General features: G+C 39.7%; 1 non-coding gene and 1 pseudogene across 1 annotated transcript; both read right to left on the minus strand.

The window, feature by feature from the left end:
• Positions 1–14,963: 14,963 nt before the first annotated feature.
• LOC129733487 (U5 spliceosomal RNA) lies at positions 14,964–15,088 on the minus strand. Its single transcript, XR_008729567.1, has one exon. It is a non-coding gene; the product is annotated as a U5 spliceosomal RNA (small nuclear RNA).
• A 16,971-nt stretch (positions 15,089–32,059) lies between these two features.
• On the minus strand, positions 32,060–60,013 carry LOC129728389 (uncharacterized; annotated as a pseudogene).
• Between the last annotated feature and the right edge of the window lie 935 nt (positions 60,014–60,948).

The raw sequence follows: 60,948 nt of genomic DNA on the forward strand, positions 1-60,948 counted from the left end.
CAACATTGGTGTTCAAGGATGGGAAAAATCGTGTCGCATAACAATCATTCGGGTATCATTTATGAACTTGCTATTCATAAGCTTTCAATCCCAGCAAACCATCGCTATTAAAAGTTACACATTCTCACGCATGCAAGAGACAACTTATAGCAAAGAAATACAGTGCTTTTCCGATTTTATCACGGTCAAAAAAAATTGAATTTACCGTGAATTTAGCGAAATGATAAAAATTTAATTTCTTGTGTTGGATTGAATTGAAATTAGTGATATAGAGAGTGAGTAAAATGGTGCACTTTCATGGTTGAAGGGGAGATAAGTTCAAGATATAAATGAATAAACAAGAAAAGGTTAGTTTATGATATATTTCTCCATTGCATTTTCGCAGACTTTCTCCCGGCTATTATACATGCAATATCAATATGATTTGTACTGCCCATTCTTTAGCATAGCTAGCAGACTCTACTGCTTGTTTATGTAAAATCGTGGAACCGCTAGATTTTATAATTTTTAAATCCACGCTCTATGAGGACCAAACTGTAGGGCTATTTGAGTTGTTATCAGATCTTTTTCTCAATCGCTCTAATAATACGTAATTTTTTCTTCAAAGTCAATGAAATACGTATTCCACGGTTCATTTTTCTCAAGATTATGACACAAATTATTTGTAACAGATACGACACTTGGTTGCCTCAGAAAATTGATCAAATAAATTGAGTTCATAAAACTATACACATGCAAGGACACAAGGCTCAAGTAAAAATGATGTTTCGAATGCATTTTATACAACTGGAAGTACATTATTCTTGATTTAAAGTTTTTTTTTTTAAAAGCGTGATAAAAACGAAAAAAAAACGTGAGAAAATCGAGCGTGAATTTGGCGAGTAGTGATAAAAACGACTGTTGATAAAAGCGAAAAAGCACTGTATATGGTAGCTTTCTTTGATGATTTTGTTTCAGTATTGCCTGCTTTAGGCGGAGCGAGCAACATTTAGCGAGTGTTTCACGAAAGAATCGTAAACGATTGCACTCGAGCGATCGCAACGATTCTTTCAAATGTTGGTTGCTTGCAGGCGTAATTCGGCTACTCCACGTCGTGCTTTTACCGTGGTATACCACGATGATTCTTAGTGATTTCAAATATCACATGCTAATGCATCTTGCCACCATTTCCGTAAACATTGATGATACCTACTTGCTCCCGTAAGCAAATAGTTGAACGCAATCTAACGTTCATTTGGATTCATAATTTTGTATCACTGGCGATAATATCTCAAAGATTCTCGCGATACCGTTGAATGCAAGTGAACTTGGATACAAGAAAATACTGTCGTGCTTGAATCATTCAGTCTCCTTCTATGGTATTCGGAACTCTTAGAAGCGAAAAACAATCAGCAGCGTTTCTATGGAAAACTTGTACGCGAGTGGAAACAATTGAACGATACCTGATGAATCAAAGAATACATTTGCATGAAACATTGCTAGTGAGTAAAAATTTCCATGCTTGGTGGTGTCATCTATCACAAGGAATACCTTATTCGCACTGTCAGTAATAACGCAAATTAGTGATTGGCATCTTATCCAATATTAAGTAAAAAGGCAAATTGTTCTTTTCAGGAAGAAGTAAATACCTAATTGAAGAGTTTACATTTTCTCTTAAATTAATTTATACCTTCAAATGTTGGAACAGTTATAAATTTGACTTCATCTCCATGCCTCAAAACGTACTGAATTATCTTTTCCTTTAGTGATAAGCACAGCACCCGAATAGTTTTTATTATCTGCTTATAAATTAGATTATCGCATAATAAAACTTTAAAAATTGTCAAGCCTGATATGACAAGCAACAATATTATTGAAAATGGTCAATACTTGTTGAAACGCATGATGATATTCAATTAACAAAATATTGTACATTCTAACTAATTCTAAATTCTTTTGTCTAAAACAAAATTCTTTTGTCTAAAACATTACAAAACTTGCTATAATTTGTAATAATCAGTAAAGAATTTTGATAACAATTTTGATATTTTAAATATTAACGTGACCAAGTTTAGAACACAAGTTGATACAAAAAGTTCGGAAATCTCTATCAAGATTTGTTATAACCCTGATATATTTGGCTGTTCGGGTTCACTACTGGCTACAAAAAATTCGTTATTTAGAGTGATAAATAAATCCTGCAAATATTACCAGAGTGTATTTTTTTCAAAAAAATTGTAGTGTTCGTGTAAATCTATTAAAACAAATAAAAAGATTAAATAAGAAAGGCTGAGGCTGAGTGGTTTGTTTTGGTTTTTTATTTATATGAATTTCTGAATTTTAACGATTTTTGTCAGGTTTCAATTTTGCTGGGCATAACGCAATTCAAAGATTTTAGGATTATTAATATATTTTATTTCTGAATACGTAGTACAGTAGGTTTCCATTTTTGGCATGCTCCGTTTTCGGCACACTCCAACTTTGGCAACAAATGGGTTCCGTTATTGGCAACTTTTTAAAGTACATTGTATACAATAATTTATACAACAAACTGGGCTGATGTTGACACCCGTTCTAGGGTGAAACTGATTCAACTGAACCTGAAAACATCTTACGCATGATGGTTTCTAACGAGCTCCACTACCAACACTACATATTTGCCGTAGACACATGCTTAGTTATATGAGGGGCTGTTCTTTCAATGATTTCATAACGCTGGAATTCCTCCGCGAGGTCTTCTTGTTTTCTTTTTTCTGTTTGTTTACATACAAAATATATGTTTTTCATAATGTATTTCAAATGAAGCAAACATGATTAAATGCAGTTCCCCTAGAATGATATATCACAAAGCGCGATACTCAGATTTTGAAAATCAATTAGAACTTTATCAAAAGACTAATTGGTAGCTCATCAAATGGGTAAAAAATTTACTCAATGAAAAGTCCTGCTACTTTTTGAAAAATTGAGTGGAATGGGTAACTTAAATTAAACGTGTGTTTGACCTCAACTGTAAACATAGCACTGTCGTACACTGAAGTCGTTTTTTACGCGGGGGATACGTGCCGCCTAAAAAAAACCACGTTAATTCTGCAATCCGAAATCCGCGTAAAAAAATACCGCGTAAATCCCGGAATCCACGTAAAAAAACCGCGTAAAAAGCGATCTTAGTGTATATAACAGATCTGCCAATCTAAAACCAACCGTTCGTTAAACTCACTTGCCTTCAAATGGAACAGAGAGTGTGACGTCACAGACGCTGTTATACAAGCGCTGCGAGAGAATAAGAGTGACGACAAATTTAAAATTTGTTATGTACCGTAAAACGGGGTGAATAGGAACAGTCTCCGATATATTTTGCAGTCTACAAAACGTACCGTAATGGCTAGAACTAATGTTAAAGCTTTAAAACATGGGACTAGGCTAGTTCTATCAAGGGTTTAACTACCATGTTGATGAATAATTAATAGAAACACTCATCAGTCGAGTGCGTTTTTCTTGTTCTGATGAAAAATTTGAATTTTACTCTGAAGAAAAAAGAACAACTACATCAACTTTATTGATATGAGATGCAAAAAAAGCTAAAAAGTATTTAAATAGCGGTAATGTTCGGTTTATTGCCATCTCACCATCTTATTTTATGAATATGTCCCAACATTATCCTCATTAGGAACGGAAGAATTCGGGGTTGGGTCAACCATTTCTACCGATTCAGGGTCTTCTTGTACTTCGTCTAGAAACGGCGTCCAGGAACACTTTGTGCTGGTAGAACTGGAATCATGGGCCGTTTCTTTCAGGTTATTGATGTCTTTGTCATCACTCTGACATCACTCAGCAGATAAATTAAACTTTTGTCAAGGATTTCTGGCTAATAGCTTGGTTGTCTGCTGGATTGGCTTCTGAAGGTAGCTGAGAAAGTTGATTCCATATTTCGTGGCAGCTTGACAAAGGGACAGTTTTTCCTATATGACATTCTTGCGGTTTGCATCGACGGAGTGAATCCTCGTGATCAAAATGGGCAGAGAATGTACAAAACATGTTTCCGGTATCGTTTTACATGGAAAATGTGATTGCATTTTTCAACTGTCCTTATTTTTGTTAAAAACATTGGCTATGGCGTTGTTTCTATTCACCCCGTAAATTTGCGAATCGGGAGTTTTCCTTGGGACATAAACGAAAGGATAATAAGTACGTCAGGGTAATCCTCGAAGTCACTGTAAAAACTATAAATGCTTTACCACCGATCCAGTACAAAACAGGAACAAGCTCAAAGTTGAACAAAATGGCTTAATAGGCAAAGTTTTTTGGCACCTGGAAACGCTCTGAACTCGAGCCTCCATTTTGTATTTTTTTAACAAACTGACAGTAGTGCTTCTAACCCATAAATGAGTTTGGAGGACTTGTTTACTATTGAACTATCCGAAAATTATTTTTACGTGATTTTTGAATGTTATCAAAGACATGTAATAACATTTTTCAAGATTAGTAGTTTTGTATCTATTCGCCACGCTGTTTCTATTGACCCTGTTTTACGGTACTGTACGTTATATACGACGGATTTTGTTAAAAACCCTCAATGGGTCATATAAACAAATAAATTTTCATAATAATTTTGAAGTCTCAAATTGAATATATTAATGACAAAAGAGGTTTCCTTTTTTTGGTACGGTTCCAAAACGGAAACGGAAGCTCTCTGTACTCAAGGGATGTTTTTGATTTTCAAATTTATGCAAAGCAAAATGTTGTTAAAAAGTTTGATTTTGACCAATTGAACGACTTTTGAGAATTGTATGATTTTGAGGATTTATTGGATTCATTATCTGCAAGATTCAGAGGTTTAGAGTGTATTCTGGACTTTTACCGTTTTGGAAATTTAGAAAGTTCAAAAAGTTTTTGAAATTTTTAGGATTTATATATTTCAAAAGATGTCAAGAATTAGTAGATTTTTTTCCATTTTTGTGAGATTTTAGGGAGGATATATAAATTGAACGAACACTTTGAAGATTCATACGTCTCATTCCATTAATGTTTCAAATCATGTCGGTTAGATTAAATATGGTAAATAGAAGTGAATTTTTAAGTTTTAAGATTATTCCAGTGCAAAATCACATAGGGCGTCGTTTTACAAATTAAATAACGCTTAGAATCTAGATTTGTTCACAAAGTTAGAGAGAATAGGAGTTCCAATAAAATGTTCTACCATAAAATGATAGTGGCTTCACTCTTCATGTTTTCAGCTCTACATTTTTGATTAATGTGCATTAACAGTGAGTAAGAGACGGTAAGAGATTAAACATTTTAGTCAAACGTCGTCGAAGCACTGCACAGTGGGGAATCGCTGGCCATCGACCCAAAATTAAAAATGCGAATTTCATTTCAATTATATTTTTCCTATAGTGGTATAATACTGAAATGTCAGAATCCAAATTTTTAGAGTAATACAACAAATTTTGAATTTTCTATGATTTTTCAAAGTGTACTGAGTCAGCGTTTTTTTGAGTTTTTCTTGAAAAAAATGCAATGTTGCGAAATTTTCTGGAGCCTCAAGGGTAACTTGAATCTTGATAACGTCTAAGAAAAAGTTGTTTGTAAAATAGTGGAGAATAAATCCTCATCATTCGATAATGTATAATTTCATTGTATAATGTATAATTTCATTGTAATACTCAAAAAAATTAGGCGAAATCAAAAAAATACGTATTTTTTGCATAAAACAGCGTTTAAAGTTTGGACGGCAGGATTTGGCACTATTGGCAATATTTTTGAAAGATAGCTTGGAAAAAATGCTTTCAAATGCATCTAGTCCGATCCTGCGCAGAGTTGCGCAGAGTACCCTTCTTTTGAAGAGAAACAACGAGTGTCGATGGTTGTGAGGTGGCGTGATCCACTCACAACCAACCCAACTGGTCTAGATTCAATCCTAGCCGACACCGGGAGATTTTCTGAGGCGAAAAATCTCTGGGATCATGCCTTCCATCGCATGAGGAAGTAAAGCCGTTGGCGCCGGTCCGTTAATAAACGGGTCGTGAGTTAGGGTCCTGGGTGTGGAGTCGCCTCCCTGGGCGTCGGTGATTGGCCACAACAGTGGCGGAACTAGACCGACGGAAGATAAGCGAGAGTAAAAAAAAAACGAGTGTTCGGCACATATCGGATTTTATAAATGTAAATTTGAATTGCACGCTGCAAACAGTCAACAGAATAACAAATGGCTCGTATAAGTCTGATAATAACAACGTTTTCAAACATGTTTCTGTATGATTGATCACACTGTTTTCATATTAACAAGTTAAACTCATCTATATTTCGTTTTTAACGCAGTATCAAAAACTAATCATTGTTTATGTTTTGGATCACCAGCACTGAGTACCAAAACCATGTTTTAAGTTTGTATCATACCAGTCACATGTTAAAATGATCGTGTAAACCCAAACCAAGACATAATAAATCGCCTGCTAATTTCTACAATGCAAATAGTGAATTATTATTTTGATTTTAGAAACTGCATTTTGGAAACTTTCCTTGAATGTATTAAAACTGTATTGAAAATGAACACAAATATGAAGATGAAGGTGGAAGTGAATAAAAAGAGGAATGCGATGAAAAAAGCAAAGTAATATAGTCCCTTGTTTAAAAAAAAGATATAAGTGGTTTTCAACACAAAGCATATTTTTCAATTGATGTTTTTTTTTATTTTCTTCATAACTGAATGATATTTTTATGTTTTTTTTTATTGCATATGAAAGTCTTTCAAGCATCATGCATTTTATTTTGCAAAACATTGGAACCGACGTAAAATTTTCCTCATATAATATATATATATATATATATATATATATATATATATATATATATATATATATATATATATATATATATATATATATATATATATATATATATATATATATATATATATATATATATATATATATATATATATATATATATATATATATATATATATATATATATATATATAAAACATTGAAATTCCACTAACATCAAGAGTATGCATTTTCATGCAAAAATAATATCAAATTCGGACTCAGCGTCCCAATATTACATAAAAACCATGTATTTTCCAAGATTTAAAGACATTTTTTTGCTTGGCCAGCATTTGTATGGAGTCGCCCCACTGCACAGTGGTTTAAAAGTCGATTTTGACGCGCTAAATTGATAACTCCACGTACGTTGGATATACAATTATGATGCCTTCAGCAAAAAGGGTGGGTAAGACCTTCTGCATCTTTTGGTGCTATGAGATTTGTGATTAATCTCCCCAAAAGTAAGATGAAAAATTTATTTTTTTGCTCCATCGAGATACAGAGTTGGTGTCTTCGGTAAAGTTATAGGTATAACCAATATGACCAACTTTGCCAAAGACAAAAAATTCGCATCTGCTACTCAAATTGACTTAGAGAGTTTTTATTGAAAATAGACTTGTCAAAACACATTTTTCAATGAAACATATTTTTTTCTATTTTATAGGCCTTCACTATGTTCTACAAAGTTGTTAGTAATTAGTAGTACACAACTGTCTGGAAGGTACTATATTCGTATTGTTTGAAAATCTATGAGTTATGGGCTATTTTTTAATTTTTTTTTCGCCATATTTCAAATCACTGTATCTTTCTTAGGGGCAGGTAGATGCAGATTCGGTAGTAAGTATATAAAAGTGTAACAATAGAACTTTCAAACACTGGTGGTTTCGCTAGTCCACGACTTTCTGCTGATTAGTTGTGTTCATAACAAAAAACCTCGTTTTTACCCTCTTTGATGATTTAACCAGGTATAATACTAATATTGCAAACCAAGATACCACGTAATAAGTTCGTATCTATGGCGTCCATCCTGCGCAGCGTTTCAAGTATTTCAGAACACGTAAATTGCATATGCTTGTTTTTGGTTCACATCGAAGGTTCTTAATCAAAAACAATAAACATAATACTAAGTTGATATCTGTAGAACAAACAAAGAACGGAAATTGCAAGCAGGATAATAGCAAATATAAAACCACTATCATCAATTAGAATTTAAGTGTTGCCTCTTGTTGAATTTTGTTGGGTGTTATTTATTTTTTTTTTAATACCATTGCATTCAGTAGGAAATATTACCCCTCTAGTGCCCAAGGCCGCCAATTGGCGGGCTTCAGTCGAAGTTCCGAAAAGCTTTAATATATACTTAAAAAAGTGTTTATAATGGTTTATATCTGGCAGCACTGCTACCGTTTGGGAACTAGTTGTTTTGACCCAATTTTATTCCTTCGATTTTCTCGTGATAATTGATGTTTTGTTCATCGTGTTATTATTTCACGCCTTCATCTCTACCACAAGATCGTGGATTTAGTGAAGTTTGCCACAAACAATAGACCAAAGTACGTGAATTCGTGTTGTGTTTCTTCCCGCTATCGGACCATTGTGTTTGTTTACATCTCTGATCTCGCCGCGTCCATCGCACACAGTTTTGCCGTCTATTTGTTTACGTTTGCCGAAGTGATATCTTGGTCGATTTGCGTGCCGAGCTTATTATAAAAATGGAGAATAATTGCTCGAAATGTGACACCGTAATCAACGGCATTGAACATGTAGTCTGTCGTGGATTCTGTGGTGGTGTTTTCCATATGGGCTGCACTGGAGTGTCTCGCGCGCTATTGGGATACTTCACCTCTCATCGAAACAACCTGTATTGGTTATGCGATAAATGCGTTGAATTGTTCGAAAACTCGCACTTTCGTTCAATTGCAACAAAACCAAACGATACTGTTCCTTTTGATACAGTCACCAAAGCTATCTGCGAACTGCGAGCTGAAATCAAGCAGTTGGCATCCAACACCATCAATCTTGCAACGCCACCGGCACCAAAAATATGGCCCTCGCTTGAATCTGTGCGCCCGCCTAAAAGACGACGAGTACAAGCGGCCGCGCCTCCCGATGTCGGGCAATGTTTTTATGGATGTAAAGAACCAGATCAAGCTGTCGTATCGGTTTCAACCTACGTAGAACCAATCAAATTCTGGCTTTACAAATCCAGAATCCGACCCGATGTGACAATTGAGTCTGTGCTGGAAATGGTAAAGGCGAACCTTAATCTCACTGAAGACCCAGACATTTACAAACTAGTGCCGAAAGGAAGAGACGAATCAGGCTTAACATTTGTTTCTTTCAAAATTGGATTGGATCCCGCATTCAAAGCTGTAGCACTCAACCGTTCAACATGGCCGGAAGGTATTATGTTTCGCGAGTTTTTGGATTATGGCAGCCAAAAATTTCGCAGACCGTTACCAACGGGCATCACTCCAGGAACAGTTATTCCGTCGATCACCACACAGTCAACATCAAACCCAACTGTGACACCCACCACATCAATGTGAGCCATTTCATCTTTAACACGACGTTCCCGGGACGCAATTCCAACCGCATTATGGAAGCCCCCAAGCCACCCGAATCAGTCGTGCCTTTTGCTGAGTCCATTCTTCCGAGTCGTCCCGATCCTGATAGGGCAGGGGGGAGGGAGTCTTCCAACCGCAATTATCAGGCAAGTACTCTCTTATAACAGCAAATACTCTGCCTGATGTATGTTCGCCTTACAGTGCTACGTTTACTAACTGCAATGTGGATCATGCCGCTGCGATTTCTATCGAAACATCAAATAGCATAACTACTGCTGGATCCGACAATCAGCGTACCGCGCACTCTTCCAGCAATTGTGCAAACGACAATGTCGCATCGTCCAGGCGTCGCTTTTTATCCATCTACTACCAGAACGTTAGGGGCCTGCGCACAAAAACGTCTGAGTTGAAGCTAGGATTGTCAAACTGTGAATACGATGTGGTAATACTCACCGAGACATGGCTTCGGTCCAATTTAAGCGACTCGGAACTAACGTCAAATTACTCGTTCTTCCGATGTGGTCGCAATGAATCCACAAGCACCCTTACGAGAGGCGGAGGTGTGCTTATTGCAGTTAAATCTACATTGCACTGCACCGAGATTTTGCTAACCGACTGTAGCCAGCTCGAGCAAGTGGCTGTGTGCATAAAGCTACCAGACCGTTCTTTGCACATCTTCGGCATCTACTTGCGACCGCATTCTGGCACGGCACTATATTCTGCCCACACAACTGCCATTCAGTCTGTATGCGATGGATCGTCAGCAAGCGATATCGTTTTAATTCTTGGTGATAACAATCTTCCCCAACTTCAATGGAACTTTGATGATGATATCAACGGATATATAACGGTTAACGCCTCTAGCGAGCAAGAACTCGCTGCTTCTGAATCCATATCCACATGTGGGCTAGTGCAATTGAACTCCTTTACGAATGCGAATGGTAGAAAACTTGATCTGGCATGCACGAGCTCCCCGGACGATTTTAAAATTTCGCCTCCCGTGCTTCCGCTCCTACCAATCGATCTTCACCATCCACCGTTTGAGTTGCAAGTCGATGTGCGTAGTTTTATGCACGCTCAATCAGATTCGCTTGATCTTGACTTCAAAAGCTGTGACTTTAGCTCTCTTAATGCTGAATTTTCAACTGTTAACTGTGAACAGCAGATTGAAGGTCAAACTGTCGACGACGCTGTTCTTGCATTTTACGACAAGCTGTTCGAAGTACTTCATTCGAAAGTGCCACGCCGTCGCCGCGCTGTTTGTGTAATCAGTAGAAAACCATGGTGGAATGCCGAGCTCAGGAATTTGCGCAATAAACTACGCAAGGCGCGAAAACGTATCTTTCTTAATAAATCCAATGAGCACCGTGAATCTCTCCGCCTTGCAGAAACTGCCTATAAGGATCTAGTAACGATATGCTACACAGGTCACCTAAATAAACTGCAGTCGAGCCTGAAGCATAATCCTACTGCTTTTTGGAAATTTGTTAAAGAGCAAAGGGCTAGTAATCCCGTGCCGAACGATGTGATTTACGGAGCAGCTACTGCCAGCACACCCGAAGATTCCGCTAACCTTTTTTCGTGCTTCTTTGAAAGCGTGTTCAACACAGTGCCGCCCCAACCCCACCCTGGTTGTTTTCAGCACGTACTTTCTCATAACATCAGTCTACCATTTTCAACTTTTCTCATGAGGATGTGTTCATAGCGCTTACTAAACTTGAAGAATCGAAAAGTGCTGGAACAGATGGGTTAGCTCCTATTGTATTAAAAAAGTGCGCCGAGTCGCTGGTTGGTTTGGTAACGTTGTTGTTTAATCGATCACTAAACGAAAGAACTTTTCCGACCTTATGGAAAACGGCCAAAATGATACCCGTTCACAAATCAGGGAGTTCACAAAAAGTGGAAAATTACCGCGGAATATCAATTCTCTGTTGTTTAGGAAAGCTCCTAGAATCTATGGTTCATGAGGTCATGCTCTCTGCAGCTAAATCGATAATATCAAATCATCAACACGGATTTGTCCCGCATCGCTCTACAACAACTAACTTGCTATGCTACACCAACGTACTGTTCCGTGAAATTGAATGTCGTAATCAAGTGGACTCGGTATATATCGACTTCTCAAAACATTCGATACCGTTCCGCACACCTTGGCAATTGAGAAACTGAGGCATATGGGCTTCCCCAATTGGATATCCGACTGGTTAATGTCGTACTTGACCGGAAGAAGTGCATTCGTCCAAGTAAACTCTGCACGCTCCAGAAAATTCGACATCCCGTCTGGAGTTCCACAGGGAAGCGTATTGGGACCACTGATTTTTGTCCTCATCATCAACGATCTGTGCCAACAAATTTCTTCTGGTAAGCTGCTGTTCGTCGACGACCTAAAAATCTTCCGAGTTATTAAGTCCATGTTGGATTGCATATGTTTACAAATGGATATCGATATTCTTTCACGGTGGTGCAAGCAGAACGGGATGCACGTGAACATCAACAAATGCAAAGTAATCAGTTTCAGTCGCTGTCAAAATTCGATTAATCATCTGTACAATATCGACACTACTCCACTGAACCGTGTGCAGTTTATTCGCGACTTGGGTGTCATTATCGGCTCTAAGCTCCGTTTCAACCAACACATCTCCGCCATTAGCGCCAAAGCTTTCTCGATCCTCGGATTCATTCGCCGCAATGCTTCACAATTCACTGATGTGTACGCGCTCAAGGCACTGTACTGTGCTTTAGTACGCAGTGTTCTAGAATACGCTGCTCCAGTATGGGCCCCGTACCATACCTCTCAGGTTATTCGGATTGAGCGAATTCAAAAATGTTTTTTACGCTTTGCTCTTCGTCGTCTACCGTGGAATGATCCTGTACATCTGCCAGACTACCCGCAACGATGTCGCTTAATTGATCTGGAATTACTCTCAACAAGGCGTCTAAAACTTCAAAGATTGGTCGTATTCGACGTCTTAACAAATAACATTGACTGCTCAGAGCTTCTCCTGCAAATTCAAATAAACGTTCCCCAGCGCCAGTTGCGATACAGAACAATGATTTACATACCAGGCCACAGGACATGCTATGGCTATAACAATCCGCTCAGTTCCTGCCTACGAGGATTCAACGACGTTTGTGGTTTTTTTTTATTTTAACATGACCAAATATAGTTTTAAAAATAGAATTGAAAATGTAGCGTAAGAAAACCAGTCTGCGCGATATTGTCGAAGATGAAGGACAAATATACAAAATATAAAAAAATAATGATTTTATCGAAGTTCGCTTAGAAATTAATTTGGGCACTAGAGGGTTAATTATTATTGTCGACCACCATGCAGTTGTCGGTTTCGACACATTCGAACTAGCAGCAACATAACATCATCAAGTAATAGTTTCTCGTGATTTTGGGCCATCCGCGAATGGACGTTACTACGGAGCCAGTTTATCCAATAGCTTTACGAGTATTGTATTCTCGATATCTGTTGAATTAAATTTTTGAAAATAACTTTCACATTCGTAAGGTAAATTCATGTACCTTTCCTAATTCTTGTTCGTTACTTCCTGAGCCTCTTCTAAAAGCTGGCGGAGTGAAACATTAAAATGGCTGATTACGGCCAACCCATGCATTAATACATTGTGGACGCTTGTTGGTAGATAAAATCGCGGGTACTAACATACCAGCAGATGCTCGATTGCACAACAGTAAATAAGTGTTTCCAAAGAGGCTCAGAATATGTTAGAGAAGTGTTTCCCAATCTTTTTGGGTGCGCGGCCCCTTTTACTAAACACAAAAAGCTCCGCGGCCGCCTTTGTAAAGCACAGAGAGCATTGCGGCCCCCCAAAAGAATTTCAGATACAAGATTGCAATACGAGGCTGCGTTTTTCAGTCTCATATTGTCCTGCAAGTCTAATTTGTTTCACGTTTTAGTCCTAATAGGCAGAATAATTGAAAATCCGCTTTCACAAAGACACCTAGAAAGAAATTTTGATAGCCTATCAAATTTACCAACAATTTCGCAGCCCCCCTAGATGAGCCTCGCGGCTCCCTTGCCGGCCGTGGACCCCCGGTTGGGAACCACTGTGTTAGAGGTTTATGGTAACTTTGCTTGTTCTACAGTTATCAACTTAGTGTTATAATAGCACTTTCATTGTTTTTGATTAAGAACCTTCGATGTGAACCAAAAACAAGCATATGCAATTTACATGTTCTGAAATACTTGAAACGCTGCGTAGGATGGTCACCATAGATACGAACTTATTACGTGGTATCTTGGTTTGCAATATTAGTATTATACCTGGTTAAATCATTAAAGAGGGTAAAAACGAAGTTTTTTGTTATGAACACAACTCATCAGCAGAAAGTCGTGGACTAGCGAAACCACCAGTGTTTGAAAGTTCTATTGTTATACTTTCATATGCTTACTACCGAATCTGCATCTACCTGCCCCTAAGAAAGATACAGTGGTTCGAAATATGGCGAAAAACAATAAAAAATAGTTCATAACTCATAGTTTTTCAAACAATACGAATATAGTACCTTCCAGACAGTTGTGTACTACTAACTACTAACAACTTTGTAGAACATAGTGAAGGCCTAGAAAATAGAAAAAAATATGTTTCATTGAAAAATGTGTTTTGACAAGTCTATTTTCAATAAAAACTCTTTAAGTCAATTTGAGTAGCAGATACGAATTTTTTGTATTCGGCAAAGTTAGTCGTATTGTTTATACCTATAACTTCACCGAAGACCCTGTATCTCGATGGAGCAAAAAAATAAATTTTTCATCTCACTTTTGGGGAGATTAATCACAAATCTCTTAGCACCAAAAGATGCAGGAGGTCTTACCCACCATTTTTGCTGAAGACGTCATAATTGTATATCCAACGTACGTGGAGTTATCAATTTAGCGCGTCGAAGTCGACTTTTAAACCACTGTGCACTGTGCACTGTTTCGGCATAACCGAAAAATCAATTGTCGCTAACTGAAAAATTCGGTTCGCAACTGAATCGACAAAATTCAGATTTACTGCTCACCGTCCCTAATGTTGCAATTCCACCGATATTAACACGGAATTCATCCTTCCTTTGGTAGCGATACTTTAACAACGATATTTAACCAGCATCGGTTCACTAACACTGGCATCGACAGGAATCGAAATGACCCTTTCGAGGGGTGCTAGAAAACTCTTAAGCAGAGGGTTCACTGTAAGGAACATATTGCATGATTGTTTATCTCAGCGGTTTTCAACCGGTTTTTAATTTATGCACCCGCTTTTGATAATTCACACAAGCGTTCAAATGAATACGCAAAAATATCAATTGCATGAACTCTACGTTGAATATAACTAGTATTGAGCAACGATAGCTTCAAGTATCGAAAATTTTTCCTCGATAATATCAGATTATAAGTAATTACTCTCGATTCCAAGCATTGATGTTCAATGACAGCACGACTCTAATGCAGACGCCCTCTTAAATAGAGCCCAATGTCGTGTTACACGTCCTACAAACTTAGAAACATTCTCAATTTCTAAACCTCTCTGTTATTCAGTCCAATTGAATTACATCTCAGTATCCTAACATTCACTTGAAAACTAATGCCCGATCCAATTAAGGATCGGGACGTAATAAAAAATTATTTTAGACTCATTAGAGTATCCCTCTCCACGGAAATCTTTAGTAAAAGGCGAAAGATTTATTCGACAACTGAAGAGAGATCAGAGTACCGGTTCGAACGCTACGGTAAAGCAGTCTTTAAAGTGGAACATTCTTCTCTAGCGATTGTAAGCGGGTAGCTACAGCTACATGAAAAGGAATGGCCATGTGCAGTGCAGTGCTCGCACACGTACTCAATGATTTATTCCTTATAATACATTTCTTAGGAAAAGTACTGCAACAAATAATTGTCTACCTGTTGCTGTCCTAGAAGGACGCGTGATGCATGGACTGGTTACTAAACTACCTGAAGGGTTAACTGATCTCACTTGATAATAAAACCAGCTATTGAACAATTGATTTATATTTTACCGTAAAAATCAGCAACCCAGATTGTATTTTAATTTGATTCCACCAGAAATCACGTATTCTGAAAGCATGGTCCGATGTATATAATCGTAAAACAAATGCAAGTTCATATATCTATCCACCAAACTATGCATGCACTAATCAAACTCACTTTCATCGTGCAAACATAACGTGGAAATAATACAATTTTATTCATTCTTGTACACATGGAAACGCCAATTTATTTGGTCAACTGAAAAAAAAACAGAGTTATAAACGTGCCTTCTATTCAGTGGTGAATTAAATCTGTTTTCCAAATACAAACATTGTAACTGTTGCATATTTCCTGTCCAGCACGGCAACCGTCATCTATGGCAGTTCGCACTACAGGAGTCAACACGCATCCTTCCCGAAAGTGAGGTTCAGCCTGCTAGTTCGTCGGACAAATAAAATCCATCCAAAATCCCACTTGAGTCAATACCAAAGCTCGATTCCGATTTAACCCTGATACAAACAAACCATCAGTCCACCCGGTTTTGCCTCATCGGAACGCGCGAATTGCACTACGGGCCTTAGAGAACAGCAACAAAAAACTCGAAGCCATACCACATGCTAAGCCACGGCATGCGCAACACGTAGTTTCCCCCAGCCATAGAGTCAGTTGCTATTGCATGATTCCATTTTTTCGGAATTTCATTCCGGCACTACCGTATCTGCCGGATAATTCAGTTGAAAACTAAAACGCTTTTTTTCTATTAAAATTTTACCGGTTGGCGTTAGCTCGAATTCATATATTTCCGGTGCAAAAAGTGGTCCGAAAAATATCTCCCTGAAGATTTTACAAGCGCTTTCCCGGAGATCACTGACCATTTACAGTATTATCATCATGGAGTACGAAGAGAACTCCATCAACGGTGCACATACAAGAGCAATTTCAGGGAACGGAAATTCGTTTGCATTTTTTTCCTCGTTTTATAACTCCGCTTCATCTTCTTCATCATTTTGACAATCGCATTCACTACTATTCACGAGACTTCTCTTCAATCGGTCATGATCCAATCATCAGACGAACCTCGGTGATGGTATCCCAAAACGACGCAAAAAATCCTTGCACAGAAAAAAACAACATCGAACTCACCGACAATGATAGTTGGGTTGGGATCCACCATCGTTCGCATCGCTGGGGATGTTCAAGGCGTCTTCTATGTGAAACAGTTTCCGAAGATAATTGTCAAATAAAACGAAAGGTTCATCCCCAGCCGATCAAACCATTTCCGGTAGGCTTTAATAGCCGAAACAGGACACCATGAAATCACAACAACGATAGATAGGGAATAGCGGAGTACGATCGCAGCTTTTCTTGCCATCCATTGTGCGCAAACAAAGTCATGATCCCGCTCCATTTTCCGCTAGCTTATTTTTTCACCCTACAAAAATATGCAAAGGTAGACGAGCAGACCCAGGTAAAGTACAGGTACCGTTTATTTTTACGAGCCATAAAGCTTTTCTTCCAAACGAGAAGACGATATACGTAAAAGTTGGAAATAAAATACCACTGAGATAAAGAGGACCGTTTACCGTTTCTTAGTTCGCATAAGCGGGGAAAATTGTTTTATGCTTCTTTTTTTTTTTTTTCGCTGAGCCATCGTCGTCGGATCAGGTTGTGCAGTTCGTTCGGTGCAATTGTGCGTTCATATGGTTGAAATTGAGGGCTAACGCATTAAGTGAGAGCAACTTTGCTATTTATGCTGGAAAGATGAATTGTATCCTGGCAAGAGTGGTAAGGTTTGTTTGGATATTGTATGAGGTTGGAAGTTTTCATCAGCAGGGGAATTTATAAGTGACCAGGATTTTTAACAATTGATTTAGGATATTGTAATCCTAAATTGTGAAGCATGAATCTGAACAAATGAGATGTGCTTAGTTCACATGACACTGAATTACCGGGTTCTTCTGAAAATCGATTCAATGACCTGCTCTACAAACAAACTCCTTACGACTACAGAGAATCATTTATATGTTTGTGTTACTTTGTTTACAAATGGGCTCATTTTCACTTCGATATTTTGTTTAGATTTTAGGATTTTTTTAAATACTCTTGTATATTCCAATACAATACAAACTAAACATATTCTAATTGACGGGTCCACTCAAAAGTAAGTAATGCATACATTTTTTTAACCTGCAGTGCAAAACCTTACGCTGCTTACAATAAACCTTGAAAACACAAACACGAAACCAACCGCGGGTGAAATACAAACAACTTAAACATTGCAATGCGCCAGGCGGCGTAACAATAAAAGAGCAGTTCCCGCGCATTTTTTCTCCTTCCTTACGATCGGTTTCCCTAAGATGGATGCATTTTATACCACCACACCCGAATGGGACAATCCCGCCCGACGTGTTCGCCAGCCCGGGAGCGATTCTTTCGTTCGAAATCAAATCTTGGCATCGCTTGGTTCGGCAAAGTTGTTTGCAGGAAGCATTATTAAACTCGTGGCAGCCGCATCTCTAACGTAGCGCAACATTTCCAATGGCTTGCTTTTGCTAATATTTGACTTTAGGCTCCACATCTAAGCTCTTTTGGGTACCGACTTCAGCTTTTACAAATCTGCCACGTTCCATTGCGACAGACTATAATGGCATCCGACTGCGGATAGTAACAATGTAGCAGATTGCCTTTGGACTGGAAAGTTTAACGAGCTGGCTTTTTAATCTCGAAAGTCGTCCTTGTAGCAGCAGATTGCGGCCGGCTCGGTGGTGAGAGTGAAAATTCATCTTTCGGTAAGTTGAAACACCAACAATACGTACGACCGGCTACCGGCCTGATATGTCAATTTCACCCTACTATGTAGAGAATAGTTGAGAACGGATTGCGTAGAACTGCCTTTGATCTGCAAATTTCATGTGATTAGTTTTATGCACTTTTTTTCACTGTTACTAGTAATTACTTTATTTTAACGATGATAAACCGATTATCCACTTCGAAATCGTCCCTAAACTAACCCACTAGTTGGACATTCTAGTCGACAACTCAAACATCCATCGAAACTCAGTCAACAAGTACCTAGTTTCATGTTTTCCGTATAACTCGATGGATTTCACGACATAGCTGCCCGCTTCCGCTTTGCGACTGGAATCCTATCCTTTATTAGTTTGTTCAAGAGTGTCAGCTTCCTATGACTATTAGGTACACATGCCGATTAGTGTTTTCATCAAATAATAGATGATTGATTATCGATAACAAAGGACTAACATCTCCTCCTACACACAAAGCTAACATTGCTGAACAGAACATACTGTACGATAATATTGCGCGATAAAATTTTCGGATCGATACTACAGCAATTAAGCGACTAATAACAAAAGCGCATCGCATTTTCAACAATATTAATGAAGCGTGTTCGGACAAAAGCCAGTTCATACGAGGAATTCAATTTCAAACAGAAAGAATTTTCTCTTCACCCGGACGTTGGAATAACCAGAGCAGGTACTGATTCATAATACCGTTTTATTGGTGCTTAATTTCGGATTATGGCTGATCCCGAGGTTTTGAATGAGAAGGAAATTATTTATTGCCATATCGATTTACCACCTGCAGTTAGCGCGACATCGTCCAAGCTTTATTATCCTATAATACAATGCCTAGAATCGACCTACAAGCCTAGCTACAAGCATGTTTGAAAAATTAGAAAAAAAACACAGACCTATTTGCGTCTCGCGAAAACGGGGAGGGGTCCAGAGGGGTGGCATCTTCACCAAAATTTAGAGCAACTATTCCCCTTGAATAAAATTCCAAGTTTTCCCAAATCGGCCGTTCCAGTACTGAGAACGAGCATATTCAAAAATCAAGTTCCGTCCCGGGTCTTTACGGGTTAACTCACCACTTACTACCGGGCCTCGTTCATCCTGCCAATTAATTGGGTAATGTTGTAAATCAGTCAATAACTATGTGAGAAGCATCGCGGCGATACAAAAAAGCTTCACAAACCCGAGCGTCTGTACACCAAAACGGTACGGCCCAAAACAGCGTCTATTCTCCATATTAGAGGCGGCTGATTACCATTCTGGTGCTAACGTGAGACTCCAAACAGTGCACCGATGAAACAAGGGGTTGGCGCAGGCCTTACAAACCAGCCGTAAAAACCGTCAGTACACTAAGCAAATAATGTGAATACGGACTGGATTCAATCGCTATTGTTCCAGGTGTCGAAAAAAACTAGAAACTTGGATCATGGATCATGGAACTGCACACCTCTCAACTTTTGGGAAGTACTCGCATCGTTCCCGACCAATAAGTCCGCAGGGTCCGCAAGCTCAATATTGTAGCGCTGCAGGAGGTATGGTGGAAGAGACTATCGGTGTATACGTACAAAAATGGTTATATCATCTACCAGAGCTGAGGGAACACACACAGGCAGAATACAGCATACATTGTAATTGGCGAAAAGCAGAAGCGTGTGATTGGGTCAACAACAGAAAGTGCAAGTTGAAGATTAGAGGCCATTTCTTCAATATTAGCATCGTTAACGTGCGCAGCCCTCCCAACAATAAATGGAGTTAAGACCGGTAATGCTTCCAGCATACTCTCCCACAAATGGAGAAATTTGGTACACCTGATTGACGGAAGGCACTTCTCGGAGAATATCGCCCACCACAGTATGATCTGGAGCGACTTAACCCTTAAATGCGCACGACGTTAAAAAATCATCTAAAAACATAAAATCTTTGTTCAACAGGTTTACTGCTCTAAAACAAACCAATATGCATAAAAAAATTGAAAGATTTACTTTTTAATGTGCAAACATTACCATGTTGTTTTTAAACAACACTGGGAATTTATCGCAAAATAAAGTCTAAACAATTACTTTTGTTAACAGTAACTTTTAAATTGACCTTTTGTTAGTATAACTACTGATAATTCAGACATTTTCACTAACCACTAACCTTATTTTAAAATTTGTTTTCAAAGACAGTCAGCACCAGTCGGGAATCTCGCCATGTTTTTTTTTGTTTCCGAGATTTTGACAGCAAAAATAAAAACAAAACATTCAAATACAGTACTTCCAGCTATTAAGTTTTCTTCGTTAGAGTCTAGAGAGCTGTTCTAATGAATTATATTTCTAAAAAATACTAAAATACGTATATTTTAAAACATTTTTAGTAGTGTTGTTTTAAAACAACATTGCGCATTTAAGGGTTAAATTACCCGAAATCGGCACTGAACACGTGCAAAGCTTTGAGGCAGTCTTGCCGAATGAGGGAGAGCTCATCGAAGCCCCTCCATCGAGGGGAATCGACGTGAATGTTCGACAACGGACCAAATCTTCACACTGTGGCAGATCCTCTAAAAGTGTTACGAATATCAAGTGCCCACTCATTAGCTATTAAACAATTTCAAGACCATTCACCACACCGTCGGTAATGAAAGGTATGGAAAATTACTGGCGAAAAAGGTTTCCCCGGAACCTGACAAGACTTATGGTTAATGTACACTGAACCAACGACAAATTCACCTGGAATATCAGATAATCGACAGAAAAATGGAATCCAATAAGAGTTACTTGTGTCACATAAATCTTATTTGCATCGCAGTTAAAATCAATGGATTTTCATTTAATATTCAAGTGACATACTAATGAATATTATGTCATGTGCAATGGTGGTGTGAAAAATTTTATTCAAAGGTCAAGATGGCGACACCAGAGCGCACTGGTTTTTCGTTGCCAAACAAGCGTGAATTTTCAGAAGGTTTGCTTGATATTTTAACCGTAATTAACCATCATAGTCCAAAGTAGCGCATATTAACCCTCTAGCGCCCAGTGACGCCTTTAGACGGTCTTCAGTTGAACCTCTAAAAAGCTTCAATAAGAACTTAAAGATGTTTATAAAGGTTCATAGTGATTTTTTCGAAGTCCGTCTTAAAATTAATTTGGGCACTAGAGGGTTAATTGAAGTTAGCCTACCTATACAGAATGTGGTATCGGATTGTTTAAGTTAGTAAAGTTGAGTATGTCGATTTAAATGCAAAAAATCTTGTTTTCTGCCAACATTACCAAAGTACCGGCGCCAGTAGGGTTCAATCGGAAATAAGCTGTCGTAACGAGTTTATACACTCAGCTGGATCAAACAAACAAATTCAGGTCAATATTCTGGGGGTAGGTAGAATCTACAACGTGTTTCAGAGGATACTTCTGATGGAAAGCTGACTAACGCCGGTACACTGCCAGTGTTGGCAGAAAAAATGATTTGCAACATAAATTTCGACATACTCAACTTTGAACAGCTCCAGTATTTTTTTTGGGATACCCTAGCTCTTCGATGTCTTCGGCCAAGTTGTTAGGCATCAAAAAATCTACCATTTGATGTCATGAAACCTATGGTTTGAGCCACTTCGAGCTCTTTAGAATGAAAAATGCAAAAACGTTGGTTTTTCCATACAAATCTCCATATAAATTTGAAATGCAATGCGCCAAGCGGAGACTAAACCAATCGACTTCCAATAAATTTAGGATTGTTTGGGGCTCCAAATAGAACAACAAAAACTTGGTTCTGGCTTTTTGCTATCAAGTTTCGTTTTTTTTTTTCATATAACGATTCCCCACCCTAGTACTTATACATGTTTTATGAAAGTTTGAATGAGCGGCAAATGGATCCTTCTCGCTACGCCTATACCCATTCACCGTTAATGTTTTTTTAATTCCGATTATTTGTTTGTTGTTCGTAATTGATTTTTTAAATTCTTTCACACAGCATGTCATCTAACAGAAAACTAATTAAATACAAGCAGCAGGACATAGAACAACTAAAAACCAACTCGAACCGTACGATGGCCCGGTACAGAGCTACAGTGAAAGAGAAAGATGTCAGAGATCGGCTCGAAAAAATTTAAAGTTATTCGGATTCAGAAAGTTTGAAACATTTATTGGAATGCCCTGACAGAATTTTCAACCTTGACGAAACTTCCTTTGAGTTAGTTGTTAGAAAAAGGAAATGCCTGGGACCTAAAGGAATGAAGCGAGTATATTCAGTGTTCGGAAACAATGAAAAAGAGAGCTACACAGCTCTTTTCACGGCTAGTGCTGCCGTTGATTCCACCGTTGATACTCTATCCATACAAATGCCGAAATCCATTTCACGTCATCCGTAGTGTTCCACCCGGATGGGAAATCAGAAGAACAGAATCGATGACCAGTAATGCTTTTTCCGACTTTCTTAGGAACATTTTTAAGCCGAGGCTTGTTAAAAACAACGTAGAACCCCCCATTCTTTTTTTCGTGGACGGACATAAGAGTCATACCACCCTTCAAGTAGCCGTATGTATGTCTGTACCCTAACTCCACCCATATTACCGCTTAACGTAGGATATTTCGCGCCTTTAAAAAGCAATGGGAAGAGCAGCTCTTGCGATTTCGATCGAAAAATGGAATGAGACTTATTTCCAAATCTGAAATCTGCCCTCTTATCGCTTCGACTTTAAAAAGTTTTAAAAATATAGTCAATGTTATCCAAAGTAGTTTCCGAGGCCTCGGCATTTATCCGTGGAATCGATTGCATTAGGATTAGGAAATTTTCATCGCTCCCGTCTGCTGTTTGTACGCAACCTGACAGTGTTAAGGAAACGGTGACGACCGATAACGAACAGCCGTTTATAGAACACAACTTATTGGAAAATTTTGAAACATTCCTTACTGCAGAGCAGAAAGCAGAATTTGAACGACAAGCAAAATCGGACCCCTGGCATGTACCACTAGAAGATAAAAATCTGTATCAGGTATGGTGGAACATACGGGCAAAATTACATCCAGACCAACAGGACGAACGAAGCAGCTACAGCGAGGATTTTCTAGGATTCGACGATGAAGGTAAAAATATAACTGTTTTGGAAGGCGCTGGCATACCTACTCAACTTGAAGACACCAGGTATACTAACACTTTGGCAGATAAAATAAATACTGGGGAAGATAAGGATTTAGTTATTAGTGCTAAGGATTATTTCGACGAAGTATTCGTTATGCCTGCTACTGGAAATCGCGGGACACGAGCCACAATGGCCACAAGTCTACCGTCATTAGCTACTAGTGAAGATTTTATGGCCTATATGGATGCGAAAGAGAAAAAAAGCAAGCTGCGGAGGAACTCAAGGCGGAAAAACGCAAAGAGAAAGAGAAAAACGAAAGCTCGATAAAGAGTCACTTAAAAAAGCTAAACGCATACAAACACTAAAGCGCAAAACACCAAGTAAAGAAGCTCGATTTGAAAAGAAAACCACTGTACAATCAAGTCGTGATAATAAACCGCCCAAGAGTTTGCATTTTTTTGCCCATTATTAAAGTTTTATGAGAAATTTAACTGTATCATATATTTTTCAAGGGAGAAATATTAGCTGACATATCTGATAGCTAAGATTCCGTGAGAAAATAGTTGAAATTTTTTTTTAATTTTTTTTTATATGTGCGTTGCTATTTTCCTGACACCATGAGTCATTTGTCATCAAATCATGATCATGAAATCATGCCTTACGGGTCATGAAATCTAGCGAATGACTCATGAAATCGTGCATTCGATTTTTGAATCCTCGTTCTGGCTCATGAAACCATGTGTTTAGTTCATGAATTCGGGAGCTAGACTCATTAAATCATGATTTATGGATCATGTAATCTAGCATTCGGTTCAAGAATTCGTGCATTCGATTCATAAACCCTCGCTTCGGTTCATGAACATACTCATGAAATCATGACTTACGGGTCATGAAATCTCGCTCATGACTCATTAAATCGTGTATTAGATTTATGAAACCTTGTTTTGGTTCATAGAACTAGGAATGTTACTCTTGAAATCATGGTTTATGGGTCGAATTTTTATTTAGTTCAAAACAGCTCAACCTCATCGAAAAGAGAAAAGACATTCGTTACCCATTCTGCATGTGCCTTGACACTTTGTTCTATTGTATTGTTATAATCATAGCAACGGCCAGTTCGTTAAGTCTGAGGCAGATAAAACAGTTAGAATTTTTTTCGTAATTTTATAGTATAATCGATTGGAGTTCAAATCGGCATAGGAATTTATGGTTTCCTGATACGAAAAAGTGAGTAATTGCATGCTGGTGGTAAGCTGAGGGTGTCATTTGTAGCAATATAGAAGTGTAATTGAAGCTTCCATATTTTTATAAACAGCGGATAAATCATGACACACACTGGTGACTAGTTTAAAAAAAAGTTGGTTAGTGATCTTACTTGCCTGGGTAACCACGAAGGTTATTGTCGTGACTGACTGCATCCATTGAATTGTCAGTCATCGCGTCGCCTAGAAAAATCTGCCGATTGGCCTGGCAGAGTGTAGCAATTTCATAGGTGTCACACGAAAGAACGAGAAGCACGCTTGCTGAGATGTGTCGCCTTTCAATGCTATAGTACTAATCAACTCTTCGAGCTGCTTTGTGCATCTTATATACGTTTTCCTCGATATTAAATGCAGAAGAAGAGTAAGTAGCCCCGCTCCGAATTAAATTAGATTTATGAATTTTTTTTCTTGGGAACCATAATAAGCAGAGTTGTATTTATTTGAACTCCAACTTTTCATTTATTGCAACATTTTGTTTTTCCTCTCTGATAACCTAAGCTATCTCCTACAGTTATTTTCTGTTTGGAAAGTTTGATGATGTTGTTAAAAACAGGATGCAACAAGCCCTCTTTTTTTTTTTTTTTTTTAAGGGGGGATTTGTTAGTAGCTTAAGTATTTATGATGAATATTAGTAAATAATGAGTATGTGTGTCCAATCACAAATGGTGACTTCTCAACACTGTTAGAAATTTGTAATTTTAATTGTTAGGATTTGTTTGCTTTCGCAATTAGGACTTATCATTCGTAGGGATTTAAACCTACTTGTCAGAAAAGGGGAAGTAAACTTACAACTAACTTAATTGCTAACTTATTGGCTATAAAGAGAGCTTATCGTAGCAATTGAGGATTGCAACGATTTTTGTCGAAAATTGTTAATAATTTTATTTGACATAGCTTCTAATGCTTCAACACCAGTAAGTCTATGTAATTCGAGTGTACCAGACCAAGGAGGACGCTTCAAAATCGTTTTCAGAATTTCATTCTGAATCCTTTGGAGCGTTTTCTTCCTTGTTGAACAGCAACTTGACCAGATCGGTACAGCATAAAGCATTGCTGGTCTTAAAATTTGTTTGTAAATCAAAAGTTTGTTCTTTAAACAAAGTTTAGAATTCCTGTTAATGAGAGGATATGAACAGCTCGTATATTTGATGCACTTGGCTTGTATACTCTCAATGTGCTCTTTGAAAATAAGTTTTTTATCATTAATTAGTCCCAAGTACTTAACCTTGTCGGACCAACTTAAAATAACCCCATTCATCTTGACAACGTGATTATTGTTTGGCTTGAGGAAAGAAGCCCTAGGCTTATGCGGAAAAATTATCATTTGAGTTTTAGAAGCATTGGGAGAGATTTTCCACTTTTGCAAGTAGGAAGAAAAAATATCTAAACTTTTCTGCAATCGACTGCATATGACACGAAGACTTTTTCCTTTTACGGAAATGCTTGTGTCATCGCAGAACAATGACTTTGTGCATCCTGGAGGCAAATCAGGAAGATCTGAAGTGAATATGTTGTACAGGACTGGGCCCAAGACTGAACCTTGGGGTACACCTGCTCTGACAGGAAATCTATCAGATTTTGAATTCTGATAGACAACCTGCAGAGTTCGATCAGTAAGATAATTTTTTAAAATTTTGATTAGGAAAATTGGAAAATTAAAAGTTTGCAATTTCGCAAACAAACCTTTATGCCAAACACTGTCGAATGCTTTTTCTATGTCTAAAAGAGCAGCTCCAGTGGAACAACCTTCAGATTTGTTAGCTCGTATCATATTAGTAACTCTAAGCAATTGATGAGTTGTGGAATGCCCATGGCGGAAACCAAACTGTTCATCTGCAAAAATTGAATTTTCGTTAATGTGTGACATCATTCTGTTAAGAATAATTCTCTCAAACAGTTTACTTATTGAAGAAAGCAAACTGATTGGTCGATAACTTGAAACTTCAGCTGGGTTCTTATCCGGTTTTAAAATGGGAGTAATTTTTGCATTTTTCCATAATTTGGGAAAATATGCAATTTTGAAGCAGCAATTGAAAATTTTCACTAAAAATTCCATTGTGCTCTCAGGGAGATGTTTGATTAGTATATTAAAGATTCCATCGTCACCTGGTGCTTTCATATTTTTGAAATTTTTAATAATTGATTTAATCTCATTCAAGTTAGTTTCAATTATTTCTGCAGGTAAAAAATTCTGGGAAGAAATCAAATCAAATTGACGTGTGACTTCATTTTCAATTGGACTCACAAAATTCAAATTTGAGTTATGAACACTCTCAAACTGCTGAGCAAGTCTTTGAGCCTTTTGTTCATTGGATACAAGAAAACGTTCACCATCTTTTAAAACTGGAATAGGCTTTGAAGGTTTCTTAAGAATCTTCGACAGCTTCCAAAATGGTTTTGAATATGGTTTCAATATTTCAATTTTAGTCTCAAAATTTTGATTTCTCAGAAGAGTAAATCTATGCTTAATCTCTTTCTGTAAATCTTTATAAATAGTTTTAAAAACAGGGTCACGAGAACGTTGATATTGACGTCTGCGGACATTTTTCAAACGAATTAGAAGTTGAAAATTTTCGTCAATTATTGATGAATCAAATTTCACTCGAGCCTTTGGAACAGAATAATTCCTGGCATCAACAATTGCACATTTTAATGCTTCCAAAGCGGAATCAATATTCACTTCGTTTTGCAAATCAAGCTCATTATTGAAATTTCTCTCAATATGAGTTTTGTAACTTTCCCAATTAGCCTTGTTATAATTAAAAACAGAGCTCATAGGGTTTAAAACTGATTCATGGGATAAAGAAAAAGTTATTGGAAGATGGTCAGAATCAAAGTCAGCATGTGTGATCAAATCACTACATACATGACTTTGATCTGTTAGCACCAAATCAATTGTTGAAGGGTTTCTTACAGAAGAAAAGCATGTAGGACTATTCGGAGACAAAATAGAATAGTATCCTGAAGAACAATCATTGAATAAAATGTTGCCATTGGAATTACTTTGAGAATTATTCCATGAACGATGTTTAGCGTTAAAATCGCCGATTATGAAAAATTTCGAACGATTTCTGGTGAGTTTTTGTAAATCACCTTTAAAATAATTTTTGAGCTCGCGTGTGCATTGAAATGGTAAATATGCTGCGGCAATAAATAAAATCCCAAGTTCAGTTTGAACTTCAATTCCCAAAGTTTCAATAACTTTCGTCTCAAGATGGGGAAGAGCACGATGTTTGATTCGGCGATGAATAACAATTGCAACTCCACCGCCGGAACCCTGAATCCTATCATATCTATGAACCACGTAATTGGGATCATATTTTAATTTTATGTTAGGTTTCAAAAATGTTTCAGTAATAATTGCAATATGCAAATTATTTACTGTTAAAAAATTAAAAAGCTCATTCTCATTGGCCTTCAATGAGCGAGCATTCCAATTTAATACTTTAATTGTTTTATTTAAAATCATTGCTAAATTTTAAATTAGAAACAATTTTAATAGTAAAATTTGTGCCTATTTGAATGGCTTCAAACATTGATTTTGCCTGCAACATGGCGTTCATAAGATCGAACATTGCCTGTTGCAAAAAAGAAGGTTTACCTGCCGTAATAGGCCCCAGGCAGTTGAAATTAGAAAAAATATTTTCGGCAGCAATATTAGCTGGAGTAACAGGTGTACAATTATTTTCTAGCGTGTTTTGCTTACCCATATTAACGGTCATTTTCGAACTACCAACACTAGGCGGTATAATGTTCGAACTACCTGTAACCTGTGCATAAGTTAAACGGGTGTGCAAAGGAGTAGGTAGACTATGCGTCACTGGTACGCTTGGAGAATTTTGTTTTGAAGTTGGTTTTAATTGAGAAATTGAATTTTGTTTACCTTGCCTTGCCTTAACAATTGCTAAACGGACTGGGCATTGATAAAAATTTTACATATGGTTGCCGTTACAATTCGCACAGCGAAAATTTTTACTCTCTTTCACAGGACATGTGTCCTTTTTGTGAGAAGAGTCTCCACAATTAAGACATTTTTGGTCCATGTTACAGAATTTGGAACCATGGCCATAACGTTGGCAAGTACGGCATTGGGTGATATGCTTTTCACCTCCGCCATACTTCCTATAAATTTCCCACTTTACATGCACATTATACAAAGCATATGCTTTTTCAAAAAATTTTAAGTTGTTAACCTCATTGCGGTTGAAATGAATTAAATAATTAACAAGGGAAATTCCAGTTCTCTGACTGTTTTCGCCTCGTGATTTTTGTTTCATTAGAATTACTTGGGTAGGGGCTATGCCCAGTAATTCTGTTAAAGTAAGTTTGATCTCATCAACGGTTTGATCGTTGGTGAGACCTTTCAAGACAACCTTGAACGGCTTGGCGTTCTTGGTGTCATATGTAAAAAAATTGTACATCTTGTCAGTTAAATACTGAACAAGACGATCACGACCCTTTACTGAGTCGGCTAATAAGCGGCATTCACCTCTACGGCCAATTTGATAGGTAACTTTAACGTCAGAAACAAACGTTGAAAGTTCCTTTTTGAATATATTAAATTCAGAAGAAATAGTTACCACAATAGGTGGAACTTTCTCCTTTTTTAAAGATTTCATATTTTGTATAGTTTCATTATTGGTAACTTCCATTTCACCAGCTTCTTGCTCAGGCAAAATATCAAAAGGATTGTCACTACAGACACTCGAAGTGTCAGAAAGAGATGCCTCTCTTTTCCTCCCCGCAGAGATGCGAGGTTTCTTTTTCCGTCCAGCGATTTCAGGAGATACGAAAAAAGTTAAAACAAATGTTAAATTTAAAAGTAGGTAGTCTTGAGAAAGACTGATGGGAAATAACTTTCAGGTAATCTTTAAAAGACTAACTGACAAAACACAAACTTTGAAGCTATAGGCAGTCAAAGACCAGTCCACAAGCAACCGAAAAAACGTCTGATCTGTAGGACAGTTCAAGACGCACTGATGCAACAAGCCCTCAATTCTACCATTGCATGGTGCAAATTAGAAGGATTGGGCAAAAATCCCAAAAAAAGAAAACAAGCATTATACCCTTCACAAAAAGAAATAAATTTAAACTTGATGGGCTTCAAATGGAAAGTACTACAATGAAACTTTCTTCTGAAGTCAAATACTTGGGAGTTACGATTGATCGTAAGCTCAGCTGGAACAGCCATTTGAATCAAGTCATAGGTAAAGCAATTAATACACTATGGATAAGTGAGAGAATTTTTGGTAATAAATGGGGACTAAGGCCGGCAATGATCCATTGGGTATATAAAGCTATAATACGACCTAGAGTAACTTATGCATCAGTAGTATGGTGGCCAAAAACAAATGAAAAGTGTGCAATCGATAAGTTGAACAAACTGCAACGATTGGTTTTAGTTTCCACTACAGGTGCGATGCGTAGTGCACCCTCGAACGCCCTGAACGCAATTTTGAATCTTCTTTCACTACATCAATTTGTGCAATTAGAAGCTAGGAAACAGCTCTAAGATTAAAGCGAACGAAGTCATCAGCTACAGGGACCACTGAAAGACACCTGAGTATTATAAATCGAATTCGCATCAATCCCTTAGTAACACTCATCGCTGACTGGATGAAAACGAAATTCATTTTTGACCGTAAGTTCAGCGTGGAAGAACCAAACCGTTCTCTTGGGAGTCCGGCAGGGCCACAAACTCGTCCAGGATCTGTTGTATTTTATACTGACGGATCAAAACTCAACAGTCTAGTGGGAGCTGGAGTAACAGGTCCCGGAATCAATCTATCAGTCTCTATAGGTGGATGGCCAACCGTATTTCAGGCTGAAATTCAGGCGATTATAGAATGTAGCACTGTCTGCTTAAAAAGAAAATACAAGCATGCAAATATTTGTATCTTCTCTGACAGCCAAGCTGCTCTAAATGCGTTAAAATCATGTACATGTACGTCAAAACTGGTGTGGGAGTGCATTCAGCTGCTTCAACAGTTGTCTAATCAAAATACATTTAATCTTTACTGGGTTCCGGGACATTGTGGAATAGAAGGTAATGAAAAAGCTGATGAACTAGCCAGACTAGGATCTTCTAAACAGCTTATCGGACCGGAACCGTTTTGTGGTATCTCTTCATGCTCCATAAAAATGGAATTCAGAAACTGGGAAAAAATGATGATAGATTCAAACTGGAAAAATACTATCACTTCCCGGCAATCAAAACAGTTTGTGATGCCACATGCATCAAACACACACAAAATTCTTGCTCTATCTAAAAAAGACCTATGCACCTATACAGGTCTAATTACAGGGCATTGTTCAGCCAAATATCATCTGAAAATAATTCGAAAGGCTGACAACGATGTTTGTCGTTTTTGTAATGAAGAAATTGAGTCTTCAGCACATTTATTATGGTTTTGTCCAGCACTTTACAACAAAAGAACAATGTTTTTCGAAATAAGACTGTTACAGCCCTTGGAAAATTGGCTGTCTTGTCCTAATAAGGTAGTGCAGTTTATACGGCACAAAATACCTAATTGGGTTCATACCTACATAAATACAACACGATATATACATAAAAACAACATGATTCACATGAGTAAAATTATCGAAAAAAATACACGGTGGCAGTTTTTCATCGATCGTTCTATAAAACATTTCCCACTTGTAAACATTAATTAAATCAAAGGTTTCCTCCTAATGATGCAATTTTCATACATTTTTACACAGTTGAATGGTGTACTGCAGGAAGGAAAAGATTTTTATGTGTTGATTATCCATGGTAACTTGTTTTGAATCTCTAGTGGTACGATTTTGTACATAAAAATGACGTGATAGATAAACTTTAGAATATCGGAAAAAAGTATACCGCATTACCATATAAGTTTTAACTCAAGGCTTTTTTCCTGAGTGCACCGTTTCCTATAGCAAGCGATCTATCTCTTAATCTTAATCTTAATCTTAATCAAACAGAAGACAATTTATGAAATTAATATATAAATTAAATTTAATAGATATAAATAAAAGTTTCAAAAACTAGAACGTCTATTTTGGAACTGATGAATTATTGAAATTCACATCAGTTCTTTTGCCTGTATCTACAAGAAATTATTTTTTTTACACTGATTACACAACATCGTTCTTTTATCATTAAAAAACATATATTTTTTTGAGAATTACATGGATAATGTTCTAATACTAATTACACTATTAACAATTTTGTTTTCACTATTACCCTGCAATTTGGTCTCTCGAAAAATGTTATCTCTTGACTATGCATACAACTCCTGGTTTAACTTTCTGCCTGTTACCAAGCATTGAGTATTTGAACGATTGTTTTAGAATCATCAGATATCAATCATGAGAAATAGGTATGCAATGCAGTTTGATAAAAATACTAATTTCCTCTTCAGGTTAGCCCTCCAAATTATGTTTGTTTGTGAATATGTCTATGCCATTTTAAGCTGACCTTTAATCGCCAACCTGGGAGCGATAGTTTTTCTTGGTGCTGTAGTTGTTTTCAAGCATTTATGTTCCATTTCTGGAATAAACGTAGATAAAAATCGTGTTGGACCCATCTATTCATACGCTAGTGAAAAATGTGTGCAAGGATGGTTAGAAACGAATCTACTGATCTACGAAGCCCAAAATACTATTTAAACCTAAATTATATCCTCTTGAACCACCAAACAAAAAATACACTCTCACAAACTTATCTTTAATACGAACTTTCATAGGTTTTTTCTCCATTAGAGACATTTCTATCACTTAGGTATACAAAACTTCTTCGTTTGAATGGAATTTTTTAACTGCAGAATATACACACTGAAGCAGAAACAAGTTATCCATTTTTCCTTGAATACATCGTGGTACACTGGAAAAATTCAAGTAGAATCTTGTTAAGGCTTGCTTGCTGGCTTTTGATCCCAACGGGTTATTTGTTTCGAACGAATCTGCGAAGATGTAAGTAAGGAATGCAAATTTCTGCTTCCAGAAATATTTTTTAACGAAGTTGTCATTTATGTCGTTGGATGAGGTAGTCAACTTCCGATAACTATTCAATAGTTAAAATTCGCTTCAACAGTAAATAAATTCGTGAATGGATTTTATAATCCGAAACGATGTACACGTTGGATTTGGTGTTTTTCCTTAGTTCAACTACATCTCCGGTTTCCCCGGAGTCAAGTTCGCTAGTTACTTGATCCAGCATTGACATTTTGAAGTTACACGATCGCCAGTTCTCTAGGTTTGATATGCCGTACGAATGACCTACTGTTCGTATATTTTCTACCACAGTTGTTTTGACCGCACTTGAATGTACTGTGTTGAGAAAAATTATGCGACCGGACACTTGTCATTGTTTTATCAACACTTTTACCTTCTTTGACACATAGAACACACTACTCCTCCTGCGGTATTCATCACGGTTTCTGAACTTTTACGAAATACATCGGAATTTGAGGCGCACGCACGGTTTGACAGCTGTGTGTTACGTGTTTAGCAGTTATGAGTCATATTCATGAAAACGTTCTCCATAGCTCATTATATTTGGATTTCAATCATGTTCTCATGAGTCATAACTCATGATTCCATGATTCCTTGCGACAGCGTTGTGTAACGCTGGTACTAGTCATGAGTCATATTTATGAAAACGCTTTTCATAGCTCATGATCTTTTGAGTTCAAATCATGATACCATGAGTTATAGGTCATAATTCTGTCAAAAAACAAGATTCATGATTTCATGACCTGAAAGATCATGAAAACGGAAAAGTATTTTTACCCGTGCTTTCACATGTATCACATTTTGAAATCTACCATAGATTCACATGGATGATACTACCACGGTGCTCCCACAGACCGTTATTATCAAACTAAAAATACCATCAAAACGGTGAACATTCCGCGTCGAACACTCGACAGAAACGGACGTGCAAAGTGGTCGTTCTATTACAATCCGGTCCGTGTGTACGAATAGCCAAACAAAAGAGTGTATTATTCAAGGCCACCAGTTGACAGTCGAGTCCGTGTCGCTGTGCTGAGTGATCTCACACCCGGCTCACTGCTGGTGGCTGTATTGGTGCTGCTGTACTGGTGCTGCTGGCTGCTTTGGGTGCAGCTTCGAACGATCGGACAACCACTGCTGGAAGGAAGAAGTAAAGAGGTACGTGTTCTTGTCGGCGCTAGTTCGCTAGTGCGCTACATTTAGCGCGATGGATATAGATCCCTCGCCTCCCGTGCCACCATCCCCGAACCCCCCTGACCCTGACCCTTCTGTTACCCCCTCCCCTGTTCATTCTCCAGTCCCCCCTCGCCCCAGGCTTTACCCGGACGGATCTCAACAGGGCAGCTATACTGTTTATTTTCGCCCAAAGGCAGGAGTGAATTCAAAGCGTTTAAACATACTGCAAATTTCAAAAGACCTGACGAAGGGGTACAAGGCCGTGACCGAAATTTCCAAGGTCCGACCTAACAAGCTCCGTGTCGTGGTCAGTGATCTGGCACAGGCCAATGCTATCGCTTGCTCTGAGCTCTTCACACGCGAGTATCGCGTTCACATACCCGCACGAGACGTGGAGATCGACGGTGTCATAACCGATTCGAGTCTGTCTGTCGAGTGTATCCTAAAAAGCGCAACCGGTTTCTTCAAAAATACCGAAACACAGGCGAAGATTTTGGATTGTAAGCAATTGCGGTCCATGTCTCTCGTCGGCGGTAAAAAAGTTTACACTCCGTCAGACTCGTTTCGCGTTACGTTTGCCGGATCTGCACTCCCTAGCCACGTCTCGATCGACCGGGTTCGTCTGCCTGTGCGATTGTATGTACCCCGTGTTATGAATTGCACCAATTGCAAGCAGTTAGGCCACACAGCCGCCTACTGCTGCAATAAGGCACGATGTAGCAAGTGTGGGGAGACTCATGCGGAAGATTCTTGCAGTGTTAATGCTGAAAAATGTATTCACTGTGGGGAAAACCAGCATGAGCTCTCCACATGCCCGGTGTACATGCAGCGCAGAGATAAAATCAAGCGGTCACTTAAGGAGCGTTCAAAGCGTTCTTACGCTGAGATGCTGAAGAAGACCGTGACCACTTCTACCATAACATCGAACCCCTTTGATCTGTTGCCCTCTGATGAAACCAATTCTGACGATTCATTAGCGGGAACATCTTATGCCAATCCTGGGGAGTCTAGGAAGAGGAAAAATGTTTCTTCTCCTAAACTTCCCCGTAAAGGTCCTAAGATTTCCCAAAGTGTAATGAAAAGTACGAGCAAACCAAACAGTGCTGCGGAAAAACCGAAGCAAACTCCTCCTGGGCTTGCAAATTTAAAGTCCCAGAAGGAGTTCCCTGCACTGCCAGGAACATCTAAAACCCCAGTTGTTCCTTTTGCACATCCAGTTGATGAAACAAACTCTGGATTAGTGAAATTTTCTGACATTGTGGACTGGATTTTTGAAACTTTCAATCGGGTATCCAATTAAAATTTTTCTTACAGCATTCTTCCCAACAGTTAGATTATTTTTGAAGCAGTTGACTGCCCAATGGCCCCTCCTTGCAGCGATTGTATCCTTCGATGCCTAATTCAACTGCGTATATGAAGGATTCTATCTCTGTCTTACAGTGGAATTGTAGAAGTATTTTACCAAAAATTGATTCGTTTAAAGTTTTGATAAATAAAAACAAATGCGATGCATTTTCCCTTTGTGAAACTTGGCTTACTTCAAATATTGACCTCAACTTCCATGATTTTAATATTATTCGCCTTGATCGAGACACCCCATATGGAGGAGTACTTTTAGGGATTAAAAAGTGCTATTCTTTCTATCGTATTAACCTCCCCTCGATTCCAGGCATCGAAGTTGTCGCATGTCAAATGACAATACAAGGTAAAGAGCTTTGTATTGCCTCAATATATATTCCTCCCAGAGCACAGGTTGGGCAACGGCTGCTCTTTGATTAAATAGAACTTCTTCCCTCGCCACGTTTGATTTTGGGAGACTTCAACTCTCATGGCGTGGCTTGGGGTTCCCCATACAATGATAACCGCTCCTCTTTAATCTATAACCTTTGCGATGACTTCGACATGACTATTTTAAACAACGGTGAAATGACACGTATCCCGAAACCTCCAGCGCGCCCAAGCGCTTTGGATCTATCCTTATGTTCGACGTCGCTACGGTTGGATTGCACATGGAAGGTAATCCTTGATCCTCACGGTAGCGACCATTTGCCTATTCTTATTTCAATTAATAACGGGTCGACTCGCATGCGACCAATTGACATTCCGTATGACCTCACACGGAATGTCGATTGGAAGTTATACGAGGAAATGATTTCAAAAGCGGTCGAGTCGATTCAACATCATCCACCACTTGAAGAATACAACCTCCTCGCGGGCTTGATTCTCGACGCCGCGTTGCAAGCCCAAACGAAGAAATATCCCGGCGTAACGATCAAAGAACGGCCTCCCACTCCGTGGTGGGACCAAGAGTGCTCCGATGTCTACACGCAAAGATCCGACGCGTTTAAGGCCTACCAGAAGGGAGGTATACCTGGCGACTATTTACGGTATTCGGAGCTTAATACCAAGCTTAAAAGTTTGGCTAAAGCAAAGAAACGCGGATATTGGCGTCGGTTCGTGAACGAGACGTCGAGGGAGACATCGATGAGCACTCTTTGGAACACAGCCCGAAGAATGCGGAATCGCGTAACGGTCAACGAAAGCGAGGAGTCTTCAAGTCGGCGGATATTTGATTTTGCCAGGAAAGTATGTCCGGACTCTGTTCCTGCGCAAAATATTGTTCGCGATGCGTCTCCGGGCCACGACGCGATAGAATCACCTTTTACGATGGCAGAATTTTCAGTTGCCCTCCTGTCCTGTAACAATAACGCGCCTGGGTTAGATAGAATCAAATTCAACTTGTTGAAGAATCTACCCGGCAATGCCAAGAGGCGCTTGTTGAACTTGTTCAATAAGTTCCTGGAGCAAAACATTGTATCGCAGGATTGGAGGCAAGTGAAGGTGATCGCCATCCAAAAACCAGGGAAACCAGCTTCTGATCACAACTCTTATAGGCCGATTGCAATGCTATCCTGTATCCGGAAATTGATGGAAAAAATGATACTCCGTCGTTTAGACCATTGGGTCGAATCAAATGGTCTACTATCAGATACTCAATTTGGCTTCCGCCGTGCCAAAGGGACGAATGATTGTCTTGCGTTGCTTTCAACAGATATTCAGCTGGCGTATGCTCGCAAAGAACAAATGGCGTCTGCGTTCTTGGACATTAAGGGGGCTTTTGATTCCGTTTCTATTGACATTCTTTCGGGTAAACTTCACCGACAAGGATTTTCTCCAATTTTGAACAATTTTTTGCACAATTTGTTGTCCGAAAAGCACATGCATTTTACGCACGGCCATTTGGCAACTTTTCGCATTAGCTACATGGGTCTTCCCCAGGGCTCATGTTTAAGCCCCCTTCTTTGCAACTTTTATGTAAATGACATCGACGAATGTCTGGCAAATTCATGCACGATAAGACAACTTGCAGACGACAGTGTAATCTCTGTTACAGGAGCCAAAGCTGCCGATTTGCAAGGACCATTGCAAGATACCTTGGACAATTTGTCTGCTTGGGCTTTACAGCTAGGTATCGAATTCTCTCCGGAGAAGACTGAGATAGTAGTTTTTTCTAGGAAGCATGAACCTGCTCAGCTTCAAACACAATTAATGGGTAAAACGATTTCTCAGGTTTTGGTACACAAATATCTTGGCGGCTGGTTCGACTCTAAATGCACCTGGGGTTGTCACGTGAGGTATCTGATGAAAAAATGTCAACAAAGAGTGAATTTTCTTCGTACAATAACCGGACAATGGTGGGGAGCCCACCCAGGAGACCTTATAAGGCTTTACCTAACAACGATACTGTCTGTTATTGAGTACGGGTGTTTCTGCTTCCGCTCCGCAGCAAACACACATTTGATCAAACTGGAGCGAATACAATATCGTTGTTTGCGTATCGCCTTGGGTTGCATGCAATCGACCCGTACGATGAGTTTGGAGATCATAGCTGGAGTACTACCATTGAAAAACCGCTTCTGGAGCCTGTCTTCTCGTATTCTAATCAAATGTGAGGTCTTGATCCGTCCCGTGATTGAAAATTTTGAAAGGTTAATCGAACTTAATTCTCAAACCCGTTTTATGACATTGTATTTCAATCACATGTCCCAAAATATTAACCCTTCTTCGAATATTCCAAATCGTGTCGACTTATAAAATACTTCTGGTTCTACTGTGTTTTTTCGATACATCCATGATAGAAGAAACTCGTGGAATCCCGGATCATTTATCGAAACATCAACTGCGACAATATGTACTACACTGACGGATCACTTCTTGATGGGTCCACTGGCTTCGGTATCTTCAATAACAATTTAACCGTCTCCCATAAGCTCGATAATCCTGCTTCTGTTTACGTCGCAGAATTAGCTGCAATTCAGTACACCCTAGGGATTATCGAAAAAATGCCCACGGACCATTATTTCATCTTTACGGACAGTCTCAGTTCCATTGAGGCTCTCCGATCGATGAAAGATGTTAAGCACTCTCCGTATTTCCTGGGGAAAATACGGGAACATCTGAGTGCTTTATCCGAAAAATCTACTCAGATTACCTTAGCGTGGGTCCCTTCTCACTGCTCGATACCGGGTAATGAGAAAGCGGACTCTTTGGCTAAGGTGGGCGCAACAAACGGTGATAATTATGAAAGACCAATTGCCTTTAATGAATTTTTCGCATTTCTACGTCAGAATACGATCATCAGTTGGCAAAATTCTTGGACCAAGGGGGAACTGGGAAGGTGGTTACATTCCATAATCCCCAAGGTGTCGACGAACCCGTGGTTCAAGGGGTTGGATGTAGGTCGGGATTTCATTTGCGTGATGTCCCGGCTTATGCCCAATCACTATAGATTTGACGCGCATCTCCGTCGTGTTGGGCTCGGGGAAAGTGGTATCTGTGCCTGTGGTGAAGGTTATCACGACATAGAGCACGTTGTTTGGTCATGCCCTGTACACCGTGACGCCAGGTCTAGATTAATAGCTTCCCTGCAGGCCGAAAGTAGGCAGCCGGCTGTTCCTGTTCGTGATGTCTTGGCGAGCCGTGACCCATCCTACATGTCCCTTATATACGTTTTCCTGAAATCCATCCACGCCCCAGTTTAATCCTATTCCCTTCCGCCTACATCCAACCAAACGACAAGAACACGTTAAGACCCCGGATCCGGAAACAGCAACTAGACCCGCACGATACTCTCAGGTTACGAGGGAGACAACCCAATATGCCAGTCCGTAATATCTTGGCCCAGCAGCGGAACAAATTTAATATGCTGCTTACCTATGGCAATGAAAACCATCAAACAGCAAACCTGTGCTTTTAATGCAAAATATTCTAGCTTTAAGTTAGATTTAGTTTCAGCTCGTAGTCGGCAGCGAGGATAAAAAATTTGCTTTTAGTTATTAAGATACTTTAGAAAGTAAGCTACCAGATATAATTGGCGCCGTTAAACATTGAATTGTATTTGTGCCGTGTCAAATAAACTATAGATGAAGAAAAAAAAAACGGTGAAAGCCAGTTTGTTCGTTATAATGTTCATCATCGCTGGGTAAATTTTTGAAAAAATCGTTGGTGGCATTTTTGAGTTATGTCCGTTTTATGTTAAAATGGCCGATATTCTTAGGAAATTCATACACACAGTTATTGGTTTTAGTCTCTCAGATTACAATGGTACTTTGTGGGTGTAGATGTTTTGCACACTTATAAGCAATTTGCATAACCAAAATACAAGCCTAAGCTTCAAATTAATAACAACTATGTTGATTTGATTGGTATGTTTTTTTTCTGAACGAGTCACAGCCAATTTCGCGTGTCTGCTTAAGCCGTTATGTTCGCAGTTGTGTGTTTTGTTTTGACGTTGACTAACGTCTATATCGAAGTTAGGCCCCTGAATTTAAAAATCTAGTAATTCAACCAGGGAAAACCAGAGAAAAGTGGTCAGGTTTTGAGCGCTTATTTTGCAGTCATCTATAATCAGGTTTTCGAGGTTTTGGCATCAATCGATCAGAAATTCTTTTACGGTTAAATTTGTGTAACAAAAACAAACTATTGTTTGAGATACACTATTGAAAAATTGGTAATTAATATCGATTATCTAAATCATACCGCGCAGCCAATCACTACCTTTCTTCCCAAGCACAGTCGACACTAACGGATACAATCGATCTGACTTTGTTGTTATTGTTGTTGTCACTTTCTGTTTCCGATTTGCTGCTAGCGGAAAAAACCTTGCAAATATGCATCTTTTTGTTGGTGTTAATTTTACGACAGCGGCCGGCGCCCCATCATTCTGATTCCAAAACTGCACCAGTGACATGCGGACGCTAGGTGTTAGCAGCTGAAAGGAGGAAAGACAAAATAGTACCGGTCATCTCGTGCCGGTTTCACCCGTAATGCTGGTGGCTTTAGTAGTAAATGGCTACTGCAAAACATTTAAATGGCTGGAATTCTGGACGGACTAACCAGGTAACTATAATCGGCAACTGGCACCTTTTGGTGCCTCGAAATTTTGGTACAGAAGCGGCTAATTGAATTTTCTGTTTTACCAAATGCTGTTGCTAGCGGAAAAAACCTTGCAAAAATGCATGTTTATGTTGATGTTAATTTCACGACAGCGCTAGGTGTTAGCAGCTGAAAGGAGGAAACACAAAATAGTACCGGTCATCTCGTGCCGGTTTCACCCGTTATGCTGGTGGCTGTTAGTAATAAATGGCTACTGCAAAATACTAAAATGGCTGGAATTCTGGACGGACTAACCAGTAAACGAGAATAATCGGCAACTGGTACCTTTTGGTGCCTCGAAATTTTGTTACAGAAGTTTTGTAAAAGAAGCGTTGCAATTCCCTCTACTATTTGCTTCAATGGAATATTTTTTTTTTTTTATAAGAATACGGTAGTCAACGTCATGCGGTCGTGTCTTGAATACCACCCTCCTACTTTTTTTGTTGAGAGGCAAAAATTAACTCAGTGGCAAATTATAATACGTCTACCCTATAAATGCAGCTCAACAAAATACCTCATTGAATGCTTTAAGTTTATTTCAATCTTGCTTGTTGAGAAAAATGCTAACACAAGCGAGATCATTGTAATTATTTGGAGGGATAAACTGGTCCCATTAAAAATGACCAGTTTCATTTAGATACTAAATTGAACGCCTGCGAGTAGCGCACAAAAACCAATCCAAACATCCAATAACGTGGGAACCATAAATTGCAAATTCTGGCACATTTGCTTGTTAAATACTGGAATGCTTTTACAGTTTAAAATGTGCCCCATATTTGTTCCCCCAGCGCGCTCCGCGAAAATGCTTTCCATGATAAGGGCGTTCGTTGAGTTCAAATTAGAACAAACTGACGGAGGTAGACGCGCATGATTAATAAATAATTAATGTTTCCCAACTCACAGCTCGCTGCTGGTGTTTAGACAGCAGAAGCGTTTACTTCGGTATGTTCAGCATCCGGTAGTAGTAAATTATTACGCTGTTAATCAAAGGTAATTTATATCCATAAGCAAAACTTTCGGTAGTTCCAGAGTAGTACAGTTGATTCCTTTGATATTTCATCGGTATTGACTGAAAAGCGGATCAAAAACAACAACTATGTATGCTTTTGCAGGATAGCACCATCTGCGGAATTGCTTTTCACAATCAGATGTGATGTTTTACTATTTCCCTCGCAAAATTACCGTTTATTTCCACGAGTCAAATCAAATTTGGCGTCCACCTGGAAGGCACTTGCCATTCAATAGTCAAATACGTTAAGGCTCGACCTGTTTTGGGCTCCCGGCTCTATTCGAGTTCTCATTTCCTTCGTCGAGATCCCCGTTGACAGTCGATGAGGCAGATAAATATATTTCAGTTTAAACTGCTGCCTGTCTTGTTTATCCAAAGTTGCTGTCTGTGCGCTTGGCATTGTAGCGCCGGGGATCGGCTAACGGCAGGCTACGATTATGGCTGACGGTTCTGTCAGCACTTGATTCATTTCGTACGAAATTGAACATGCAAACGACAGCGAATGGTAATACCGGAAGCAGGGTGCCTTTCAGATGTGCTCTGGATTCATTTTAATATCAAATTCGAGTGCGAATCAAGTGTGCACGTGATTTTTATTTCAAAAAGTTCGTTTTAAATTTTTCGTTGCCGAAAGCGTAAACATTAATAAATGGAATTTATTGTATTTGGTTGAAATTTAAAGATATTCTTAAAAAAAAACTCGTCTTTTTAACGTTTCCAATCAACGCTTCTCCTCACTGTTACCAATCAATCAATCAATAAAAAAAGAGAGTTATTACTGGAATTTACCGCTTCACACCAATAAAATGATTAACCCCTATAGTGTAGATTCCCAAACCTATTGATAAAACACGTTAACATAACTATGTTAATCTTGCGGTCGTGTCTTATAAACAACCTCTTCAATTATTTCTCTTATAATAATTCCCCCCTCATTCTTTACACAGATAAAAAGATGTATAAATAGAAGCTCAAACACTCTTTTTTGATTCCCCACTGAACACAAACAAAACGTCGAGAGATCATAACTGCATAATACAGTTTTCTTCAATTATGTAAAATCGCAGCACACCCACTCGTTAGTTCGATTGATATAGAAATCGTTTCGCAGAGAGCTTATTCATCTGATTCCAATTCCGAGAGGTAGCATCTCCAACGGGATGAAAAGAGCAGCAGAAGAATAAACTTCAATGTGATTTTCTCCCCCTTACTGCTGAGGCATGCGTTGCCGAGTTATTGGCTGCAGCTGCGAACTGCATTATTCTGCTGCACGTTTCCCATTCACCCACCCGAAGCAGCAGCAGTCGGACCGTAATCGAACGATATTTCACGCCAGATTGGATTCATTTCCTCTCTAGCGGAAACGATTGTATGTTTTGTAAATTTGCAAAATCCCGCGGAGTTTGATTGACCAATCTTGCTGAGGAATGGTGATAGATGTATAAATATAATTAAATAACCGCGGTTGTTGAAACGAAGCGAGCGCTTTCTGTTGATTTTGGATGCGGTGATAAATTGATTTTCTTCTCCAAATACAACCGTCAATTGGCCTCGTTGTTGTTATGATGCTGATACAACACACCAGACTTAAAATGTTGGTGCTGAGAAAAATTGCTATCGTCAGTAAGAAGGCATATCTATTCTGGGCATGGGAAATATGTATTTGCAACGTATTTTGCTTTTGACTTTTGTCGAATCTTCTAAGCTCCATTTCCTGAAAAATTTGTCTACAAGTTGCGTACGATATCGGTGTCCCTGTCGACCGTTGTCTACCAGATCTTCTACGATCCTCCGAAGAGGATGTTTTTTTTGTACCTTTCGATGGTTTTATAAATCAAATCTCGCGAAATATTGTATTGTTGACAAACAACAAACACCACGCGTATTTGTGAGTGCATACATAGAATAACAACTGTCACATACGATGGGAAAGATATCCCATTATACCTCCACTTACTTGACACCCCATCACAAAACTTAAATTTTTATATTTTATAAATTATCATTCTGTTTTTTTTTTTCTCTTGTAGAAGACCGACACCACTGCGACCATTGTTTGATCTTTTGTGGTATTCATACTTCATACACTCCATCTCACTAATTTAGTTCAGGTCCATTGTACTCCATCGTAATCCGGCATATTTGACCCAATCTATTTGACCAAAGCTTTGATTTATTGTAATATTTTCCAATATTTTGCTGTATTCCACGCTTCATATTGTTTGTTGAAAAAATTACGTCCAACTACGTCAAGTTGAGCGAAAGTATGCAATGCATTAGAGCTTCCGATAGTATTTCTTCTTGTGATTTCCATCCGCTTTGTCCGTAATCATTGTTTTCTTTAGTTCGTTTTAAATTTCTTACTGTGAACTATTTGATGAATTTTTGAAATTCCCTTTTGTTAATGCTCTGTTAGTACAAGTTTAAACTTTTTTTATTATAACGCAAAATTACGTCTTTGAAGAGAGTCTTCTTTAAGGGTATGAAATCAAAATATAAAAGCAGATCATACAACGGAATTTGTAGGGTTTCGAATGCCTATAACTCGATCAGCTTTTTAAGTTCTCCATTGTTATTACAACAATCGATAGGAAAATTAGCTACTTGTACTGACTATTTTATCATACAGACACTTAGATACAAGCCCTTCTACTTTTTCACTGTCTGTCATTTTGAGCTTGTCCCGATTCCGTGTCCATTCTATCAGTGTTCTATTGTAACCTGAATTTATTATCAATTCAACAGAACAAAAGTATTTTTTTAGAAAATTGTCGACAATCTATTACGCGTCATTATATGGTTGGTTGTATGCATCATAGTTTCCCTCGTTCTGATCTCTGTTGACAAATCTAGGCGACTATCGTACTGAAAGAGTGCAGCATTATAGAATCCCTTAGCATCGGGTTTTGTATGTTGTATAACAACAAAATGTAGAATAAAATATTCTTTCATTACAAGTTTAACATAAAGCAAAAGAAGACGTCTTTCCTTTTAGTTTCCGAAGATTCCCTGCTTACCTACAACAGGTTATGGGCCCAGCCGGAAGCTCCTTATTGCAAAAGTTTGTTGTCGTTTACTCGAAGCGATAAAGTGAGCGAAGATCGTCCAGATCGTCCAATTCGAGTTACCAATCATAGTTTTTCACCGACAAGGCGTTACTACGGAGGAACTTCCCCCGTAAGAAAAGAGAGTGACGAGAAAACGTTGGTTGCGATCTAATTGATGGATGATAACTGACATGTACTGCATCGTCACAAGACGACGGTGAAGGACACATGAAAGACTCCAAGGAAAGACCACGCTTGGGCAGATTGTTGATTATACACAGACTTCGCAGCCAACTGTTTAGGGTACAGGACAATTGCGAGGCAAGCGCTACGATCCTACTGCCACTAACAGTCTCTCCCGAGCCGAGACTCGAACCTTGGCTTGTTATACCAGTATCGTACCTCGAGACCAATTGGATGGTCTAAAGCGGACATTACATGGATCAAATATTTGCCTAAAATGGCGGTCAATATTTGTTTGCTCGTGTAATGTCAAAGTATTTGCCAAAATTATTTGTTGAAAAATATTTGCCACCGTATTTGCTGAACAGAAAATTAGGCAAACATTTGATTCGTATAATGTCGTTCTTTGCTAGTGAGGTCACAACCGAGCGAATGTTTGCTTGTATTTTTTCTTTGTTCATACTGAAATTTGGTATGAGCAAACTGCAGCAACAGGATTTGAAAAATATTTTGATTCTACTTGATAAGAGTAGTCTTTGTAGTTATTAGTACACGTGAAACTGTTATGATTCTTGAATCGTTAAAAAATATTAAAACCAGCCATGCTTCATTTAATTATTATTCAATTTCTTAATCCAACTTGATAATATAATTGCAGGTTCAAGTAATACGGTAAATTTAATCTATCATTGAAAGTTGATCTGATTTTTCGAAAATGCGACGCAGCTATACAGTTCTTCGATGAAAATCGCCGAATGACGAAGAAACCTTCATGTTCATTAACTAAAATCCTCATACAACATGCTGCTTTTTTATCTATGGAGATACCAACTCCAAAACGGTGTGAAGATTAGCTGTTTAAGTGCAAAAAGCAATAAAAAAAAATACCCCCCTGAAATTTTATCCCAATCTCGCACCAGTACGCATTCAAACAGCCTACTGGTTCTGGTCATTTCTCATGGTAAATTGACAAAAAACACCTCCTTTTATTTGCGATGGGCAATTGTCACTCGGAACAAAATAGGGGAACTGCTCCATTATTCATCTCAGCCCATATATTCATCTCATACAACATGAACTCATACAACGGAACTCGTTCAGCAGCCAACCATAGTTTCTTTCATCACTAGCGGACCACTTTTTATTTTAAACACTCAACAAACTCACTCACTATACTAAGAATACTTTAATCTTTGAAATGTTCACCTCAAATATCTAAAAACAAGCTCAAATTAGCAGAGATGTATGAAATGAATTACTGCAATTACTAAATTTCAACTGTATGTATTTTCATCTCTTCTCACTGCTTTGAAGAAAACCAAAAGTTGCCAATTCAGTTTTTGTTAATACGAAAAAAATATACAGAAAATGTTGAATTATTTCGACATAATTGACATAAATGGATAGCACTGCAGTGGTTACTTAGGTTACCATATTTGCACGTAAACAACTAAAGCGGATACCTAGGTTACTTACTATGACGGTTTGTGGCTACGTTCATTCATGAAAGTGTGGTTCATTCATGATTAACAGTGTGGTGAATATGGAGGCGTCGTGAGATGAATAATTGAGCAGTGATTCAAGTTTTGAGATGGATATGGAAGCGTTGTGAAAAATATTTTAATATGCAATGCTAAATGATTCCATAAGAGCACGTAAGCCTATTTCGTTTATTTGTTCAATGATTTCGGAAAAATTTGGTGTTTAATCAATGCATTCTTCGTGAATATCGGCTTAACGTGTGAGGAAAAAAATCCGAATGAGTTACATTACTTGAATAAACAAACAAGTATAGGAAAATAAGTTGCGCAAGATTTTAATTTGGAATTGAAAGTTTGTTCGGATTTTTTTCCTCATACGATAATTAGATAAATAATGGAGCAGTTCCCCTATGTGTCGATTTGACGTTGAAATCGAGGCGATACGGCTGAATAAGGCTAAGAAAAAAGTACTCTTTCACCAAGACAACGCTTCCGCTCATTCTAGTCACGACAGATGAAGTGAAGGAATTCAGCTGATTCAACACCTAGCGACTATTTCTCGAATAAAAAGGTAGAGTTAGGAACAAACGATTATTTTAAAGGACCTGACCCACAGCACTACCAAACTGGCCTCGGAATGTTAGAGGACTATTAACCCTAGATGGACTCGAAGAATAAAACGTTTGTTTCATTAAAAGTTTCAATTTTCCAGTAATAAGCCAAAATCTTTTCAGCCCATGTAGGTGGTTTAATATGTTTTTTATCATAGCACAAAGTATCGACCCCAGCAAAGACTGATTCAACATCAGCGAACACTGTCTCTTCTATTAAAACTTTTCATTGGTCTTCCGGAGTAGTTATTATTTAAAGAACTATCGAGTAAGGAAGAGCACTTTCCAATTAAGGGAAAGGAAAAACAATTTGTTTGATGTGCTATAAACCATCAGTACTCTTAATAGATCGTCGCTCAATGAATTTCTGTGCAAAGATAAATTGTTGAAAATGTGTGGAAGCAAACACTATTCAAAAGTGCCGAACTGGAAAGGTGATTGGGCTGTAAACTGATTTTGAATTTCTACCAATGCAATAGGTAAAGGACTGTGACCTGGCTGAATGGAATGTTTTCAGATTCGTTCACAGCAAGTCCACTATAGAATCAAATGATGGAATCAATCGTTTGAATAATTTCCAGCAGCAGCTCGGTGTAGTGACCGAGAGAAAAGTATTTCAAAGTTCCTTCAGGGTGCTTTTCAATTCAGTTTCATTTCTTGCTTCTCTCATGTGTTCATGTGATATCGACCGAAAATTAATTGTTCACGGAAAATCTGGCAGTATGTGGTACTAATTGCACATTGTGATAAATTATTAAAAACTTCTACGCTGCCAATTTGTTAACCGTAAAGTTTATTGGAAACGATGTCCTCTACGAATCGATAAAGATATGCTTCCGAGCGACAGGTAATTAAGATTTCTAATATTCAGCAATAACAATTCACCAATTAGTGTTGTTTTACCGCACTCTGTTTTCCAATTGAGAACCCCGCTAATCTTGACACGACATAGTATATTATAATATTTATCTCTCTTGACTGTTTTGCATACCTCAGTTTTCAAATTACGTATGACTATTTCAAATTCATAATCGTGTGCATGAACGAACAAGACACGTAAAGCATGTGGAATCAACTTCCTTCTGACTAATGTGTGCTAATCAACCTATTTAAATATTATACTGTGCCTGACATATTTTCTGGGTTTCCCTTAAAAAAAAACAAACGCCTTAAAAACAATCATGAACTTCAGCTGTGCGACAGATAGCAGATTGCGCGTTAGTTACGGATTATTTTCACATACGAAAAAAACTGAGTTCCAAATTTTACATTCAAATTTTTAGCATAATCGCACACATTTTCCGAGAGGAGTTGCTTGCTGCCGGCAAATTAGACAAGAACCTGTGCGTAGTGCATAATTACATAATAAATTATGGAAATTTCCCGTGTGCAATAAAACAACCACACTTTTCGTCGAATCTGCTTGGAGTTCCACAGTTAAAGGTCGCGGTGGGATGCATGGCTCCAAATAGCAAACTCGACGTTGTCGACATTGCCGGCAGGAATCAAAAGTTTTTTTTTTTCTAACAGAGTCTACAAGCATATTATACGTTTCGAACTAAACTGATTTACAAAATTGAGGGAAAACATCGAGACTAATTATTATCTTATTTAAATTTACTCGCTATTTTCTGAACTAAGTTAAACTAACATCCTGGTTGCAGAAGAGGCACCACAAATATAACTCGTTGGTGTGTCATACCTGCTTTCTGCTGGAAATTATTGCATTTTACGTGCGTTTTGATGGTACCACTACTTCACAGTTGTGGTGTTAATGATAGAGGAACGCTTCCGTTTTCAATGTTTAGTTTTGATGAAACTTTGGTCTTCGTATTATGATTTGGGGCCATCCACATACCACGTGGACAGCTTTGGGGGAGGGAGGGGGGTCGGCTAATGTCCACGGTCCATACAATTTTTTTAGAACTTATATGGGCAGTTGTCCACGGAGGGGAAGGGGGGGGGGGTCAAAATCGTTAAAAATCTATCCACGTGGTATGTGGATGGCCCCTTTCAAAGTATACCCAGTGTGTTCTAAATTATGTCTTTGATTTGAAATGATTTTTTTTACTAACGAAATTCATTTACTGAAGCTAGAAAAAAAGGGTGAAAATTGGAAACATTAAATAAGTGTAACAGAAACGAATGAAGAAGCCTTAGTATCGTCGTGAAAAAACGACTCGAATCCCAGTTCTCAAAAAATTAATAACAAAAGCTAGTTCTAGCAGTGCCGCAATGGAAATGTCTTTACAAATAAATGCTCACGGGAGGAAAAAAACAATCAATATTCATAGCGTTCCTTTGTTGACTTCGACGGCACGCGCGCGTCACTTGAAGCCTGTTGGAAATTAAATACCAATCCCCCGGACGTACTGTCAACTTTTTTTATCATCGTAATATTTGCCCTATTAACTTGTACGCATCCCGGAAACCTCCAGGTACGGTACCGCATTGTATGAGGAAAGAGAATATTTACCTTCATTGATGTGTTTTTCGATGCGAAACTTTTTTACCTTACATGGAAATGCTCATATTTATACAAAGCGTGTCGCTGAAGTTTCGCCCGAAGGCATGTTTTCAATAGCATCAAATAAAATCAACACCACCAAATGCACAGTTGGTGGCACAATCCTAGTGACACAGAAAATCTTCGAAACTTCATTCAGCCATACATCAAATCAATTCTCTGTGAGCGTCTTTTACCAGAATCCAGAATTACCAGAATTCGTGTGAAGCTTTTCAATCTCGTTTTCATTTCTCAGAGATGGTTTGACTAGTTTTCCCAAATTTAGCGTCAGAATTCTTTTCTTTCTGATTTATTCAATTACTACACGCAAAACTTTTCCTTATTACCTTAGAAGCAATAGCGCAAAATTGCCTTTTCGGTAACAAACCTATTACTAAAAAGGCAATAAAATTCTTCCCCAGTCAAGTAACAACACATACTGTTATATATTTAGCACGTATTATGGGAGTACGACTATCTAATAATGGTCGTTACAACCACATGCAAGATTTTTTCTGTCAAAAACTGCTCCCTTTCCATCTCAAGTAAAAAAAAAATCACACACCGTCGCATATGTTGCACATGTAACAAGTTTCTTCAATCTCTAATTCATCCGGTGAGCGTGTATTAGTTCGCTCGTTGTATGCATACGGAGTAGAGGAAGAATATGACAAGAGCTGCCAAGCAGCATTTTCCCCGTCATAGAGTATGCAAACGTTGATGTTTTCAAAGACTTGAAATGCGTCTTGAAATGACATCACGATCTGTAACTGCGTTAGAGAAAAACAAAAACATTCGCTTCTTGCAAGCTATCCAAAACACATACTCATTGGTTCATGGAAACTCATTTGCACCTGTTTGAAAATACAAAGCTCGTGCCCATCCAGAACAATATTCGCAATTGCGGCAACTCTTTTCAGACAGTATAACATATTTTCAGTTCATGTAAACACTGGGGGACGAAACGAAAGTGTTTCTAATTAGACATTTGAGGTTGACGGGTGAGATTCTCATTATGTGTGGATGAAGGGAGCAAAAATGAATCTCCGTCATAATTTTTGTTACTTTTCGGTTATTACTATTTGTGTATAATGCGCAGTCATAAGACACAATAAGTAATAAAAAATTGCCCTAAAGTAATAAAATGTTCCCCGTTTTCGTTGGGTGTAGTGAAACCACACTTAACACCATTTTATTCAAATCTTACATTATCAACGAAATCGAAGATCAACGGTTCACTAGTTGCTGTGTTGAAGAAGGTTTGCTGCATTATGGTCGAACCATTCCACAAACTACTATGTCAACACATACCCTCGACGAAGAATTCAATTAGTTGATTGGGAACTTAAGTTTAAATTTTATCTTCAGCTTTTCACTGTCAACAGACTCGCTTAAACTTTGTTTCGGGTTGAACCGCACCAGCTCGAGACTGGGGAAGAGCAAGTTTTGCTACAAGTTTCCACCACCCCAGAAGCCGGCAGCTCTAGCTATTAGCGAGCGATTATGGCTTCTGTGCGTTCAACAATACTGTTGGGCACACAATTGTCGAACTAGTTAAATAAGTTTCGCTCCACCCAGCATTAGTGGTACCGGCAGCTAACATCCCACAGTCTAATGAAGCGAGTGGTTGAACGGTACAAAGAATATAAGCAAATACGTAAATAATACGAAACAAGGGGAAATTTTCCATGGAATAATCAACAACACACTTTTTGCACTATGAAAAGTGGTAACGAGCGTTTACTCTCAGCTCTCAGCTATAATTCTTTTCATGTTGCTCAAACACCGTAGTACACATTGAATCAAAAGTCATTGAACAAACGTAAAACGGGTTTATTTTTTCAATATTCTAATACCTAGGGATGCAATCAGATGTAGATGTAATATGTTTCGTTATTTTTCCAAGTGCTAGTCCCAAACGATCTTGCTAGTTAAACAAAAGTAAACTTGCACCGAGAGCCAATGAAATGCAGCCTTTCCTTGCAGGCAACAACTACATATCCAATTGATTTCCAATGGGACCAAGACGCTAGTGCTCACCACACAATACGATACATGTTGCTGACCTACATAGCGGTGGAGTGGAACTAAAGAACGAAACGGAACTGGAGCGGAAATGCCGATACAACGTCGGCAAACGTTCCGGCATCCTTTTCCACATAACTTTCTACCGGCCCAGCAAAACAACCAAATAGGTACTAACCTACCTGATGCTGCTGCACCCTGAACTATACACTCGAAGAATGCTGCTTCTACTTCTGGAAGGCCATTTGGATGAGCATACTTGAACGGGCAAATATATTCGATAAAGTATTTCATCCCTCGAAGAGTTATTGATAGGCGAGAAGGGCAATGCACAGCTAACTTTTCCAACCTCCCAGTTACAGTATCACGGCATGCGGAAGTTACATTTTCGAACTACCAGCAGTGGAAAAAGTTTTCCAACTATCAGCTCAACATGTAGTAAAGTATAAGATGTCTCTTCAGCAGCACAAAATTACACATTTCCCGTCGCATGCCTGAGTGTAAACTATCAGAAAATATGGTAAAAAAGGTGTCTGCCAAAGTATGGGGTAGAAACTTGTGTTGGTCCTATTATAGAATAAAATAATATGAAAAGTTTACTATTTTATTAATATTATCCGAGTTTATTTACCGAATAACAAAATATATAAAAAATGCCACCAGTTTAGTATAAGTGAACTGATTGAATTTAAGTGACTTTACATAAAAAAAAAATCCAAAAATTACCAAATTCTGGACTAGTCTCTATCATTAGATGTTTAGAATATAACTGTTTTTGTATTCTCGAGGCAAACTAATAACAACTGAAAAATTGGCAACCCTGATTTTTTTATTCCAGAACAAAAGGTGGATAAACTCTGACTACTGAATTTGTTTTAATAACTTCCTGAAAAATGCACCCAAAATTTGATAATAAAAACTCTCATACCCTCTAAAGACCTATGCGTACTTAATTTTGCTAGTGTTTAAGGTTAGTAAAATTCTCGCAGCTTCCCTTCTGAGAGCCGTAAAGGCCTCCTCCACAGCTCTACGATTAATGTCGTCCGCAAAGCCTAGAAGCATGCGAGACTTCTTATGACGGTAAAGCTCCCCTGCACACCTGACCTTCATATAGCACCTCCCAAGGCTATATTGAAAGGCATGTACGAGAACCCGTCGCTTTGCTTCAGACCTTTGAAAAATTCGTCAGCTATTCTGATGCGAAACCATATTCAATCGTAAACTTTCACAGATTGTCGCATTTCACTGAATCGAACGCCGCCTTGAAGGATCTGATCGTTGTAGATCGTCTCCCTATAAAACAGCACTGATACTCACCAACAAAGGCTTCCTGTAACGGCCTCAGTTTATTGATCAGGCTACGGAAGAGATTGCCTCCATGATTGCTACAGTCGAGTTATATGAGTCCTTCCAACCAGCCCGTAGGTAGTTTTTCCTCAGAGCATACCCTTAAGATCAGATAAATTACACTATACAGTCGTTTGCCCTCGACTTTAAAAAGTTTGGCCGGTAAGCCTTCCTTTCCAGTGGCTTAGCGGTTCTTCATCGTTCTGCAAGGTTTTTTCACCTCATTCACTTCTCTCCGCCAACTCTTTTACCTTTTCCACCGTTCAACACCATTTCGAAAAGTTGCCAAGCCACGTACGAGTTATCGGTAATCGATTTCCCTCTCTATCATCACACATGGCAGGAACTGGTCCGGTACTGTTCCTGATTCCATTGATATATTATTATATTCATTCATTTATTTGGAATAGGGAAAATACCATGTAAACAAAATACTGAATCTCTTCTTCTGAGGGTATATAACCTACCCTTCTTTTTACAAATTATTTGCAACAAGCTGGGCGTTTTCATGGGAAAAAGTATCACTTTGAAAAAATCTCATTTACTCAATCTCATACAAATCAAAACCAATTGGTCACTAACAGAAACTATTGTTCCTCTTAGCCATCATGCCTGATGCCATCACTACGAAACAATTGATCACAGTGTACGAGAGGTGACAATCTATATAGTTGACCAATTGACTTGATGTTCCACTCTACGATCAAGCCAGATGACTCTGGCAATTAATGAATGCCTGAGTTGATTGGGTTTTTAGTATGCCTGAAGGGCATTGCGACAGGAATGATTTGTGACTGGCACCGATTGCGTTACACAGATTGCAGGATGCTCGAACTCATTGATGGAGTTGAGCTAGTTAGTTGTAAGCCTGTGCCCCAATTAAGAACAATATGGTTGATGAACACAGTGACCGTTTTGGGATTGGGGCTCCATACCTGGTACGTTGTTGAGAGGTAACTTTCGAAGAAGTTGAACCTTGATGAAGCAAGCCCTCCGCAAAAACAGAGCAAATGCGCTGAGCTCTCAGGTTCAGCGTTGCAGAAGCGGCAATTTTCGGTTGGGACTTTGCCGATTTTCTTTAAATGATAGAGGCGGGTGAGTGTCCGGTGAGAAGTCCCGTGATGACGCGTAGTTCACTACGAGTTGAACTAAGCAGCCTTTTGGTAACCGCAATATTGGGGTAGATAAACTGTTTAACTTGTCCACAAACCTGCGCACGTTGCCAATGAGATGCTATTTCCAGCCTTTCCCATGTACTTAGTTTGCTGAATTGCTGAGCAGATCCTTGTCTTGCTAGGCTGTCGGCATGTTCATTTCCCTTGATTCCACAATGTAGATCCCTGATGCAGTCTGGGACCCGATTTATGAGCCATCCGTGTAGAACCGGATGATGCCCGATCAAAAACTCGGCCCTTTATTGTTCCATACCGAATGGTCTGTGTCAATTACCCTATATGGAACGTCCATGTTGGGTTTTGCTTCCATCCAGTCTGAGATAGTTGTTACTAAAGGTGTTAGCTTGAGCTCGTTCAGGATGCTTAGGTGACACGTTAGGTCACCTTCGAGCATCGTTGTGTGTCTTCGTAGCCTCAGTGCACCAAGCTCTGCCTTCTTTTTTACATGCAGATGTAGAGGCAGTTAGCAGAGCATGTCTTCCATGGCTGTAGTCGGCGTTGTGCGCAGGGCACTGGTAACTGAAAGACAGGCCAGTCGTTGAACTTTGTTAAGTTTTGCCTGAGCTGTCGTTTCATTTACCTTAGGCCACCATACTAAGGCTGCGTAGGTTATACGTGGCCGAGCAATGGTGATGTAAGACCAGAATAATTGCGGGTTTAACCCCCAGGTCTTGCCAAACAGTGTACTGCAAGCCCAGATCGCTGAAGTTGCCTTCTCGACAGCGTAATCTAGTTGAGCAGTCCAATTCAGCTTTTTATCCAGAATGATTCCAAGATATTTGGTCTCATTTCTGGAACTCAGTCTTTTTTTTCTTTTCTGTATGCCTGAAGGGCACTGAGTACTGGAATGCCACTAAGACATTCTTGCTGATCGTCTTTTGAGGCGGGCACCGATTGATGTGCACAGGTTGCTCGTACTCATTGATGGAGTAGTCCTGTTTTGTTGTAAACCTATACCCAAATTAGGTACAACATAGTTGATGAAACTAATCACCTGTTTGGGATTAGAGCTCCACACTTGGTATGGAGTTAAAAGGTAGCTTCCTAAGAAGTTGTACCTAGAGGAAGCAAGAGCTTCGCAAGAGCAAAGCAAATGCGCTGAACTCTCTGGTTCAGATTTGCAGAATCAGCAGGTGTCGTTCAACACTACACCGATTTTCTTTAAAAGATAAAAAGCGGGACAATGTCCGGTAAGGAGTCCCGTAATTATCCATAGATCACTACGATTTAGACTAAGTTTTCTGGCGGTTCCAGGGTTCGGATAGATAGAATGTTCAGCTTGTCTACAACCCTGTGTCTGTTGCCATTGGGATACTATTTCTAGCCTTTCCCAAGTTAGTAGTTCGCTTTTGATAGCGGAAATGGACGTACCCAGAAACAGCTCGGGGCCAATAAACCGCTGAGCTGATCCCTGTCTTGCTAGGTAGTCAACGTGTTCATTACCCTCGACTCCGCAGTGTCCGGGCACCCAAAACAGAAAACTGAATACTGTCGGGAAAGTTCCCGTAGAGTTTCAATGCATTCCCAAACAAGTTTGGAAGCGCATTTGACGGACTTAAGTGCTAGTAGTGCTGCTTGACTGTCCGAGAATATACCGATTTTCGCATGTCTGTAGTTGCGTTGCAGACATATTTTTGCGCAGATATATATGGCATATACCTCTGCTTGAAAAACGGTGGGCCATTTTCCCAGGGAAAACGTTTCCCTGATACCGGGTCCGTATATACCAGATCCCGTTAGGGATCCCACTTTCGAGCCATCCGTATAAAAACTGACGATGCCAGGTGGAAGATTAGGCCCTCCATTGTTCCACATAGAGCGGTTTGTTTCAATCACTCTATATGGAATATCCATGTTGGTCCTAACGTCCATCCAGTCGGAGACTGTAGTTAATAGCGGAGTTAGTTTGAACTCCCTATGTATGCGAAGGTGGCCGATTTGGAGCGCCAAGCTCTGCTTCTTTTTTCTCATGAAGATGTAGAGGTAGTAGGCAAAGTATAGCTTCCATGGCTGCAGTTGGAGTTGTTCGCATAGCGCTGGTAACCGAAAGACATGCAAGTCTTTAAACTTTTTTGAGTTTGGCTTGCGCAGTCACTTCGTTCACCTTAGGCCACCACACTAGGGCAGCATAGGTGATTCTTGGTCGGGCAATGGTCTTGTAAGACCAGAGTGCCAAGTCTGGTTTCAGTCCCCAGGTTTTACCGAACAGAGGTCTGCAGGCCCAGATCGCTGAGATCGCTTTCTTAGCGGCATGGTCCAGTTGTGCAGACCAGTTCAGTTTCTTGTCCAGAATAATTCCGAGGTATTTGACTTCATTGCTGAAGCCCAGTCTAACTCCATTCAGTATTGGAGGAGTGATGGAGATCTTCCTTCGACTGCCGAATGGAATTAGGACTGTTTTCTAAGGGGTTTATGTTCAGACCCTCCTGTTAACACCATGACATGGTGGTATTTAGTGCCGTTTGCATTCGGTTCGACAGAGTTGCGTCATCTTTACCTCTGACGATGAGGACGATGTCATCGGCGTATCCAATGACCTCGTAACCAAGCTGTGAAAGCTTGTTGAGAAGTGCGTCGACAACTAGTGACCATAACAAGGGCGAGAGAACTCCTCCTTGCGGGCATCCCTTGATCACTGACATTGTTACAGACGAATCTCCCAAGGTTGCTGTGAACATTCTGCTAGAGAGCATTGCGTGTATCTAGCTCCTTGAAGTGTGGTCGATTCCCTTATTGGAGAGAGCCGTATTAATTGATGCAAAGGACGTGTTATCGAAGGCCCCTTCAATATTAAGAAAGGCACATAGCGCCGTCTCCTGATAACTCAGGGACTTTTCAATCAACGTCACTAAGCTGTGAAGAGCAGTTCTATTGACTTGCCGCTTTGACAGGCATGTTGGTTCCTATTCAGCAGGGAGTCTTTAAGAAACTCATCACGGATATATTTATCCATTATTTTCTCCATCAACTTGAGAAGTGATGAAGTCAGACTTATGGGTGTGAAAGTTTTAGGTAGGGTTTTGTCCTTTCTTCCAACTTTGGGGATAAACACTACCTTCACCTTCAGCCAGTTATCCGGAATATGGCCCAGGATAAAGCTGGCTCTGAAGAGGTTGATGAGTTCGGACATGATAACTGCGGCCGATTTTTTTAGAAAGATGGGTAGTATGCCCTCTGGACCTGGAGACTTCATAGGGTTGAATGAGCTTAGAGCCCAACCTACTGAAGCTTCCGTGAACAGTCGACGGGCCAGCAGGATGGACTCCCGAGACGCCATTTGTCTTGAATTGTCCTGCCGCGACCCATCACTATTCAGTTCTTCGGTCTCTGTCGATCCAGGAAAGTGGGTGTTCATAAGAACCTTCAGCATTTCCTTGGTAGTGACAGTGAGGCATCCATCTTCCTTCCACACTTGTCCTAAACCGTTAGTATGGTCTTTGGACATCGCCTTTTGGAGCCGCGTAGCTTCCGGCAGAGTTTGGATTCTTTCACACAAAACTAACTCTGGATTTTCGTTTAGCCTTGCGTAGCTCGGCGTTGTACTAAGTGAGGGACGCCCTGTAGTCGTCCCAATTAGACTTTTGCCCTGCTGAACAACCGCCTAGTTTCCCGACGAAGGTCACTAAGTTGATCACGTCACGGCATACTGACCGCTCTGTTAGTGGACAGTTAGCGTCGAAAGCATCCATGATTCTGTTTTGTAGATCATTTGCTGCTGAATTCAGGTCAACTGAATTTCGAATGTTGCTGTAACTGAAAGCTCGTGAATCGATCAGGTGTTCCTTAAAGGATTCCCAATCTGTATTCTTAGGATTTCTGAACAGCTCTCTTTTCAGAGGGTTAGCCTGTATATTAAAAACAATGTGTCTGTGGTCCGACAAACTAGTTTCATCGGAGACATGTCAATTTTTAATCCTTTCAGAAATAGAGGCGTTACACAGAGTGAGATCAAGGACATCCTGTCTGATAGCGTTGATTAACGTGGGGTTATTCCCTACATTACATACATTAACATCGTTAGAAGTAAGGTATTCAAGTAGGTACTCACCCCTAGTGTTGGTGTCCGAGCTGCCCCAGATCGTGTGGTGGGCGTTGGCATCGCAGCCGATAAGAAACGGCTTGTTGATGGCCTTGCAGTACCGCACGAGCGCAGCAACTTCGGGTGGCGGTCTATCACCTTGGTCGCCCGGGAAGTAGGCCGACGCGACAACCATCTCTTGCTTTCCTCTGGTTGTCGGTACTTCAACCGTGACGGCAACGACGTCGCGTTGGATGAATTCTGTAATAGGTAAAAATTTTAGTTCTCTATTTAGCAGAATTGCAGTCCTTGGTTTGGACTGCGTGTCACAGTAGATTAACCTACCGTTAGGAGCGTTAAGTCCGAGAACTTTGGATTCGTTGATCCACGGCTCCTGGATGAATGCAGCCGCTAGCTGCTCTTTAGCGAAGCTCCTGCAATGAACACCCGAGGCGCCTTTTGCGTGATGCTGCGATATCCAGTTCAACTGGAGTTCGAATGTTTATATGCCAGGATGTCCTTAAGCTAACCAGATGTTTCTTGAAAAAGTTTCATTTGTTCTTTTTTTGGGATTCCTAAAGCGTTCTTCTCTGAGGGGAGTTGCCTCGATGTCGAATCTAATATGTTTATGGTCTGATAAACTAGGTTCATTAGAGACATGCCAGTTTTTGACTTTCTCCGTTATCGAGGCGCTACATAGAGTGAGATCTAAGAACTCTTGTCTAACACTTACTTTACTTTTATGGTGACAGATTGTTGAGATCCTATGCCGGATCTAGAATACGTCTCCACAAACTCAGTCTTGGGCTGCTACTCTTTAGTCTCCCCTCACACCCGCTGCTCTGGCCTCCTCTTCGACAGCACACATCCAGCGCGTGCGAGGTCTGCCTCTATCCGGTTCTCTGCTAAATATTATCTTTGCCTGTCGCTCATTCGCCATCCGTGCTACGTGGCCAGCCCACTTTAACCTGCCGTGTTTCATCAGCTTGACAATATCAGCGTGTTTGTACACTTCGTACAGCTCGTGATTCATGCGCTTGCGTCACACCCCATTCTCTAGTTTGCCTCTGAGTTTCGATCGCAGGATTCTACGCTCGAAGACTCCAAGCGCTCGTCAATCGGCCTCCTTCCACGTCCACGATTCATGTCCGTAGAGCGCCACCGGGAGGATCAGAGTCCTATAGAGCTCCAATTTCGTACGGATCTGTAGGCTACGGGACATAAGCTGGCTACCCAATCCGTAATAAGCCCTATTCGCCGCCGCAATCCATATCTTCACCTCGCGGCTCACCTCGTTGTCACATGTCACGAGAGTACCAAGATAAGCAAATTCGTCGACTACTTCAAAAGTATCCCCATCCATCTCCACCGCAGCACCAACCGCAGAACTACCACGCTCTCTACTAGTCACCATTTACTTCGATTTGGCAGTGTTCATGGTGAGTCCAATTCTCGCAGCTTCCCTTTTGAGAGCCGTAAAGGCCTCCTCAACTGCTCTACGGTTAACACCAATTGTATCAATGTCGTCCGCGAAGCCCAGAAGCATGTGAGACTAAGTGATGATGGTGCCGCTCCTCTGCACACCTGCTCTTCGTATTGCACCTTCCAAAGCTATGTTGAACAGCAAGTTAGCGAGTCCATCACCTTGCTTCAGACCATCTAACGTCACAAACGCGTCCGAAAATTAACCCGCCGTTCCGACGCATGGTGTGAAACCGTCAAGTGTCGCACGTAACAGTTTAATTAGTTTTGCTGGGAAACCATGCTCTATCATTATTTGCCACAGCTCGTTGCGTTTCACTGTGTCATACGCCGCCTTAAAGTCAATAAACAGATGATGCGTCTGTGTTCTCGAAATTTGTCGAGAATCTGTCTCAAGGTAACCATCTGGTCCGTTATAGAGCGCCCCACTCGAAAATCGCATTGGTATTTCCAACAAAGGCTTCCTGCAACGGCCTCAGTCGCTGAAACAGGATACGGGAGAGAGTTTTGTAAGCGAAATTGGGAAGGTTTATGCCTCGATAATTACTACAGTCGAGTCTAAGTCCCATCTTGTAGATAGGACACATGAGTCCTTCCTACCAGTCCGTAGGTAGTTGTTCCTCAGACCATACCCTTAGGATAATCTGGTGAATTTCACTACACAGCCGCTCGCTCCCAACTTTGAAAAGTTCGGCCGGTAAGCCGTCCTTTCCAGCGGCTTTGTGGTTCTTCAGCTCTTTGCAAGCATTCTTCACCTCGTCCAATGTTGGTGGACTCTTGTCTAATAGCATTACTAATAGTTGGTTCGTTACCTAAATTGCATACATTAACGTTGTTAGACGTTAGGTATTCAAGCAGGTACTCACCTCGTGGGTTTACATCCGAGCTTCCCCAGACTGTGTGGTGCGCGTTGACATCGCAGCCGACGTTGAGTGGCTTATTGATGCCTTGGCAGTACCGCACAAGCCCTGCGACTTCGGATGGCGGTATATCTGCCTCGTACCCCTGGAAGTAAGCGGAGGCAACGACCATTTCCTGTTTGCTGTTGGTCGTCTGGACTTCCACCGCAATGGCAACCAAGTCCTAGGGTTTGACACTAGGCTGGAACAGATAAGCTTACCGTTTGAATTGGCTAATCCAAGGATCCTGATGTCGTGGACCCATGGTTCTTAGATCAGCGTGACAAATAGCTGATCTTCGGTTAACCTCCGGCAAAGAACACTAGAAGCGCCCTTTGCATAATGGAAGTTCACCTGGACGCAGTGTATGCTGCTCACTTTAGATGGACGACGCGCCCTTCATCGGATCTTGTGGAGTTCCGATTGGTGGATGGCTGCCATTAGCGGTGACGCTGGATTGGGTTGTCTGCGCACCATCAGCAACAGGCTCCCGTTGCAACAGACGACGAACGACAGAAGTGCGACTTCCACGTTTTGATGGATTGAGGCTCTGAAGGTAGCAACTGCTCAGATGCTCACGTTTACTCCTCTTTCGTTTTTCCGGCGGAACCTTCTTCACTGTCGCTGGATTGCAACGTCCGGTGGCGGCACACTCCCTGAGGAAGTCTCCGAACGTACCTTTCCTGTCTTTGCAACAGAGCCCTTCACGCCTGTGTTCGCTCCCGCGCATGCCAAGTTCTGAGTTTTTTTGCAGCTCGGGCCCTTATCGCTCGTGTTTGATGATGCTGTATCAGTCGACCGTTGTCGCTTGTTTACGACCTGACCTAAGCGATCAATCTGGTCGACTGATTGATGAACTGAGCATGTGGCCTCCTCGCGTGAGTGGCCTTGGCCTTTTCAGGCGCCGCCGTTGCGATTGGGAGAGCCGTTTGACGGCAGCACGATATGACTCAGATTTCCCTTTGTCATTCGACTGCGTCACCGGAGCGGAAAGACTGTCCGTCGGGTTCTCCTCTTTCCCTCTAGGCGAACCGAGGATGAGTGATAAAACCGAGGGTGCTCCGTCCA

This window comes from Wyeomyia smithii, chromosome 3 (assembly GCF_029784165.1).
Source record: "Wyeomyia smithii strain HCP4-BCI-WySm-NY-G18 chromosome 3, ASM2978416v1, whole genome shotgun sequence".
Lineage (NCBI taxonomy): Eukaryota > Metazoa > Arthropoda > Insecta > Diptera > Culicidae > Wyeomyia > Wyeomyia smithii.